The sequence below is a fragment of the Malus sylvestris genome, chromosome 5 (genome assembly GCF_916048215.2).
Source record: "Malus sylvestris chromosome 5, drMalSylv7.2, whole genome shotgun sequence".
NCBI lineage: Eukaryota > Viridiplantae > Streptophyta > Magnoliopsida > Rosales > Rosaceae > Malus > Malus sylvestris.
Genome location: NC_062264.1, coordinates 19,638,744 through 19,710,173, shown reverse-complemented (window position 1 = coordinate 19,710,173; position 71,430 = coordinate 19,638,744). Strand labels below are relative to the sequence as shown.

Here is a 71,430-nt window from a genome sequence, read left to right as displayed (position 1 = left end):
TCTGCTGATGTTTGATAGGGATGATTCCATTTGTTGGGGCTTGAATGACAATGGAAGATTTAATGTTAAATCTGCGACCTGGCTCTAAAATAATGTAACGAATGATGTTCGGTTGCCTTTTTATTCTGGAAAGACTGCAAACTCGTTATCGACTTCATAAACATATCAATTCCATTTATCCTACTAATCCCATGTGTAATGTGTGTTGGAGCAATAATAGAAAATATGAGAAATAACAATATAATTCCAATGATAATAATCATAAAGAAATTTCACAACATCAATTATATATGAGATTAATATAAACAACTAGAGAGAAAGTTAGAATAACTGACAAACTTGGAGATTGAGGCTTGCATAAATGCAATGTCCTAAAGATAGAATTTCGCTCATACTCTTGTGCTTGTAGTTCGGTAGGCGTCCATCTCCCAGGATTCCACAATCTATAATCCGAAGTCAAAGCACTTCAATCTTCGGACTCTGGCGAACTTTATATATTCCGTACTCTCAAGACACGACTCGGAATTTGACACATGAATCATTTGAGAAACAGAGTGGGGAAACCCTATTTCTCAAGAGTAAAAATTAACTCTAATTTTCTATATATAATACCAATGGTTTCATGGGTTTATATAGAATCCAACTTCTACTTATTAAAGAGATGTAACTTTTCACTATAAGTATACATCACTTATCAAGGGAATATCACTTAAACAACATAACCTTTCTAAGAAATTGGTTAACACTATTTTTCATTCAATTATTAAAATTATATATTACAATATTTCATATTATAATATATCATTTCCAACAATCCCCCACATGAATGAAAAATTAGGAAGAATTTGAGAGTACAGGCGGACAAGAGATGCATCGAGAGAGGTGTCTTTTGGACTTGAACCTACCCTAGTGAATACTTATCGGATTTACTTGGTGACGCAGTGAATATAAAATCTTGAACTGTTCACCGCAGTAGTAAACCGAGACAATAAGCAACACACATCACTAATCCTAATATATTACGGTTCATACGGTTGTGTTTATTTTGGTCCTGAACAAATCCCGGATTCATGAAAGCTTTAGAGAATTTAGCCATCTTATTCTCATAGAAGCGACCCACTTCTACTCTCACATAGGTGACCACTGATTAAGAATAGTATGCTCTATTCCTCTTATTTATAAGATATCAATGTCATTAAGTATAAATATACAACCTAAAACGTCTGCAGACAACACACTTCTTCCATCATAGGAATGAGGTATATAGTGTGTTAACTTCTTTGAATCATGCCCAACCAGTTTGCCTATTGAACTTAGACCATGGGATCTCCAATCAACTAAGTTAGGTTTCCGCTTGGCTAATTCATTAGTTATGTTCTCGATGATCAACTTACTCTCTAGTCTAACCTTTAATAATTGGATCCACTACTAAGTTGACTATTTTTAATGGTGTGCACAATCCATCTTATGAAATTGTATTTCATATAAGAGTAGTTGTTTGACATTGTTTGAAATGTCAAGTCCTTAAATTATATTAGGACTTAATTACAATGTAATTTGCTAACACTTGGGTAAACTCCCCCACATTTAAGGTATTTGTAAGAAGGTCTCTAACCTTGCCATACCTTAAACAAGTTATCCATAATAAGAGATATTGCTTATTATCTCTTTTAAATGCAAATTACTCTTCCTAATTTAGACATTGTTCTTTGCCTTATTTGACAAGCCATCATAATACATGCATTATCATTCATATGCTTACTTAATAAACATCATTAGGTATAATACATTTTTCCAAATATCCCACATTTTAGTGTCTAGTCTTTTCTTTTCTCAAAGACCCCCACACTTCCAATGTAGGATATTTGAAAAAATGTATTATACCTGATGATGTTTATTAAGTAAGCATATGAATGATAATGCATGTATTATGATGGCTTGTCAAATAAGGCAAAGAACAATGTCTAAATTAGGAAGAGTAATTTGCATTTAAAAGACATAATAAGCAATATCTCTTATTATGGATAACTTGTTTAAGGTATGGCAAGGTTAGAGACCTTCTTACAAATATCTTAAATGTGGGGGAGTTTACCCAAGTGTTAGCAAATTACATAGTAATTAAGTCCTAATATAATTTAAGGACTTGACATTTCAAACAATGTCAAACAACTACTCTTATATGAAATACAATTTCATAAGATGGATTGTGCACACCATTAAAAATAGTCAACCTAGTAGTGGATCCAATTATTAAAGGTTAGACTAGAGAGTAAGTTGATCATCGAGGGGAATGAGGCTCAAGCTAACATAACTAATGAATCATGCCCAACCAGTTTGCCTATTGAACTTAGACCATGGGATCTCCAATCAACTAAGTTAGGTTTCCATTGTTGGAAATTATATATTATAATATGAAATATTGTAATATATAATTTTAATAATTGAAAGAAAAATAGTGTTAACCAATTTCTTAGAAAGGTTATGTTGTTTAAGTGATATTCCCTTGATAAGTGATGTATACTTATAGTGAAAAGTTACATCTCTTTAATAAGTAGAAGTTGGATTCTATATAAACCCATGAAACCATTGGTATTATATATAGAAAATTAGAGTTAATTTTTACTCTTGAGAAATAGGGTTTCCCCACTTTGTTTCTCAAATGATTCGTGTGTCAAATTCCGAGTCGTGTCTTGAGAGTACGGAATATATAAAGTTCGCCAGAGTTCGAAGATTGAAGTGCTTTGACTTCGGATTATAGATTGTTGAATCCTGGGAGATAGACGCCTACCGAACTACAAGCACAAGAGTAGGGACGAAATTCTATCTTTAGGACATTGCATTTATGCAAGCCTCAATCTCCAAGTTTGTCAGTTATTCTAACTTTCTCTCTCGTTGTTTATATTAATCTCATATATAATTGATGTTGTGAAATTTCTTTATGATTATTATCATTGGAATTATATTGTTATTTCTCATATTTTCTATTATTGCTCCAACAATGTGTGTGTTGAAAAGCCGGATCACCTTTTTGTAGATTGTAATTTTGCTAGGCAAGTTTGGGCTACTTTCCCTGAGATAAATCCAACTGATACGAGTAATGTTGTAAGTTTACTAGAGTGGTTGCACTCTCTGGACTGCAATGATAATCAAAATTTATCAAAGCTAAGTTTGGCCCTCCTTATTTGTTCGCAAATATGGAAGGAAAGAAATCAAGTTGTATTTCGAAATGGAAAAGCAATACCTGGTAGAGTTGTTATGCTTGCTATGAGTTTGGGTAAAGACTTTATGAATGCGAATGAATCTAATAAAGAAACTAGCAAGTCACATCGTTTCATTAGATGGAATCCCCCTCGTAGGGGTTTCCTAAAAATTAACTTTGATGGTTCTGTGGTGAACTCGAAGGCGACAGCTGGATTTGTAATCAGGAATGAGGATGGAGATCCAATTGCTGTTGTGCAGGTGCTTGGGTGAAAATTCAATATCTGTTGCTGAAGGCTTGGCTTTGAGGGATGCTCTCTAGATTGCAAGAAGTAGAGGCTTTAAGAAAATTTGTGTGGAATGAGACTCTAAATTAGTGATTGATACCATTTTGGGATCCTGCAATATCCCTTGGCGCTTAAAAGTTATTATTGAATACATCAAAAGTTTCGCAGCCTCTTTTGGTTCCATCTCCTGGACTCACGTTTATAGAGAAGCAAATTTCCTAGCACATGCGATTTTCAGCGTATTTCGATTGTTACCTATTGTGGCTCACAAGGCCTATTTTATTGATTGCATGAGAACTAGTTGAGAGTGTGATCACTCTATTTAATATATGTTATTGTTTATAAAAAAAATGACTATTTTTCTCTTGCTAGTAAATATGGAATTAACTACACACTTATACACCTAGAGTAAAGATATGTAACTACACAATTATTTACCTATGATAATAATATACACGACATTTTTTTTTTGGTTAAAATGATATCAAATACAGTCATTATTTATGAAAAATATTTGACATTTTTATGTACCTATAAATATGTAACAACTGTACGTATGAAAGTATCACGATAGAAAAAACAATTATATACCTAGAGAAAAGATATATATAAATACAATTATGAGCTATGACCATGACAAATTTCAATGCATGCATGTAGGAGCAAAAAGGAATATAGAACCTGTAGTGACGGTTAATAGGGGGAAAAAAGTTGAAGTAAAGGAACGCAACATATGGAAGTAGATTAGCAAAAAGTGCCAAAGTGTTGCGACGAATGTGAAAAATGTGAAATACAAAATCAAACGATGTAGAAGTCAGACAACGTGTTCCATATTTTAGTTATATTGAAGATGCCAAAGCCTAAATTCTAGATCCCCCTCACCAAAGTTCAGCGGTAATATGTAACGCATGCATGAAATTAACAAATATTCAGAAAAGCACGAATTGCTCTGCTGAAAGATATTCTACCAGCATCCCCCTAGATTAAACATCCAAAGCTTTCTAGATATCAATCAACGGTTCATGTCGGTGAAGAGATTTTTTAGTATGCCGAGAACAAGATTAGTAGACCAAGTGTCATAATACAAATGGTTGGATACTTAAAAAACAAATTTCAACTACTTGTAGTATAATACTTGGTGTCCCAAGATGTACTTACAGCATGCTGAAAAATTTCTCATATTGGTGGGGTTGCAAGTAGTGTGGGTTTGGGATATATTGGAAAGCATGTTGGGACTTCTAGAAATATTGAGAATTTTAAATAAAAATGTGAATGAACTTAGGCCCCGTTTGGGATTGAGGTGATTTTAAAAAAAGCCACTGTGAAAAAAAGCTGAGGGTCATTTTTGTGTTTGGTAAACTGAAAAAAAAATGGCTTATTTTGGAAGCTGCTGTGAGAATAAGCTGAAAATCAAAGGAAAAGCTGAAGCTGCTATTTGCTGCTTTGAAAAAAAGCCAATTTTTTCAAAGCACACGGAGTTACAGTGCTCCTTTAATGAAAAGACACACTATCATCCTGATTTTTTTTCCAAAAGCACTTTCATAAAAAAGTTTACCAAACACTCTACTGGCTTTATTTCATAGCCGCTTATTCTCACAGCACAGCCGCTTATTCTTACAGCAGCTTTTTTTCAAAGCACAGCAATACCAAACCAGCCCTTAGTCTTCGAGTGTTGGCAGCCATCGTTAATTTGTTGCAGTAGCTAAATGACACGGCTGGCTCTGAGATTTGAGAGCCCGAGATTCAAAATGGAGCTCCTTATAAGGTATAAAATTTTGCTTTCTTTATATATATAATTTTTTTATGTATAAATTGATATAATGCAAAAGAAAATGAATAAAATGATCAATTGTGTGGTGGTATGTTTTTAGGTTTGAAACACAACAAAAAATCAAAACAAAAACTCCTCGCTTTTAATTACAACAAAAAGTAAAAATAAAACATAATAAGATGTGACGTAGTCACGTAGGAGATATTCAAACCCAATTGGAGCTACAAAGATTTTAAAAAAAAAAAGTGAGCTTAATTTGATTAATTGGTGCCCCTTTAAAAATATATACTTTATATACATGTAAAACAAAATCATAAATTGGCGGCCCTCCCGAATTAGGGGTCTGTGCGGTGGCACTACTTACACACCCTTTGAACCGGCTTTGCTAAATGGTCATGGTTATAGTTGCTTGATCAATCAATCAATCTCCAAAAATAAAATCATGGAATTAATAAACTGGTAATACTTTCCATTAAAAAAAAACTGGTGAATACTAATAGTAATTAACAAATTAACATGTAAATAACAATAACAACACCCTAACAAAAAGGACTGGTACAGGTTATTAGGAACTGATTTGTATCAACGTGGAGTAGCACTTTTTGTTGTAGTGATATATATGATATATATATATATATATATTTATAAAATTCTTATTGGGGTGAGGATTTGAATTAAGTTATAAAAGCTAGTCATAATAGTTTAGTATTTGTTGATGCACAAAATCAGCGAGGACTTTGGTACAACAGAAAGTGTTAAGTTTGTGACCTTCGCTAGATTGCTCCGGTCACTAGTATGAATAAGTATGTAAATGGATAGAGACAGGGAAGCAAACACAAGATGTACGTGGTTCACCCAGATTGGCTACGTTCACGGAGTAGAGGAGTTCTCATTAATTGTGAAGGGTTTACACAAGTACATAGGTTCAAGCTCTCCTTTAGTGAGTACTAGTGAATGATTTAGTACAAATGACATTAGGAAATATTGTGAGAGAATGATCTCTATTTATAAAAGAGAGTTTCTAGTTTCATTCTGACATTGACACGTGTCGTGTTGTGATTGGCTTCTGATGTTGACACGTGTCGCGCTATGGTTGGCTTCTGATGTCGACACGTGTCGCGCTGTGATTGGCCTCCTGGTTGGAAGGAAACACTTCTGGGTCCTTGACGGTATAACGTTGACCGGTGCTCAGTAGTTTCGGGATTGGTCAAATATGGTACAAACAGTGTTCCCCTAAGTTCCCGAGTGAGGGAAGCTCATTGGTTGGGGACTTGCAAGATCCAAGCCACTGAGTAATCATGAAACTTTTAAGTACCGAAGTGTGGTATCATTTTCACTTGCCTTATGTGTCTCATACGTAGATGTGGCATCTTCTCTAGAAGTACTTTTCCTCCTTCCAGGGGTGGTATCTTTAACCGATGAAGATGCACAAGATAATGTATCAATTTCACTTGAAGCTTACTTGTAGTTTCGGACTTGGTCAAGTGCGATACAAAACCCTATAGTAGGAGTCCCCCAAGTCGCTGAGCTAGGAGATTTGCCGAAAGAGGTAACAGACAAGGTAAGCAATCAGACTTCCAAGCAAGCAGCCTGGATCGGAGGTTCGACTTTGGCTTCCGGTTGATTGTTCTCTTTCTCCTTGTGTCATAAACAGCAGCAAGGATAAGGATAAGCAAATGGAGAAGAGATGATATGAGATACTTTTGCTTTTAAAGAAGTAACTTTCCACAAGCTTATTCTTGAACTGGGCTAGAGAGTTTTCTGGTTTCCTCCAGAATATAAGACCGACTCAAGAATTTGAGGGTCAAAATAAGTCCATCAAATCAATAGTGCGTTCGACCTTGATGATATGGGATACTTTTGCTGTTGATGAAGTAATAGATGAATTGGCATGTGTTCTATTGCGCTTGTCTCCACATGCTTCTTCGTATCCTTCTCACTTGCCCTATCTGTTCCTCAGGCATATGTGGTATCTTTTCTGGAAGCATAAGATGTTGAAGATGAGTACTTGAGAGCAATGCTAGGTAAGTAATTAGGCAAAGGGTTCCAGGCAATCAGTTCCTGACTGGAAGCTTGATTCCAAGTGCTGACTCATTGCTCTCTTTCTCTTTGTCTTGCAGGTAAGAACAAGGGCAAAGGAAAAGACAAGGAAAAAGCATGATATGAGATACTCTTGTTTTTGACCCTGATGATATGAGATACTCTTGCTCTGGTGTGGCTGGTTTGCATATGTATTATTGGGGGGGGGGGGAAGAAAGCTGAGTATTTCGAGAGGCTTCGTTAGGAGTGCCCTCTCAAATATGAGGAAGGGTTAAGCATTTTTGCAGGTCTGCCTGTCCGTGGAGGATGGAGGTCGACATATATATGAGTCTCCCTAACAACAAGTAATAATGCTATTCCTTTACCCTTTTTGGTCGTAGCAATGTTGTGGGAGCTGCAAGCTTCACGTGTTTTAACTTTGTCAGAGCACTTTGAAAAAGTGGCATGTGGTATCTAGAAAGCTGATGTTGCGTGTGAAGATTGCAGACAAGCTTTATCTAAGGAAATCTGGCTCTCGAAGTTCGGAGAGTGATGCCTCTTCGGTTTTTGAACAAGCAATCCTGTCGGGGATCTGGCTCTCGAGATTCGGAGAGCGGTGCCTTTTTGATTTTTAAGAAAGCAATCTTGTTGGGAGTCTGGCTTTTGAGATTCGGAGAGCGGTACCTCTTCGATTTTTGAGAAAGTATTCCTGTTGGGAGTCTGGTTCTCGAGATTCGGATGGCGGTGCCTCTTCAATTTTTGAGTAAGTAATAATGCTATTCCTTTACCCTTCTTGGTCATAGCAATGTAGTGGGGGCTGCAAGCTTCACATGTTTTAACTTTGTCAGAGTGCTTTGAAAAAATGGTCTGTGGTATCTGGAAAGCTGATGTTGCGTGTGAAGGTTGCAGATAAGCTTTATCCAAGGAAATATGGCTCTCGAAGTTCGGAGAGCGATACCTCTTCGGTTTTCGAACAAGCAATCCTGTCGGGGATCTGGCTCTCGAGATTTAGAGAATTGTGCCTCTTCGATTTTTGAGAAAGCAATCTTGTTAGGAGTTTAGCTCTCGAGATTCGGAGAGCGGTGCCTCTTCGATTTTTGAGAAAGCAATCCTGTTGGGAGTCTAACTCTTGAGATTCAGAGAGCAGTGTCTTTTCGATTTTTGTGAAAGTAATCCTGTTGGAAGTCTGGCTCTCGATATTCGGAGGGCGGTGCCTCTTCGATTTTTGAGCAAGCAATCTTGTTGGGAGTGTTTTCTCGAATGTGAGTAAAGGTTGGGCATTTTTACCAGTCTGCTTTGCCATAGAGCACAGAGGTTGACACACATTGGGACTTTCTAGTTATCAAGCAGTGGTGCTGTTCCTTTACCCTTGTGGGTAATAGTAGGGTAGCTGGACCTTCAAAATTTATGTGTCTAAACTTTGTCAGAGATCTTTGGCAAAGTTATCTATGGTACCCGAAGAGCTGATGTTGCGTGTGAAAAGTGGTGCCTCTTCGAAATCTAGAAAGTGGTGCCTCTTCGGAATCCGGAGAGTGTGCCTCTTCGATTTTTGAACCAATGGCCCTGTTGCCCTTTCTTTTATAAGGGCACCAATTGTATGCAAGGAGTTCATTCAGAGAGTTATTGCTTGTAGGAATTTTCCCCTTACTTCAGAGATTTATTGCACCTCATTTCTTCTTCATCATTTTTGAGAATGTCTGGCCCATCTGATCGTCGTTTTGACTTGAACTTTGGTGAAGAGGCAGCCATGCCTTCTCAAGACAACATATGGCGCCCATCCTTCTTATCCCCTACTGGTCCTCTTATCGTTGGGGACTCTGTGATGAAGAATGATATGACCGCTGCGGTGGTGGCCAGGAACCTTCTCACTCCCAAAGATAACAGACTACTTTCCAAACGGTCTGATGAGTTGGCTGTTAAGGATTCTCTGGCTCTTAGTGTTCAGTGTGCAGGTTCTGTGTCTAATATGGCACAATGCCTATTTGCTCAAACCCGCCAAGTTGAATCATTGGCGGCTGAAGTGATAAGTCTCAAACAGGAGATCAGAGGGCTCAAGCATGAGAATAAACAGTTGCACAGGCTCGCACATGACTATGATACAAACATGAAGAGAAAGATCGACCAGCTGCAGGAATCTGATGGTCAGATTTTACTTGATTATCAGAGGTTTATGGGTTTGTTCCAAAGGCATTTATTGCCTTTGTCTTCTGGGGCTGTACCGCGTAATGAAGCTTCAAATGATCAACCTTCGGTGCCTCATCCTTCTGGGGTTTTGCCCAGTACTGAGGCTCCGAATGATCACCATTCGGTGCCTACTATTTCTGGGCTCTGCCGATTGCTGAAACTTCTCATGAGCAACCTTTGTGAAGGCTCCCTCTTGTTTGTTTATTTTGATTCATGTATATGTACATATTTGTAACTTATTAGAGATATCAATAAACAAGCTTTGCTTCATTTCAACGTATTGTGTTAAATACACCAAGACCTTCTTCACTAAGTTCTTCGAATATTTTCTTTTGTTGAAGCTTGTATGTTGAAGCTTTGAGAGTGAAGTATGTATGTTGAGGTAGTGCTCCCTTAATTTCCCTAGTGAGGAAAACTTCTCGTTTGGAGACTTGAAAAATCCAAGTCACTGAGTGGTCATGAGACTTCCAAGTATCAAGGTGCAGTAGCATATGGTAGGAGTCCCCTCAGTCTCTGGTCGAGGGAGTTGACGAATGAGGCATTTCCTTTCTAAGTGGTAGCCCAAAACTCCTTCTTCATATATATTTGTTATGAAAGTTGTTAGGCTTAAAGAAGAGGAGGCCTAGGCAATTTTTTTTTTTCAAAATTTTTTTTTCGAATTTTAGAATTTTTGAATTTCCGAATTTTTGAATTTTCGAATTTTCGAATTTTAGAATTTTCGAATTTCCAAAAAAAAAAAAAAATTTTTTTTAAAGCTTTGTAGGTGAAGCTTTGGTGTTGAAGCTTTGTAGGTGAAGCTTTGTTGGGCACCATGAATTGATTTTGCTTCACACTATCTTGATCAAGATAGTGTGAAGCTTTTGTGGTGAAGCTTTTGTGGGTGAAGCTTTTGTGGGTCAAGCTTTTGTGGGTGAAGCCTTTGTGGGTCAAGCTTTTGTGGGTCAAGCTTTTGTTGGTGAAGCTTTTGTAGGTCAACCTTTTGTGGGTGAAGCTTTTGTGGGTAAAGCTTTTGTGGGGCAAACTTTTGTGGGTCAAGCTTTCGTAGGTGAAGCTTCTGTGTTGAAGCTTTTGTGGGTGAAGCTTTTGTGTTGAAGCTTTTGTAGGTGAAGCTTTGGAGTTGAAGCTTTGTAGGTGAAGCTTTGGAGTTGAAGCTTTTGTTGGGTACCATGAATTGATTTTGCTTCACACTATCTTGATCAAGATAGTGTGAAGCTTTTGAGAATTTGTTGTTGTCCTCCATTGATGAAGCTTTTGTTGGTTAAGCTTTGGAGTTGAAGCTTTGGTGTTGAAACTTTTGTTGGTGGAAATTTTGTTGGGTACCATGAATTGATTTTGCTTTACACTATCTTGATCAAGAGTGTGTGAAACTTTTGAGAATTGTGGTTGCCCTCCATTGATAAAGCTCTTGTTGGCACCATAAATTGGTTTTGCTTCACACTGTCTTAATCAAAAGTGTGTGAAGCTTTTGAGAATTGTGGTTGAACTCCTTTGATGAAGCTTTTGTTGGCACCATAAATTGGTTTTGCTTCACACTGTCTTGATCAAGAGTGTGTGAAGCTTTTGAGAATTGTGGTTGAACTCCTTTGATGAAGCTCTTGTTGGCACCATAAATTGGTTTTGCTTCACACTGTCTTGATTAAGAGTGTGTGAAGCTTTTAAGAATTGTGGTTGCCCTCTATTGATGAAGCTTTTGTTAGCACTATAAATTGGTTTTGCTTCACAATGTCTTGATCAAGAGTATGTGAAGCTTTTGAGAATTGTGGTTGAACTCCTTTGATGAAGCTCTTGTTGGCACCATAAATTAGTTTTGCTTCACACTGTCTTGATCAAGAGTGTGTGAAGCTTTTGAGAATTGTGGTTGCCCTCCATTGATGAAGCTCTTGTTGCCACCATAAATTGGTTTTGCTTCACACTGTCTTGATCAAGAGTGTGTGAAGCTTTTGAGAATTGTGGTTGAACTCCTTTGATGAAGCTCTTGTTGGCACCATAAATTGGTTTTGCTTCACACCGTCTTGATCAAGAGTGTGTGAAGCCTTGATCAAAAGTGTGTGAAGCTTTTGAGAATTGTGGTTGAACTCCTTTGATGAAGCTCTTGTTGGCACCATAAATTGGTTTTGCTTTACACTGTCTTGATCAAGAGTATGTGAAACTTTTGAGAATTGTGGTTGCCCTCCATTGATGAAGCTCTTGTTGGCACCATAAATTGGTTTTGCTTCACACTGTCTTGATCAAGAGTGTGTGAAGCTTTTAAGAATTGTGGTTGAACTCCTTTGATGAAGCTCTTGTTGGCACCATAAATTTGTTTTGATTTACACTGTCTTGATCAAGAGTGTGTGAAGCTTTTGAGAATTGTGGTTGCCCTCCATTGATGAAGCTCTTGTTGGCACCATAAATTGGTTTTGCTTCACATTGTCTTGATCAAGAGTATGTGAAGCTTTTGAGAATTGTGGTTGAACTCCTTTGATGAAGCTCTTATTGGCACCATAAATTGGTTTTGCTTCACACTGTCTTGATCAAGAGTGTGTGAAGCTTTTGAGAATTGTGTTGCCCTCTATTGATGAAGCTTTTGTTAGCACCATAAATTGGTTTTGCTTCACAATGTCTTGATCAAGAGTATGTGAAGCTTTTGAGAATTGTGGTTGAACTCCTTTGATGAAGCTCTTGTTGGCACCATAAATTAGTTTTGCTTCACACTGTCTTGATCAAGAGTGTGTGAAGCTTTTGAGGATTGTGGTTGCCCTCCATTGATGAAGCTCTTGTTGGCACCATAAATTGGTTTTGCTTCACACTGTCTTGATCAAGAGTGTGTGAAGCTTTTGAGAATTGTGGTTGAACTCCTTTGATGAAGCTCTTGTTGGCACCATAAATTGGTTTTGCTTCACACCGTCTTGATCAAGAGTGTGTGTGAAGCTTTTGAGAATTGTGGTTGCCCTCCATTGATGAAGCTCTTGTTAGCACCATAAATTAGTTTTGCTTCACACTGTCTTGATCAAAAGTGTGTGAAGCTTTTGAGAATTGTGGTTAAACTCCTTTGATGAAGCTCTTGTTGGCACCATAAATTGGTTTTGTTTTACACTGTCTTGATCAAGAGTATGTGAAGCTTTTGAGAATTGTGGTTGCCCTCCATTGATGAAGCTCTTGTTGGCACCATAAATTGGTTTTGCTTCACACTGTCTTGATCAAGAGTGTGTGAAGCTTTTGAGAATTGTGGTTGAACTCCTTTGATGAAACTCTTGTTGGCACCATAAATTTGTTTTGATTCACACTGTCTTGATCAAGAGTGTGTGAAGCTTTTGAGAATTGTGGTTGCCCTCCATTGATGAAGCTCTTGTTGGCACCATAAATTGGTTTTGCTTCACATTGTCTTGATCAAGAGTGTGTGAAGCTTTTGAGAATTATGGTTGAACTCCTTTGATGAAGCTCTTGTTGGCACCATAAATTGGTTTTGCTTCACACTATCTTGATCAAGAGTGTGTGAAGCTTTTGAGAATTGTGTTGCCCTCTATTGATGAAGCTTTTGTTAGCACCATAAATTGGTTTTGCTTCACACTGTCTTGATCAAGAGTACGTGAAGCTTTTAAGAATTGTGGTTGAACTTCTTTGATGAAGCTCTTGTTGGCACCATAAATTAGTTTTGATTCACACTGTCTTGATCAAGAGTGTGTGAAGCTTTTGAGAATTGTGGTTGCCCTCCATTGATGAAGCTCTTGTTGGCACCATAAACTGGTTTTGCTTCACACTGTCTTGATTAAGAGTGTGTGAAGCTTTTGAGAATTGTGGTTGCCCTCCATTAATGAAGCTCTTGTTGGCACCATAAATTGGTTTTGCTTCATGATATAGTAGACATTCACAATGATGTTGCATGGCTTTAAGTTGTAGAATTTATTGGCACCATAAATTGGTTTTGCTTCATTTCAAGCCCGAAACATTGATTTGCCTGGCTTCAGGTTGTAGAATTTAAGGCCACAATGTTCCTTCTTCAGTCCTAGTCACTTATCATAAGTTCACTGCAGAGCACACCCTCACCACTTTGTTGGTGACTGTAACTCTTGTTGGGCATAAGTGCTCCCCTATTTGAGTTGTCAAGCTTGAGGGTTTTTGATTATTTGTGAATGCTAGGAGTTGACATGTACAAGTTGTACCACTCGTCTTCTGGTAGGTGTAATGAATGGTGAGTTATTTTGATCACTTAGGTGGTGGTACGAAGATGAGTTCCTTCACCACATTTCATCACATTTCATCACCTAGTTGGTGGCACGAGGATGAGTTCCTTCTTCACCTGGTTGGTGGCATGAATGGCAAGTTGTCAAATGATATTAAAGGATGGGTTGTACATTTCATCACCTAGTTGGTGGCATGAAGGAGAGTACGGGTTGTACATTTCATCACCTGGTTGGTGAGAATAAGGGCAAGGTATCTAGGCACATTGTAGCAAGTGTCGAATGACATAAAATATGTTGAACCCTTTCAAAGCACAGTTGGCTTATGTATGAATGTATTGGAATGTATGATTGAACGAATATACTGTGAAGCTGTTCGTTTATTTGTATAGTCTTGTTGACATATACTTAGACTTCGTTTCATGTTGGAAGGATTCATGTTGAAGCTTTGAACCCGAGTGTTTCATTGCTAGGAATGTAAGAGGATTATGATCAAGTTGTCTAAATCACCTATTTATTGAATTCATGCCAAATAGTCTTCGTTACATAGGATGCCAAACGGCTGAAGCTTAACACTTGTACAATGTGAGTTTACTTGTAATAGTACTTCAAGTGATCAGCATTCTATGGATGGCCAAGGGTCTTGCCATTAGAACTTCTAAGCTTGTAGGAGCCAGGGCGACTGATGCCAACAATTTCAAATGGTCCATCCCAGTTTGGACTAAGTGTTCCTTCACTTGGGACTCTGTCGCAGAGTAATCTTTTCTTCATTACCCAGTCCCCCACTTTGAAAGAACGAGGTTTGACCCTTGAGTCATAGTAGTTGGAGATGCGCTGCTTGTAGGCAACATTCCTTAAGTGAGCCTGGTTTCTGTGTTCCTCGACTAGATCTAAGTTGAGGGTAAGTTGTTTGTCATTTTCGCTTTGCACGTAGTTCTGGACTCGAAACGTTGCTTGCTCATGCTCAACTGGGACAACTGCCTCTGTACCAAAGGCAAGTGAGAATGGGGTTTCTCTTGTTGATATTCGATACGAAGTGCAGTATGACTAAAGAATATGGGGTACAAATTCTGGCCAACAACCTTTAGCCTTGTCCAAGCTGGTTTTCAAAGTTCGCTTGATTATTTTGTTGATGGCTTCAACTTGTCCATTAGACTGGGGATAAGTTAGGGAGGCAAAACATAAGTTGATGTTGAACTTAGAGCAGAACATCCTGAACTTATTGTTGTCGAACTGTCGCCTGTTGTCAGTGACTATCGCATTAGGAATGCCGAATCTGCAAAGGATGTTCTTCCATACGAAGTCTTCTATTTTTGCCTCAGTAATGGTTGCCAAGGGTTCTACTTCAGCCCACTTTGTGAAGTAGTCAACTGCAACGATTGCATAGCGAACCTTGCCCTTCCCTACAGACATTGGGTTGATCAAATCAAGTCCCCATTGGGCGAAGGGCCAAGGGCTGATCATAGGAGTGAGCGGCTCGGGAGGGGAGTGAGGAATAGTTGCGTAGCGTTGACACTTATCACATGAGCGGGATATTCTGATGGCATCTTAGTGAAGTGTTGGCCAGTAATATCCTTGGTGAAAAGCCTTGTGTGCTAGGGATCGAAATCCAGCATGATCTCCGCAGACTCCTTCATGTATTTCCCGAATGACAGTTTTCGCCTCTGCGGGCGTAAGGCATCTTAGGTATGGTAGGTTAAAACGCCGCTTGTAGAGTTGGTCATTAATGATCAAGTAACGTGTAGCCTTGTATTGAATTTGCTTAGCTTGGACTTTGTCATTTGGAAGGGTGCCATGAGCAAGGAATCTATAAATCGGGGTAATCCAACTATCTCCTTGTTGTAAATTGCACACTTCCGCAACCATGGTGCTTGGCGCTGCCAACAATTTAACCTGAATTTTTCTCCCAATCTTGTCTTCCACCGCTGAGGCGAGGCGAGCCAAAGCATTTGCATGACTGTTTGCCGCTCGAGGAATTTGGGTGATCTGGTAGTGGAAGTGCTTAAGCAACAATTGTGTTTGTGCTAGATATGCTGCCATGGAGTTATCCTTAGCGTCAAAGTTGTTGGTGACCTGGTTAACCACCAATTGGGAGTCACTGAAGATATCAATTCATTTAACCCCAAGGTGTTTGGCCAAACGTAAGCCTGCTAGGAGGGCTTCATATTCGGCCTTATTGTTCGATGCCTTGAATTTGAAACAAAGAGCATACTCCATCGCCATTTTGTCAGCGGTCGTAAGGACTAGTCCTGCTCCACAATCCTGTTGGTTGGACGAGCCATCAACATATAGACTCCATGCTGGGGCTGTTGGTTCTATTTTCTGAGTTTCCGAGGGTAATGAAACCACTTCTTTAGGCGTAGAAACATTGTCAACAGGATATGTGAAGTTGGCGATGAAGTCTGCCACTGCTTGGCCCTTCTTAGCTGGCTTTGGTTGGTATGAGATGTCAAACTAACCCAATGCTATCGCCCATTTGATCATTCGCCCGGAAGTGTGAGGACTTTGGAGTATTTGTCGAAGATGATGATTGGTAAGCACGGTGATGGAGTGTGCTTGGAAGTAAGTGCGAAGTTTTCGAGCAGATATGACCGATGCTAGAGCCAATTTCTCAATGTTGGAGTATCGTGTCTCCGCATCTTGTAAGGCATTGCTAGCGTAGTAGACAGGCCGTTCGACATTACCATCCTTTCGAATGAGAATGGAACTTACTGCTGAAGCCGATACCGACAGATAGATAATGAGAGTATCACCAACCTCAGGTTTGGAGAGCAAAGGGGCTTTACTCATGTAGTCTTTGAGGTTCTTGAATGCCTCAGCACATTCATCAGTCCATGTAATGTACTTCTTACTTCCCTTAAGTGCTTTGAAGAAAGGAGCACATCTGTTTGTGGCCTTAGAGATGAACCTAGTTAAGGCTGCCACCTTGCCAGTAAGGCTCTGGATGTCTTTTGAAGTTACCAGTTCTTTCATGTCGAGGATTGCTTTGATCTTCTCGGGATTAGCCTCAATGCCTCGTTGGCTTATCATGAAGCCTAAGAATTTGCAAGAGCCTACGCCAAAGGCACATTTGTTGGGGTTCAACCTCATTCGGTACCTCTTCAGAATGGTGAAAGTTTCAGATAGGTTGGTGATGTGTTGGTCAACATGTTTGCTCTTGACTAGCATATCATCAACGTAAACTTCCATGCTCTTCCCAATCTGTTCGGCGAACATTGAATTGACCAGTCTCTGATAAGTCGCTCATGCATTCTTTAGGTCGAAGGGCATGACTTTATAGCAATATAGTCCCGTATCAGTAGTGAAGGTTGTGTGTTCTTTGTCCGGAGGGTTCATGAGGATTTGGTTGTATTCTAAGTAAGCATCCATGAAGCTCAGGAGTTCACACCCTGCCGTAGAGTCTATAAGTCTGTCTATGAGAGGAAGAGGAAAGTTATCCTTCGAGCATCCTTTATTTAGGTCGGTGTAATCGACACACATTCTTCATAAGACCTTTTGGAGCAGGAGACTTTCCTTGGTCGGATTCTTCTTAACAAGGACAACATTTGCTACCCACGTTGGATAATTGCTTCGCGGACAAAGCCTATGCCTTTGAGTTTTTTAACTTCTGCCTTCATTGCCTCGTACTGTTCAGCGTCATATGATCTTCACTTCTGTCTTACTGGCTTGGTCTTGGGGTCAATACTTAAGCGATGACAGATTATATCGGGAGAGATGCTTGTCATGTCCTCGTATGACCAGGCGAATACCTCAGTGTTCTCTTGCAAAAAAGAGATCAATGCCAACCAAATGGGGGGGTGACAAGGTGGTACCAATCTTCACCATACGATCCGGATAATCTTTTGAGAATGAGACCTTCTCCAACTCTTCAGCGGGTTGTGCTTGCTGGGTGAAAGAGTCATCTCGAGGATCGTCGGGTTGATTGTTGCCACTGTGAAGATCCAAGTTGGCTTTGTCTGGGATGGTCTTTATGACTTGGTCATGTACAGAAAAGGTTTTCTTGGGCATAGGCAGGTGCTATTGCTTGACCGAAGTGTTGTAACATGATCGTGCACTAAGTTGATCTCCTCTGATGTAACCATTGCCATAGGGGGTTGGAAATTTTATCAACAACATATGTGTGGATACCATGGCCTTGAGATCATTGATGCCTGTGCGTCCGAAGATGACATTGTATGTCGTTGGGCAATCAACCACCAGGAAGTTAATGGTAATGGTAGTTGTGTAAGGGCCTGTACCAATGGTGATAGGTAAGTGTATGCTCCTCAAAGGTTGCACGATATCACCGGAGAAGCTTAACAGAGGGGAGATCGAGCGGTCGAGCAAGTGTTCATCTACATTAAGTGCCCTGAAAGCTTCAACAAACATGATATTGACCGATGCCATCGTGTCTACCAGGATTCGTCGTATTTCAAAGTTGGCTATGTGAGCTTCCACGATCAGTGGGTCATTGTGAGGGGAGATGGTACCTCTTTCTTCCTCAAGGTAGAAACATATTGGATCTCAGTTAGGCTTTTGATGCTTACCTCCCCTGATATCTTCCACGTGAAACACTTGGTGGCCAGACCTTAAAGCTCGTTCGCTATTTTTCATGGTCCTGTTGGAAGATTTAGAGATGGGTGTGCCACCACTTATGGAATATATCACATTCACCTGACGTTGGTTACGGTTACCCTTTGGACGGTGAATGAGGAGTTGATCAATTTTTCCTTCACGTGCCAAAGCTTCAATATGATCACGAAGGATGATACACTTCTCGCTGTCATGGCCGTTATGCTCGTGGTAGCAGCAAAACGTGCCCTTGTTCTTCATGGGCTTGTAATCCGGGTGCTTTGGCTTTGGCTTCGATATCAAGGGTGCTATGCTGGGGTAAATGGCCACGCATGTGGTGTTCAAAGGTGTGTATGCTTCATACCTTGGGGTAGGGGCTGTCCTGACACGTGCTTGACCTACTATGTTGACTGCCTGAGGTCGAGGATTATCATAGTGATACCCTTGGTTATCGCGGTAGTGTCCCTTACTCCTTTTACTAAAATGAGACTGGTGAAGATGAAAATCTTTCATTTTGCCCTGAGATTTATATGTCTGTTGACTTGGCAAAGTATTAAGTAAGGCAGGGGGAGGCCCCGCTGCCGTTTGGAAGGTCGATGTCTTCTCATTTGGTTGGATCTGGCTTCCACTCTTTACTTGCTGATAAGGGGTGGCTATAGGGGGTTTCCCTTGATATGTCTGTGCCTCAGCGGAGGCATGGTTGTAAGCCTGTGCCATCACCTCAGAGTAAGTCTTCCAAGTGTTAGCATTGATCATGTACTTGAAGAAACAATCACGTAGGCCTGTCGTGAAGGCCTTGAGGGTGGTCTTGTAATATGCCTCAGCGCAGTGAGAATACTCATGGCTGAAACGATCGGCATACTCTCGTAGTGACTCGTCTGGCTTCTGGCGCATAGTGTACAAGTCATCTGCAAAATGGAAGCGATCGGTCTGGAAGATGTGTTGAGAGACAAACAGTTTCCTCAGTTCCTCAAATGAGTCTACTGTCTCAGGTGGAAGACGACAATACCAGTTTAGAGCTCCACCAGAGAGGATGAAGGGGAAGAGAAGACATCGCTCTTCGTCGGTGTGCATCCGATATGCCATGGTGGACTCAAAGAGGTTAAGGTGTTCAATTGGGTCCTCCCTTCCAGTATAAAGTTGTAAACCAAGCTTTTGTTTTGTCTTCGCTTGAATGGGGTGTCAAGGATCCTCCTTGTGAGAGGGCCATGCTTGGGTTGGTTCCAGTCAGGTATCTCGGCCTGACGTTCGGCCTTCAATTTGTTTACTTCCTCAAGGAGCTGTAGGACAAGGGGGTCTTGAGTGGAGTCATGTACCACTGGGATTTTCTTTCGTAAGTCTCCATCGCCTCTTGGAAGTGGGAAAGTTTGAGCAAGGGCTTGTGATTTTTCCTTAGACTCGCCGTACTGACTTCTAGGGCGAGTCTGTTGGAATACCTCAGAGTCCCCTGTACCTTTATGTTCCTCTAGGACATGTCGTTCCTTCCCTATATTAGCAGCTGGCCTGGGTCGTGGGAGGGGATCAAGTCTTTCAGAAACCCTTGGGTTATTGATCTTCGAGCATATGTGGAGGGGATTCTCTCGATGTTGCTTTAGGAAGTCTCGGCAATCATGATAAACGGCTTTTGATCCTTCCAACTCTTCTGCAAGGAGGTGTCTTCCTCCACTTCTCCTGCTTCGGGTCGAAGCAGCTGGGTTGAGAGAAGTCTTATGTTGATCAATGTTTTGATGATTAACTCGCTCCTTATCAGGGATACCCATGTCGAAGGAAGGTGACCCTCCGTGTTGGGGGGCACCCAGATGATGGTTAATGTCCACAGGGGCAACAAGATCGCGTGTTTGAGTACACATAGTTTCATGGAGCATCTCAAAGAGCTTCTCATACTGCTCCTGGAGGACCTCATTCTTCATTGCTATCTTGTTGTTTTGAGCTTCTAGCTCATCGACTTTATCTTGAAGAGCAACCCTCTTTCCTTCATTCTTTCGTTGCTTCGCACTAGGTGCAAGAGGGGTGTCATTCTGTCTGCTGTGGCTTCCTTCGTTCCCCATGTTGGAGACGGATGCTTGGTCAAAAGAGAGTGTACTAATGGTGGAAACCAGCTTGACAAAGTTGAAGAGAGTGGGAATAAGTGTCGTTCCCACAGACGGCGCCAAATGTTGATGCACAAAATCAGCGAGGACTTTGGTACAACAGAAAGTGTTAAGTTTGTGACCTTCGCTAGATTGCTCCGGTCACTAGTATGGATAAGTATGTAAATGGATAGAGACAGGGAAGCAAACACAAGATGTAGGTGGTTCACCCAGATTGGCTACGTCCACGGAGTAGAGGAGTTCTTATTAATTGTGAAGGGTTTACACAAGTACATAGGTTCAAGCTCTCCTTTAGTGTGTACTAGTGAATGATTTAGTACAAATGACATTAGGAAATATTGTGAGAGAATGATCTCTATTTATAGAAGAGAGTTTCTAGTTTCATTCTGACATTGACATGTGTCGTGTTGTGATTGACTTCTGATGTTGACACGTGTCGCGCTATGGTTGGCTTCTGATGTCAACACTGTCGCGCTGTGATTGGCCTCCTGGTTGGAGGGAAACTCTTCTGGGTCCTTGACGGTATAACGTTGATTGGTGCTCAGTAGTTTCGGGATTGGTCAAGTATGGTACAAACAATATTAAATTTTCTAACTAAGTGAGTTGAACCACTTAGAATATGACATTTTATTATTTTATTGCAGTATTAAATTTTCTAACTAAGTGAGTTGAACCACTTAGAATATGACATTTTATTATTTTATTGATTTTCTAGCCAAAATAAAAGTACAAACTGAAACTGTAAGGTAAAGGAAGATGCTAGAGACTCAGTTCACTATTTGCGTTTACATATATTGATGTGCATGTACCATGTGTACCATGTGCGCAAGCAAAATCAACGTTAATTCTGTATCAGGTTCCTTCACCCAAAAGATAGTTTCGTTGCAATATGAGTTCACTTTATTCGAGTTCTTACTAAGATGGAAAGTGGAGATAAATATATACCCTAGCAAGATAAGACACATGCATTTGGTGGTTAAAATTGACTTTTGGGTTAATTTGCTTCAAGTATGAATCTCTTTAAGCATAAAATAGTCACAATTTGGTGGTTTATACATTTATACATGTATGACGTAAGTACACAAGGATGGAGCCAATGAAGGCTTACTGGGGCCCCCCCAGTAAAAGAAATTTCTAGCTCTGTACATTCTAGCTTCTTTTATTAATTTTAGTCGCCATTTCATCGACGGTTTGGTCTCCCTATCATTCTTTGTCAACCTTATTTTCATATTGGTTATAAGCCATACTATAATAAGGTTTTCTTAATTGATTTTCGGGTCCCCCCCCCACTAAAAGAAATTTCTAGCTCTGTACATTCTAGCTTCTTTTATTAATTTTAGTCGCCATTTCATCGACGGTTTGGTCTCCCTATCATTCTTTGTCAAGCTGATGAGTCGATATTAGTCTATATTTTTATCCTATTTTTGGCTCATCTCCAAGAATTGGTTAAAACCTAAAATTTAGGTTTTAAACTAACTCAATCATTCTCCAATGGTTGGGCCTAAAATAAGTTTTGAGTTAAAATCTAAAATTTGGACAAATTTAATGCAGAATTCCAGCCAGGGTTAAAATGCTGACCCACCTTATGTGCGTGGATGCGCCTAGAAAAGTGAAGACCGCAGCAAGGAGATGCACCCAATGTGCGAGACGCGACAGGGCTGACAGGAAATGGGGCATGCCCCTAACGAGTATGTTAGCCACTCAAAATGAGCCCAACGACTCTTTTTCGATCTGACGGTTGTAATTATTGGACCATTGGTTGATCTAATGGTCTAGATGCAAACATATTTACTTTTAAATTTTAAATTTTTAAATACATTAAATCCAATGGCTGAAGTCGAATATGATCAAATCTAACAATTCAAAAAAAATCTAACGGCCCAAAATTAAATTAAAGGGCTAAAACAATTTAATAAATTTATTTAATTCAAAATTAAACCTAAAAATTCACCCAAAAAATTATTTTCAAGGGGTTAGTTTAGTAAATTTACAACTTTGATTGAAATTTAAATATTTTTTTAGGTTAAAATGTTCATAAAAATAAATCATGATAATCTACATAAATTTTATTTTTTAAAAAGTGTTACCATAATAGATTTATTATAAATTTAATTCTAAAATTTTAACTCAAACCTTAAATTTAGGTTTTAACCCAAGGGTTGGAGATGGTATTGGTATTAATTTATTGTTTATTTTGTGAGAACTATACTTTGGATTATATTTCTATTGTAGGACATGCGAATCTAATCTAAGGAAAGAGTAATCAAACATATGAAGTTTTGAGTAATTTCAATTAGAGCAGGTCCATGCTGTTTAACTGTGGTGAAGAAATAAGTACTCATTACACAACTTTCCCAGATTGATGTTTTTGGACGTTTTGGATATTTTGATGGTCAAGATGTCATTTTTAGAGGAAGGTTCTTTCGGAGGGTTTGAAGAGGACGTGTTAAGCTTTAAAAATAGACATTTTAGGACCAAATCAAAGCTGATTTGGTCAGTCAAAAAAGGGATTTTCTTTGTAGTCTGAATTTTAGTTTGAACAGGGAACCTTTATTTATTATTTTATTATTTTAATTAGATTTCCAATTGGGAGACTTTGGATATGGTCCTTAGTTATGAATATTCTTTGATTGAAACCTTGTTGGTTTTTAATTTTTGATTTAGGTCCCTGAAATTAATATGATAATTTATTTCTATGTACGTTACTATATTTTTTAATTTAAAATTAGAAATTTTAGTTGTTTATATAAATGAGATTTTAAATAAAAAAACCATAATTTGTGGGATTAAAAATATTAAAATATAAATATACTATTGTGTGTGTGTGTATATATATAAACATGGGTACATTCATCAAAATTAACCAAAAAATTTATTGTAACAAAACATGGGCACATTTTTCAAAATCACAAAAAAAAGAAGATATTAGGCTTAATAACATTAGTAAATTTCTTCGATTAAACTTGACATGGATACATTTTAAAATCAAAGAAAAAAGAATGTACCCATATAAGTTTAAAAATGGATTAGAAAAAAATTGAATAGATTTTATATATAAAAAAAAGATGGTGCATTTTACATATAACAAATTGGTATATTTAAGAATGAGTACATTTTAAGATTAAAAAGTTTTACATGAATGGGTACATATAATTAGCATGGGTACATTTAGAAAAATAAAAAGTACAAATGAAAAAAAAATATGGGTACAAAGACAAATAAACTTTAAAAAATATGGGCACAAAAAGAAATTAATATATGGGTATAAATTAAAACTGAAAAGAAAATTGGTACAAGTTAAAAAAGAATTACAAATTAAAAAGGGTACAAACTAAAACTAAAAATATATGATAAAAATTTAGTCATAAATATAAATATACTAATTGTAACATTTTTAACATTAAATGAATATATTTAGAAACAAAAAAAATATTTTATTATTGAAATAATTAATGTTATAAATACCCAAGGACCTTGATAAAAATTTGAGAAGGAATAAGATTTTAATCGATGGAGTAGTAAAATGAAGGATGAGAACCTAATTTCTCCTTTCCAATTTATTAGAAGACCTTCTTTAAGTAGGATAAGAAATAAAGCACTATATAAATACTGTAGCCGTGTATTAGTGTTCTTGACGTACTACTTTGGAGAACTCGGCCTAGAAAGCTTTTATGATTCAACCTTATTTTAAAAGGTATTTTCTATCCATGTTTCTAATAACCTTTTGCTAGGTGAAGGCCACGAGCCTTAGCATGAATATGTAATCTTTATGGAATTGCTTATGATTATGCATGCATGCTTTGAATTATTAATCATTGTATTTAAACTATCTATATGTTCTGATGAGTGGCTACCATTAAAATGTCTAGACAAGTAATTGGATGCAATTCTGTTGGAATGTCGCCTTACAGTTGATTAGGACTTCTATTGATTGATAATTGTAATTTCACTAAAGAATTTTAAGGGTTGCAGAGTTTTTCAAAAGGTTTTCACAACAACTTAATGAGTCTTGCATGTTCATGTTTGATTTGAATATCATAGAATGATTACATGTTAAATATATGTTCTTGCTTGAATATCTCAAGGAGAATATGCATTGAAAACCTGACCTTCAAAACATACATCTGATACTTTCATAAGTAATTGGTAGAATTGCATAAGATTGTTAATGGTGATGGCTATACCCTAGTCTTTTCCATGATTTTCTTAAAAACTATTTTAATTTCCTTGTTGCCGAATTATTGTTTTCTTAAATTTAAATTGTTTTGTTTTGGTTTTAATCTTCACAATCTCAAGTTTTTTCTACAAAAATCTATTTCAAATAATTAATTCAGTATTAGTTTAAATACAAATTATTTATATCAATTCTTGTGGAGAACGACCTTACTTGAATCGTTTATACTACAATTACTTTGTTCTCTTGCAAGTATTTTTAAATGTTTTTATTGCAGATGGTAAAAATCCTACCACAAGCCATGTTGCACGCATGTTGACAGATGTTGAGTGTTGCGAGAGATCTTGTAGAGTTTTGTCAAATGACTCGACAAAGTTTGGTCGAGGGATATCAACGTGTCCTGCGAAGTGTTACTGAGAATTAAACACTTAGTGGGCACAAATTGGTCTCGAACCAGACATTCAAAGGATCCCTGAACGACCTTCATTAGCTTTTTTTCCCCAACCTCTGGAGGGTCCGAGACACCACCAGGTCTCTATGTGGATCTGTCCATGTGTAACGCATTGTATATTTATTCGCAATATACTCAAAATTACTATCCTTAACTTGTGTATATTACCACAAGACCGTGCTACAATCACACAGTACCCTTATCGCTAAATCGTGCAGAGTATACGTACCTCTAAGTACTATTAGGGGCCCTGATCGTGCACGATTAAGTCAACACCTTTGCTAAACTACCGACAGGGAGCATAACTCATCAGAAGAAATCTAGGTTACTCACCAAAGACAGATTACCATGTACAGTACTTGAGCAAGGACCAGAGATGTCATATCTGGAGAAAAAGATCTGTACGACTCATGTGCTTTAAGAACAATACATTACATGTAATATATTCTTATTACTTAAACGAAGAGCCGCATCAATAGAAAGCAGATTTAACATATGCACTTCTTTAGCCATTCTTAGAGAGTATCTCACAGTGATGGTCTAGCATTGAATTAGAGCCTCACAGTTGTTTGGAACCCGATTTTCTTTCAATAATATAAAGATATTCTTTGAGTTCCACTTTTGCTTTATCTGAAAAATGAAAATATTGCATGTGTGCCCTCCTCCTTATACAAAAACCTTCACTAGGTCGCAAAGGTAATGCTCAATAGAACAAATTCTTCCGTCTATTATATATATTGGCTGCATGCATACATATTTTTCAAAGCTAAAACCCAATATTGCTTTCATTAGCCTTGACTTGTGTGAAAGTTGTTTAGGGTTTAGCAAATATAAATCTAACCTTTGTGGATCTGCTTATACGTGAATGCTGATGGCCATGACGAGAGGCGGGGTGGCAAAATCGAAGATGTTTATGCTTAGGTAATGTTTCCATTATGAATTAGATAAATTGATCCTTCCAGTCCATAGTTATCGACAGTAAAAGTTGTTTCATTTGAACCATCTTAACTGGGATATCAAGTCTACTATCTTTTCTAATGGAAGTGAGATCGCCATAACCTCTACTAGAAAGACTATACTAGATGGTAAGTTGAGATGATATAATAATAGTTTTATTAAGAGGGTTAATATATGCATGCATGCCGCAGTTCATATTACAGGGAAGCTAAGCACGCGCAAGGAGATCATCGACGCCATTTCAGCAGCAAGCTGAGGGGAGCTCCAGAAAACATATCAAGCAGAATGGTTGAGAGTGATAGTGAGGATACTGACATGATGGAAAGTGAGACTGGCAGTCATAGTTCATCTTCATGGAGGTGCAACTGGGTTCCACATCCAAGAACAGGAATATACGTTCCGAAAGGGCATGAAAAGGTCATGGATGATGTGCCTAAGGGAGCTGCTTCTCTTAACCAGACCTTCTGGCTCAGGAACGTCGACGGAGTACTTGAGAAACCCGACCCGGATACTCCTCCTGAGCATTACTATCACTACATGCATATGTAATGTGACAAATGGAACGTGAATCAATTCATTGTGATCGCGATCATCGTTAAGGTAATAAAAATTAGTATTAGGGTTATTCTGAATAATATATGGCCACATATGCTGTGGCCAGATGTATATATAGAAGCAGTAGTATAGGCTGTATAGCAGTGTAATTATTAAGCTTGTGCCCCTTAGTAATTTGGCTGCATCATGGTGTTAGTCATTTGTAATTAAGGTATATATAATACATTATATATAAAATTATGTTTACACATACACAATGGATTTTTAAGTCGAGTGTTAGGTCAATAAGTGTTCCATAGATATTTCTATAAATGTAGTCATCGACTCATCGTACAGAATTTCTTTCACATGCGTGCTACGAAAAATGGAGCATACAACCTTCGTAGCGTAGCTTAAGCTTATTTTGTGTGATAGGTAGTGTTGTTCTGCAAATACTCATACATATTTAAGAGAAATTTTATTAAACCCAATCTTTTTATGATTCTTTATACTTAATTTAAAATTTTCTCCTCCAAACTCTCAAAATTTTGCCTTATTAAATAAAAAGATAAAAATAAAGATTGGTGTTTTTACACTCATTAACCCACAACACCATTGCACACCTCCATTATTTTTGGCCAACTGTAGAACTGTGTGTTTTCATTCGTTGACTTAATGCAAAAATAAGTACAAGTGATAAGATTTTTATCACCTGTGAAAATAGAATTAAAAATACCTAAAATACTTGTAAAAAACACCTGAAATACTTGTAAACGAACAAGGTAATTGTACTATATACAACTCAAACAAGTTCGTTATCCACAAGAATTGATATAAATAATTTATGTTTATATATAGAAAGTTTGGAATTGTGAATTTAAATAACAAAAACATGTAATAAAAATAATTAAATTAACACTAATAAAAATCGGCAGCAAGTAAGAAAACAGATTTGTAAATCAAACTTAAAATCACATTTCACAAATCGAGTTCCTTATCTTGGTGCCGAGAAACTCACAGGTAACAGGTACGGTCATCCCCTTCTCTCTTCGATCGATGTTGTCTTCAACAATTAGGTTAGCGACAAATGGATGAAATTGGTCTCATGCATGTGCTTTATGTATGTAAGGTCCTCGATGGCAGAAAGGGGAACGAAATGGTGGCTCTGACCTCAGATTTGACGAACAACATGTTGAAAAATAAATTGCTTACTAATTTCTTGTTAGTAAATGATTTACTTAGTAAATTCTTATTTGTTTTTTGTGAAACTGTTTTCTGTTGAGATAGCTTGAGCTCATATGCCAAGTGTAGGGTCCTAGATCAATTTTCATTTTCAATGGCTCACATGCCTTGTAACTGCCATGTGTCATAATCACAATGGTTTATGTATTTGAATGGTGATGATGACTGATGTAAGGAATGAATGAATATATGAAAGTGGAGCATCATTTTGCAATGGTTATAATATTGCAGTTGTGAATATTCCTCTCTCTCTCTCTCTCACTCACTCTCTCTCTCTCTCTCTAGCTGCTTCCTTCTATTCTTCTTGCTCTTCGAAATCCAAGTGTTCATCAATGAAAGATTACTCAAATCTCAACATGGTATCATGAGCCTAGGTTCTATATGGAATTAGGGCGTCAGATCTATGAGTGCTGTGCTCTGAAATCTAACGTGAAATTTCTGACTCAGTTCATCGATTTAGGTCTCAAATGGCTGGGTCAGGTAGTAGTGATCTTCGGGCTCCAATATTCAATGGTGACAACTATGAATTTTGAAAGATCTGAATGAGAACTATTTTCAAATCACATGGAATCTGAGATTTAGTTGAAAAATGTCTTGAAATTCCAGAATCGAAGGGGAAGAAGGTCGAAGTGGAAGGGTCATCGGATTCAGAGAGAGCATATATGAATGAAAAGCTAATGAAGGATGTTAAGGCACTGGGTATCATCCAAGGAGCTGTCTTGGATGACATTTTTCCCAAAATCTCAAACGAAGAGACCTCAAAGGATGCTTGGGATATTCTACACCAGGAATTTTATGGCGATAAGCAAGTGAGATCCATTAAGTTGCAGGGTCTATGCCGTGATTTTGAGTACACAAGGATAAGGGATGATGAAACCTTGTCTGTGTATCTCACTCGTCTTCTCGAGTTGGTGAATTAGATGAAGGGTTACGGGGAAGATTTACCCAGAGAGCGATTAGTTTAAAAATTGCACATAAGCTTAACTAAGGAATTTGATCCTGTTTGTTATGTGATTGAACAAACTAAGGACATTGAAACTATTTAGGTACAAGAAGGAATTGCAGCGTTAAGAGGATTTGCACAGTGCCTTGATAGACATGCTGGGAGTACCACTGAGAGAGCATTCAGTAGTATGAGTGTGAGTCCAGATAGAGCTTTCAGTAGTATGAATGTGAATCCAAAGGGAACTCAGCCAAATTCCTCTTGTGGTAATTTTAAACCAAAGAAGAATTGGAAATCGAAGGGAAAGAAATGGGATCCTAAAGCTCAGAATCTTGCTAACCAAGGTGGCAAATATGATCAGGGAGGAAAATCTGACCAATCTAAGGGAAAATGCAAGCATTGTGATAAGTTACACTATGGTGAGTGTTGGTTTAAAGGGAAGCTAAAATGCCATGGATGCAATCAATTTAGTCACCTTATCAAGGACTATGATCAACCAAACAAGGCTGAAAAGCTTGTAAACTTTGCAAATCAGGTAACAGAATCTGCAACCATGTTTTATGCCTGTCATTCTACTACTATTGGAAGGAATATGAATATATGGTGTGTAGACAGTGCATGTAGCAATCATATAACCTCTCATGAATCTTTGCTTATTGATGTTGATAAGAATGTGAAGTGTAGAGTTAAAATGGGCATTGGAGATTTAGTGTAGTCAAAAGGCAAAGGCACATTGGTTATAGAGATGAAGGGTGTGACTAGGTATATCAAAGAGGTTAGAGCAACTCCACCCATGGAGCCCTCCCCCTGGCAATCCACTATTGAATTCACCCTATTGAACAGTAACTGCCTTTAATGAATAGTAACTACCCTTAATGAACAGTAATTGCCATTTGCATGTCCACTCTTGGAGACCTCCCCCCTGGCAATAGGCAATAAAATATTAGTTTTTTTGTGTGTTTAAATAATACAAAATAAAATTATTTGTAATTTCGGATAAGATTTTTTAAATCGTTCTCGTTGCGCCACATGTCATTTTATAAAAAAAAAACAATTATTTAGTGATGGATGATAAGAGCATATTTATGCGCCTTAGTTAGCTAGTTATGCATTTTCGTTATGTTTTCTTTGTTAAAGTAGTCTCTTAAGCTATTTTCATGTGTTTTCAGGTTTTAAGGGCATATTATACAAAAAGATGCAAATTGGAGCTTTTTGGAGCAAAAGTGAGCTTGGATTGAATAGCACATGCTTGGAACAAAAGGTTTGGATGAAATTGAAGATTTGAAGATTTGAGGATTCCTAGTCCAAGAAGGAGTCCTAATTGAAGAAGGATTCCTAATCAACGAGGGATTCCTAATTGAAGAAGGATTCCTAATCAACGAGGGATTCCTAGTTGAAGATGGATTCCTAGAAGAATGAAGATTCCTACTCAAACAAGGTTTCCTACTTGAAGTAGGAAAGTTAAGCCTAAAAGTTGCTATTTTGGGTTGATCTTTCCTAAACCTAAATGGCCTTAAGTTTCAGCGACATTAGAAGGTTCTTAAGCGTTGGAAGACACAAAGAAAGGTTGGAGAGCATTTCCTTATCCTTGCCGTGGGTTAGGGTCTATTTCCTCTTAGTTTTGGGTTTCTAGAAGCCCTATCCTTTTTCCCCTAACCCTTGCCGCACTTCCCCCTTTCTAGAACCTGTTTTCTTGCCTTGCAAGGCTTTCTAGAAGCCTTATCCTACCCTATCCTTACTTGCCGCACCCCCTAGGCCTTTTTCCTTGTGAATTCTGATTTCTAAGCCTTTTTCCTTGTGGATTTGGGTTATCCAAGTCCATATCTGATTACCCTAGGGTTTTAAGTGCCTATATATACTCTTATTCACCCCTTGGCTGAATTACCACCCCTCATAATACATCATTCATGCCAGAAACATACATCCTCTCTTTACCGCAGCCTTCCACCACCATACTCCATAATTCCTGCCAAAAACCACCCCTTGCCGCACCACCCATCCATCCTAAACACCACCATACATCCCCCATCCATTCCACACCATTCATAACCCCAAAAACTTGTCCAAAATCTCTGTGCCGCAGCAAGGAGGGAGGAGGAATCCTGGATGCACCTGCTGCCCAAGTTGGAGTATCTAGGTGTTCTCTTTCTTTGGATTTTAATGTTTAAATTTATATATCTTTGCTTTGTGCGTATGAGGAACTAAACCCCCCTTGGCTAGGGGGGATTCGAAACCATGTTTATGCTTGCTATATGATTTGATTACTTCTAATTGCGTTTCATAAGTTGTGAATTCAATTTACTTATCTTTATGAATTAAAACTGATTTGTGTGTGTTGGTTGAGAGTGCACGCTTAATTTTCATGCATAAGTTTGATGCTAGGATATAAGGGAATTTCACCTAATCGTTATGAACTTATATTCGCAAGTAGTAAAGGTTGTTGATCACAATCGTGTTAAGTAAATTCTTGGCATAAGTTTCATGCAATTCATAGTAACAAGTGCCTCGCCAATGCTTATGATTTTCATAGAACTTAATGATCTTTGCTTGTATCTTTGTTATGCAATTCATGCAGGGAACTTGTGAGGAATGCTTTGGGTTGTCGTATGCAATTCATCCAATTCGATAACTTTAGGAAAATCTGAGGGTTAATTAGTGCAATTCACGGTTAATCTGGGGCGTTGGGAATTCATGGTTTAGTGAGAAGCAATTGGAAATCGTTTTATATGCAAGTGTGACATGTGTGGAGGAGAACCCCTTAGCTAGCTTTCCATCCATTCACTTTAACCAAATTCGTTTTAAAATCTGTTTAGTTTACAAAGTTTTTGTTTGTTTTCAATTTTCGCCAAAACCAATTCCCCATTTATTTTTAAGTGTTAGATTAGTTAGAAATCAATTTAGTTTGTGTTTTTAAGTGTCTTGAGTCAAGTTATAACCTATTTTCGTCCAAATTGTGTTTTGTGTTCAAAACTGCCCAGAAAGTGTTTTTAAGGCAGTTTTGAGTGTTTCTGGGCTGTTTTGAGTCTTTTGGTTTGTTTTAGTGTTTTAGAGTTTAGTTTTGCATTCTTTGAGTCTAGTTTAGTGTTTTAAACTTTGTTTTTACGTTTTTGAGTCAGTTTTCAAGTAATTTAGCAATCCCTCCTAATCCCCAGCCTAGAACGATCCCTACTTACATACTTTGCTACAATTGATAAAAAGAGGGTTTAATTTGTGTTATATATTTCGCATCAATGGATTTCGATAAGATTTTTATCCAATGTCATCATGCCGCGTGTCGTTATCTTTTGAGAATCTTTGACGATAGATTTCGATCAGATTTTAACTCGTTCAAAAATGCGCCACGTGTCATTATCCGAAAAGATAATTATTGGAGATCGATTTCGATAAGATTTTTATCCAATACGATCGTGCCACGTGTCATTATCCATACGATCGTGCCACGTGTCATTATCTTTTCAGAATCTTTCAGAATCTTTGGTGTGTTTTTTGTAGTGAGTTTTTTATTATTTGGTATGTTTATGTAATTTTATTTGGTGTGTTTATGTAATTCCATTTGGTGAGTTTTTTAGTTTTATTTGGTGTGTTTTATAATTTCATTATACGTGAACAATTTGATGAATAAAGATTCTATTATTAGGATAAATATATTACGAAATTAAATAAATGTACTCTCACTTTAAATAAAGTACTAACTTCAATAAATTGGAAACAACATAAATAATAAATTACAACCCAAAGTGATTGGAAAACTATGGGCTCCGATTACAAAAAGTACCCTATTCATCATCACTTAACCAATCTGTGGTGCTAGGATTATCTTGTCTTGTTGTGCTAGGACTATCTTGTCTTGATCTCGCTTCTCTTGCACACCTCCTTTGCACCACATCCGCTTTCTCCGACTGCCAAAAATATTTAGAATTTGGAGACATCCCTTCTAAATGCGTGTTCATCATGTCATGATCTAGTTGTGCAATTCTTTCTTCTCTAAGCAACTCCCTTTCTTGCCTAAGTAGCTCTCTTTCCCTCTGTTCAGCTTGAAATGCTTGTTGAATAGCTGCAACTTTTGCCTCATCTCTAGCCTTTTCAGCCTCATATTTCGCCAATTCCCGCGTCAACGTCAATTCACCTTGATGAGCAAGTTCTTGCATGCACTTTCCATAATCATTCTTGGAAGCACTCCCTTTCCTCTTTGAAGCCTTCTTACCTTGAGGACTAATTGGATAATGGGTCAACCCCGACGCTTGTTCAGGAATGGGCGTTTTAGGCACTTCTTCTCCATCTTCTTCATCAACATGGGAGCCATGATCGGGTGTAGAGTGTGGAGGGGTGCTGTGTAGAGGGGTGTTGTTCATGCATACTTCTGGACCAATAGGCACAACTTTGAATTTAAGACAATCTTTAACAATATTCCAACATTCCCACTGGTTGAATGATTTGTTTCTTGATTTGATTTTGGCAGCATACCATGCTTGTGCTTGAAGTTGCTACAAATGAATAATAATGAAATTATTAGGTAACAAATAAATAATACAAACAAATAATAATAATGAAATTAGGTCCCAAATAAATAATACAAACAAATAATAATAATGAAATTATTAGGTAACAAATAAATAATACAAACAAATAATAATAATGAAATTAGGTCACAAATAAATAATACAAACAAATAATAATAATGAAATTAGGTAACAAATAAATAATACAAACAAATAATTATAATCAAATTAGGTAACAAAATAATAATACAAACAAATAATTATAATATATTCTTACCTCATCCGCATAATTTGCCCCACTTCGAACATTATTACTAGCTTGTGTCAAGGCATCTCTCCACGTACTAAAGGAATGGCTAAGTATTTTCCAACGACTGGACATCGATTCTTTGGTTCTTTTCCCACCTATTTGCTCAAGAAATTTGGTATGAATTAAACTCCACATTTCTCGCAACTGCATCTCATTACCCGTAAGGGAATTATGAGTAACTTCAACCCAGCTAGTGCACAACGCAACATCTTCAAGAAGCGATCAATTCGTACCTGCATCAGTAGTCATTTTGTGGAAAAAAATTGGATTGAAACTTTGAGAGAAAGATAGGAATTTGATTGAAAGTAGTTGAGAAAATATGAAATTGTGGTGTAAGGTAGATGGAGAATAAGTGGTATTTATAGAAAAGTAAAAACAATTTTTTACAAATATTTTTCATATTTTTTACAATTTTTTCGGATTTTTTACAATTTTTTTTTAAATTTGTATTCAAATAATTAATCTCTGCCGTTGGATTTTAAAAAATTTGAATTCAACACTCTAGATTGTGCCACGTGTCATAACGGTAACTTTTCTTAATTTTAAAACTATTTTTTTAAAATTTATAAAGCAGATTAATATCAACCGTTGATCTCAGATCGAACGGTTGATATAAAATTAGCTTTTTTTATTACCGTTGCACATCGGACAGCTCGTATTAAAGAGCCGTTGGGATCGAACGGACCGTGGGAAGCCACGTGGCTTCCCAACGGTCATTGGGTTTTCTGAGGCGCGCGGGTCCATGCCCTGAAATCCAGTCGGGCGACGCGCCTCCACTCACGAGTGAGGGGCACGTGCCTGACATAAAAAAAAATAAAAAATAGGCTGGACCCAGGCCTTACGTCAGCCTAACGTCACAGGCCTCGGGCAGCAGGCCTGTCAATTTTCCACGGGCTTGCGACTCGGGCTCCCACCCTCACTCGAGCCCTCCAACGCTGGACCTCTTCCCACCGGCCCTTGGGCCCTTTCCTGAAGCCTGTCCCCTAAGCAACCACCATGGGTGGAGTTGCTTTTATGATTGTACCTGGGTTGGATGAAAACTTATTGAGTGTAGGGAAAATGGTAGAACATGGATATTGGCTTATGTTTGGTGATTGCATGGTTGATATTTATGGAGATAGACAGATGGAAGATTTGATTGCAAGTGTCCCAATGAAAGGAAACATATGCTTTCCCTTAAGTTTGGAATATGTCAATCCTCACATGGCTAATAGAGCAACTGTTGAAGACTCATCTTGGTTGTGGCATAGAAGATATAGACATCTAAACTACATTAGTTTGATGCTTCTGCAAGAGAAGGAAATGGTGCATGGTTTACCTAGACTACAAGTCTCTGATCATGTTTGCTCTAGATGTGCTACAAGGAAGGGTCACAGGGAACCATTTGACAAGGGAAAAACTTGGAGGGCATCATAACCTCTAGAACTTATTAACTCTGATATCTTGGGTCTAATGCAGATAACCACTCTTGGAGGCAACAAATTCTTTCTCACATTTATTGATGACCACACTAGGATGTGTTGGGTGTTTTTCTTACAACACAAGTAACAAGTCTTCAACATTTTCAAACTGTTCAAATCCATGGTTGAGTTATAGAGTGGCTACCAAATTAAGAAACTCAGGAGTGATAGGGGTGGAGAATACACATCCCTAGAGTTTTCTAAGTTCTGTGAAGATATGGGGTTAGAAAGGCAACTGACTGTTGCATACTCTCCACAACAAAATGGTGTTGCAGAGAGAAAGAACAGAACTGTGATTGAGATGGCTAGAACTGTGATGTATGAAAAGAAGATTCCTTTGAAGTTTTGGGCTGAAGCTATGAATACAACTGTGTATTTGCAAAATCGATGTCTAATAAGTGCTTTGAATAACATAACTCCATTTGAGGCTTTTAGTGGCAGGAAACCAAGTGTCAAACACTTGAAGATATTTGGTTCTCTGTGTTATATTCATATTCCTTCACAGAAAAGACACAAATTGAAGGAAACTGGTGAGAATGAAGTATTTGTTGGGTATGGCAGCTATGAAAAAGGATATAGGGTTTTCAACTTGAGAGCTCAGAAGGTTGAATTATCAAGAGGTGTGATATTTGATGAGAAAGCAATGTGGAATTGGGAATCTAATGAGGCAGTGTAATTTTCTATTCCTTGGAATGCTGAAGGAAGCTCAAGGATAACTGAGCTTGATTCTGAGTTAAGTGATTCACCTCAGTTTATGCAATCTCCTCTAAGATCACAAACAACTAAGGACTTACATACATCTCAAGAATCTAGATTTCTTGGTTCTCCATTTTCATTCTTAGAAACCTATTATCATACTCCACAGAAATGGAAGAGTTTGAGTGATGTATATGCTCAATGCAAGATCAGCATTATAGAACCTGAAGATTTCAGTGAGGCAATCAAAGATAAAGCTTGGAAAAAGGCTATGACAGAAGAGATGATGATGATAGAAAAGAACTCTACTTGGGAGTTAGTTGATAGGCCATGCAACAAACCAATTGTAAGAGTGAAGTGGGTCTAAAAAACAAAGCTGAATCTTGATGGTTCCATTCAAAAACACAAAGCTAGACTTGTAGCCAAAGGTTACACACAGAAACCTAGGGTTGACTTCAATGAAACCTTTGCCCCTGTGGCAAGGTTAGATACCATTAGGACACTCGTTGCACTAGTTACACAAAAAGGTTGGAAACTGTGGCAATTGGATGTTAAATCAACCTTTCTGAATGGTGTTCTCGAGGAGGAGGTATATGTGGACCAACCTAATGGTTTTGTGATTAAAGAGGCTGAAGACAAAGTGTATAGGCTAAGAAAGGCATTTTATGGTCTAAAACAAGCACCAATGGCTTAGTATAGTGAAATTGACACATACTTAATTCACTGTGGCCTTCACAAAAGCTTAAGTGAAGCAACTTTATATGTGAGAAATAAGGAAGATGTTGCTACTTTAATTGTGTCAATCTATGTTGATGACATAGTGTACACAGGGAGTAGTGCAGAAATGATGGAAGAATTCAAGGTTGAGATGATGTGCAAATATGAGATGTCAGATTTGGGTTTACTTTATCATTTTCTTGGAATGGGGGTAACTCACACTGAAGGGAGTATATTTATACACCAGAAAAAGTATGCTTTAACTCTCTTGGATAAATTTGGGCTAAAAAATTGCAAGCAGTGAACACTCCATTGGTTGCAACTAATAAACTGAGAAGAAATGATGGAAGTGAACCTGCAAATGAGTGTTTGTATAGGAAAATTGTTGGGAGCCTTTTGTACTTAACATCAACTAGGCCATATATTATGTTCTCTGTTAGTTGTCTTGCACGATTTATATATCTAAGAAGCATTATAAAGCTGCTAAAAGAGTCCTAAAGTATATCCAAGGAACAATTGACTTTGGGATTGAATATGTGGTTAGAAAGTCTGCTCTATTGATTGGTTACTGTGATAGTGACTGGAGTAGATCTCAGGATGATATGAAAAACACCTCAGGGTATGCTTTTTCATTTGGGAGTGGAGCATTCTCATGGGCTTCGATTAAGCAGCACATCGTAGCACTTTCAAATGCAGAAGTAGAGTACGTTAGTGCAGCTGAAGCAACCTTTCAGGCCATTTGGCTTAGATTTGTGCTCGAGGACTTTGGAGAAGAGCAAGCTGCTGTAACTTCCTTATTCTGTGACAACACATCAGCTATAGCCATGTTTAAGAATTCGGTGTTTCACCAAAGGACCAAGCACATTGACAGGAAATTTCATTTCATTAGAGATGCAATTCAAGAAGGTGTGGTTGATTTGATCTACTACAAAAGTGAAGAACAGATTGATGATATTTTCACAAAGGCTCTTCCTAAGGAAAGGTTCAATTACATGAGAAGTCTACTTAGTGTGAAATCAGTTTACAATTTAGAACGGAGTGTTGAAAAGTAAATTGCTTACTAATTTCTTGTTAGTAAATGATTTACTTAGTAAATTCCTATTTGTTCTTTTTCTGTTGAGATAGCTTAAGCTTATATGCCAAGTGTAGGGTCCTATATCAGTTTTCATTTTCAATAGCTCACATGCCTTGTAATTGCCATGTGTCACAATCACAATGGTTTATGTATTTGAATGGTGATGATGACTGATGTAAGGAATGAATGAATATATGAAAGTGGAGCATCATTTTGCAACGATTATATGTTGCAGTTGTGAATATTTTTCTCTCTCACTCTCACTCTAGTTGCTTCCTTCCATTCTTCTTGCTCTCTTCGAAATTCAAGTGTTCATTAATGAAAGATTACTCAAATCTTAACACAACAAAACGGTAGAGATCTTGAGGTTCTGATGTTAGAAATATACAAATCTTCTTCCTTCTTTGTTCTGCAAAAAACTTGCAAATCCATGAAGCATGAAATCTACAGTGACTTAATGATTTATGAATTCCTGAGATTTGATATCTATCTATCATGCTTATGGATGGTTTGGAATCATGTGGTAAAGAACAGTGAACAGAGGTGAAAGCAAAGAACCATGTGACTCAACCACTGCCCAACGCTACGCCGATGAAATAAAACCCAGAAAACATCTCAATATTCTCATGTTCAAGAATCAAAGGTAACAAACTTGTTTCCTGCACTGATGTTTGGGTTGGATTTATGAATACTATGCATCATTGACTTTCTAGCGAGCATCTTTTTTATTCGTTGAACTAAAACCGCATTTATGCTCATGTATGATTGTCTGTAGGTACCACTGAATATATGGCAAAAAGGAATAGGACCACATATGATAGTAATGCTTGCAGATCTAAGAACGAAAGGTACAAATTTTGGACTTTTTTCATCCCCTGTTATGATGCATAACATGCATTTATACTGCGAACTACCTCTATACATCGATGAAACTGAAACTTTCAAAGATATTAATGTGCATTTGTTCCTTGGTTGCATGCCCCTTTAAATTGAACTGACTGAATAATCTAATTACTCACATTGTGGACCCTTTTGTATTACCCGGACCTCTAAATTGTAGAATGAATATAATCTAGAATTTAAAATTGTCTGTAAATTAATTTTCATGGGAGAGAGTGGAGCAAGTGGGTCCAAGTTTAAATTCTGATTTGTGTTGCCTATTTAGACTGCATGCTTAGGTATTGCTGTAAACACAAAGATTCCTTCAACAAATGAGACAAGAACACGTGTATAAAGAAATTGTTTATATTAATGATTTAGGGTTACAATCTCTTTTACAATTTTGATCATTTGATTCGATCTCCGTAAGGTGTAGATTTGTGGATGTGCTGTTGATCTAAGGGTCATCGAGGCTTGATCTGGGATGAATAGTTGCCTTAAGAATTTGGCTTGGGGCATACGAAGAATCGGCATGTGTGGTTGTGCTTGTTGATTTTGGAGATGTAGGGTGTCGTTGATCCAAAGGTCATGGTGAATTGATCTTGGATGAACGAGGGCTGCAAGGATTTAGCTTGTGGCAAAGGAAGAATTGGCACGTGTAGGGGCGCTTGTTAATTCTTTAAAGGTGTTGGCGAAGAACAAAGAGAGCTTTCTTGATCCTTCCAAATTCTTAGGAATTTGGGAGGTTGGATGCTTGAGAGCTTTAGAGTTTCAAAGCTTTAAGGATTTTAGGGAATGAATTCTCTTCCAATTTAGGAATAGAGAAAACGTATGTCAATTGGTCTCCTGGAATGAATGAAATGGCTTGTTATTTATAGAGTTTTTCAAGCCTTAATTTGAATATAATAATCAGATCAAATAAATCATTTCTGCCAAGTGTTGACACGTATCCTTTTTGATGACTTGTTGAGTCACACACCACGTGTACAATTTATATGACATGTGGCATGTGACATGAATGCCTTGGTACGTTGAAAATTTAATGCGTTGGTCAACATTTATTTCACCGAAATTTTGATGTCTACAAATGCCCCCAGGTGTGTCATATACGTGTGCTTGTCATGTGTAGAAGATCTGTTTTGAAGTCCCTCATGTAGATGTCGATTTAAAGGCCGTCGAGGCTTGATCTTGAATTGGGCTTGGAAATTTCTTCAATGACCGTTGAGGCTTAATCTTGAACTAGGCTGGATGGTTCTTTAAGGGCTGTTGAGGCTTGGTCTTGAATGAAATTGGACCGCAAGGAGCTTCACGTGGTGGATGATCTTTAGCTTTGGTAGTAGATGAATCAGCATGTGTTTTGTTGCGCTTGTTGACTTTCCACAAGCTTAATCTTGAACTGGGCTGGAGGGCTCCAAAGGTCGGAATTACTTCTTTTATTTGGAGCTGAATTTGATTCAAGGGTGGTGAACACTTGATCTTGAATCGGACTTATGATTTCTTCAAGGGCCATCGAGGCTTGATCTTGAATTTAAATGGGATTTCGAGCAGTTTCACCTGGCAAGTGAGATTCGACTTTGTTGGGGATGAATCAGCACATGCAGTTGTTGTGCTTATTGATTATCCATGAGCTTGATGTATCATTTTCACTTGCCTTATCTGTTCTCCAAGCAGATATGGTATTTTCTCTGGAAGTACATCAACAGTTGAAGATGAGTACTTGAGAGCAATGCTAGGTAAGCAATCAGGGAAGGGGTTCCAGGCAGTCAGTTCTTAACTGGAAGCTTGATTCCAAGTGCCGATTGTTTGCTCAATTTCTCCTTGTCCTGCAGGTAAGAACAAAGACAAAGAAAAGGACAGGAGAAAGCGTGATATGAAGTACTTTCGCTTTAGACCCTAATGATATGGGATACTTTTGCTTTTGAAGAAGTAGTGGTGATTTAACGGTGTTGCATGGTGAGGCTTTGCTCTTCGGTGACGGTGCTAGTAAAAGGTTGTTGAAGCTTCTCGAGCTCTTTGATTAGAGCAACAATGCCGAGCTTGGATTTGACTTAGACTCATTCGTCTGGATTATGCGGTTCTGCACGGAAGGGCATCATGCTATAGTGATCTGTTCCAACTCATCATTGTGCATCACTGCATTCTTCTCTGCTTGTTTCTTTTGCATAGCAGAAATGGTGCGCAACTATTTACCTTTGGCTGATCCTTTAAAGCATCACTTCTCAGTGACTCATCTATGCTTGGCAGCTTTAGTGTAAAAAGCCAACATCATATCAACTGTTCTGAGGTATTTGCTGAGGAAATTTGAGACCTAACAACAGCTGAAAATGAGTACTCGAGAGTAATGTTGGGTAAGCAACCATGCACAGGTTCCGAGCAATTAGTTCCAGGTTGGAAGTTTGATTTCAGGTTTCGACTGATTGCTTTCTTTCAGGCAAGAGGAAGGGCAAAGGAAAAGACAGAGAAAAAGCATGATATGAGTTACCTTTGCTTTCGTCCCTGATGATATGAGATACTTTTGCTTTTGAAGAAAATAGTAGAAGGTTTTGATACTAATGCAAAACTTCTCGATCAAAACTATTTTCTTGCTGAGGAAATGCGTTGAGCATTTTGAGTGACTTGTTTGAACAATTATTCTCGAAGAGAATGAAGATTGAATATGTTGAGAGGTTTGGTTGCAGGTGCACTCTCAGTAAGGAATTAGAGTTAGGCATTTTGGAGGTGTGCTTTGCCATGGAGGACGAAGGTAAACATATATAAGGATTTCCCAATAGCAGGTAGTGGTGCGGATGTGGCTTTATCACCTATGCTTGTTGGCAACAGTGATGTAATTGAAACTGTAAAATTTACATGTTTCAACTTTATCAGAGATTTTTTGACAAAGTTGCCCGTGATATTTGAAAAGCTGAGATTGATCTAAAAAGTGCTAACAAACTTTATTCAGGCAAATCTGGCTTTTGAAATTTAGAGAGCGGTGCCTCTTTGATTAATTTTTTTTTTTTTAACAAGTGCCCTTGTTGCCTCTCATTTTTATTTAGGCATCAATTGTGTTCAAAAGCGTGCTCAGAAAGTTATTACCTGTAGGAATTTCCCTCTTTTTGCATTTCTGAGATTTCGATTTATCTGACCTCATTTTTCTTCATCATCTCTGAAAATGGCTTGCCCATCTGATTGTCGTTTAGATTTGAATGTTGTGGAAAATGCAAACATGTCTTCTCAAAATAACATATGGCAGCCATTCTTCTTATCCCCTAATGATCCTCTTACAGTTGAGGACTTTGTGATGAAGAATAACATAACCGCTATGGTGGTAACTAGGAATCTTCTTACCCCTAAAGATAACAGGATGTTTTCCAAGCGGTCCGACTAGTTGGCTGTTTGAGATTCTCTGGCTTTCAGTATTCAGTGTGCAGGCTTTGTATCAAATATGGGCCAACGCCTTCTTGCTCGAACTCGCTAGGTTGAATCACTAATGGCTGAGGTGGCAAGTCTCAGACAGGAAATCAGAGGGTTCAAGCACGAAAACAGAGAGCTACTTGACTAGTTGCAGGAATTCGAAGGTCGGATTCAGAGTGACCAGCAGATGTTTGTGGCTTTATCATCTGGAGTTCTGCCAAGTGTTGAAGCTCCAAATAATCAACCTCAGGTGCCTCCTCCTTCTGAGGTTCTACAGAGTACTGAGGCTTCCCATGAGCAACCTTTGTGAAGGCTTCCTTAATTTTTTATTTATTTATATGTATGCAAATATTCGTAATTTTTTTAGAGATATCAATAAATAAGCTTTATTTTATCCCGTGTTTTTTTTTTTGTTTCTAAAAAAGTAAATGTCGGCACCCATCCAAAACCCATGCTGTACCATTACAATTGCCTTTTGTTTTAATTTTTTTATTCTTAAAACTTTTTTTTATTTATTATTTTTAAGATGGTGCCTAATGCACCAAAGATCTTTTATCTTATATATATATGTTTTTTTTTTGGTCACATGGTGCCGTGCACCATTAAACTTCTCTATTTTTTTATTCTTTTTCTTTTTCCCATTCCTGAGAACTCAGGAGCATGATTCTTTGCCGGAGAAGTGAGGTGGGGAGCATGGGTCTTCCACTTGTTTGCCTTATGTGACTTTATAAAAGAATTGCTGCCTTCTCCTACTTCAGTAACCAATTGTCTTCTTCTTCTTCGCAGAGCAGAGGAGACATAACCTTCAACCAGACTGACGGTAGAGAGGAAGAAGAAGGTGAAGAACACGCAGCAGATTAGAACTCGGGTTTTAACCTCAGAAGCTTCCTCTGGCATGCCGGCTCCGTTTATGACGCCTGGTTCAGCTGACTCTGCCCTACTCCTTCTCCCAACCGGGAATGCTCTCGGGAGACCATTATATATATATATATATATATATATATATATTTGCTTGTTGCCCCCTACCGTCACTGCACCGCCGTCGCTGTGCTGTTGTCGGTGGAGATCGAGGGAGAGGGAAAGCCAGCAAACTCCTTTGTGAAGCCTTTACTCTGTGAGGCACTGAGGCCTATTTGCTTTAAGAAGAGGACGACTTTAATCCTTTGGGCCATATATCTCTACTAATTAATAAAACCTCTTTGTCAATCAAAAGAGGTTAAAAAGACAAATTAGTCTTCTATCACACAAAAAAAATGATGGGCAATAATGTAATTTTACAGGTCCAAATTTTACTGTTTTTTATTGAAGCATCATCTACAGGTGATGTTAAAATACCTCCAATATTTATTTTAAAAAAAACAAAACAAAAACCTCTCACTCCCCCACGTTCTTTCTCTCTGCCTCTCTCTCTCTCTCCTTCTCATTTTCTAAAAAATGTGTTCATACACACAAAGTGTGTAGGCAAATTCTAGCATATATATACATACATATATATATATATATATATATATATATATATATATATATATATATATATATATATATATATTGCTTAAGGGGAGGGATCCCCATTTTTCTAAAAAAATGGGGACACGCTCCCAACTGTTGGATTTAACTTTAATGAAATTGTGTGGTTGAGATTGTGTGACCTGTGTTTTAATCTCAACCACACAATTTCATTAAAACCAATCTAACGGTGGGGAGCGTGTCCCTTTTTTTTTGAAAAAAATGGGGATCTCTCCCCTTAAGCAATCTGTGTGTGTATATATATATATTATATAATACAATGATTTATAACATGTGTACCCCACTGATGGATTTCTTTGTTGTAGTGCTAGAAATCTTTAATTTTGAGAAAACGAACATTGTGCCTGGATTCTCACGGAGCTTTCAGGGATGTGGTAGTTGATGGCAGAGTGAGCAGGATGTGGGTATAACTATGCTTTTTGCTGCCTGGTGCTTGTTGCAGTGAGTCACTTTTTACCGTATGGTGCTGTGCAAAAGACTGTAGCAGGGTTACACTATGCAGTGCCTTTTGATCACAATTTTTCCTCGGTGGTGACGTTGTTATTCAATGCAAGAAACTACTTGCGTAATTGCTGCGGGGTTGCGTAGTGCGATTGCGTAGCATTTTGGTTTTCTTAGCTACTATAGTGTGCTTTGAAGGATCGTCTTGTAGCTGCCCTCTTTGCCATGTTGCTCAAGCTTTGTGGTTGATTTTTTTCATTGCAACCGTGGTATTTTTTTTTTCAAGTGCTTTAAGAGTAACACCATCACCATTCTTGTAAAGGAAGGCGATTCGCAAGATATAGGAACAATGTTGAAACTTTGTGCGCTGTTGATTGGCCCTAAGGCGTTTGCTCCTCATCGAGAATTCTTATCTTGAACCCTTCGCACCATGTTCGTGACAATTCTCTGGCTTCGTTCGAGCTTCTTAGTGATCGTACCCGTAGTGGAGCTATGACTTAGAATAACACTTTGCCAACTACTGGAGAAGCCGTCTTTGCTGAGTTGTATTGGAAGTGGCTTGAAGATGTCTTAAGCTGATCTAAAGATGTGTTTACTAACGGGGCCTTTATCATGCTATGTACGTATCTTTGTTTAGTTATGATCGCCATCCTTTTGTCATTCATGCGTTCTTTGAGCATTGGTGTTCAACGACCACCACACTTCACACTGCATAAGGGGAGATGTCGATGTCATGTTGGGATCTCCACAAGATAGGAGGCTTGCCGATCCAGGGTAAGTTTTACGACGAGGTTGTTCCCAGCGCATTGCAATAACCGAGGATTGCCTGCGAGCTGCCGCTATTTGTTTTGGGCATTTCACAAGCTTTCTAAGGAGCCTCAGGGTAAGCCAGGGATGAAGATATCTTCATGGATCTGATTTTGGTATTGGGGTTCCATGAAGTACAAGAGGCATTTGAAGAAAATTGGCCGCAACAAGATAACCAAGCCAAAAGGAGACCCAGACCCATCAGGCACCATTGGTTCAACTAGGCATTGTACGCCTGCCAAATTGAAAGCGTTTGACGAACTTGGTGTAGCATCAAAGCATATAGAAGAATCTTACCTATCTGCTTTCTTAGCTTGGCTTTGTATGTTTTTTTTCCCCAAAGATGACGTCAACTTTATTCGTCCTGGCATCTTCAAAGTGGCTAGCAAGATGGCTGTAGGCGAATCTTTTAGCCTTGCTTTCCCAGTCTTACCCATTATTTATGATGGCTTGAGCATTATTTCAAACTTAGTAAGTACTAAAGATCGTGCTGCGATACTTCCCCACCACTATGTGTATGGTTGGTTGGGTGAGTACTTTGACACTCATTTTTCCTTGTCAACTTTAGACAAGTTGAGGCATTCTTCATCAACTCCAATCAAGTCGAGGCCTTTGATGACGAAGTATTCTGGCGTGCTTTTTGCAAAGAGCCTTGATGATTTGCAGGCGTAAGCATTATTTAAAAGTTGTGAAGGTTTGAGAATGGACCATCTAGTAAGGGTTGGCTCAACGCGGCGATACCTCATAGATGAATCGCACATTCATTTCTCAGACTTGTCTTATCTTATGAGTATTCGCTCAGGATATGTTTTTTTTGCTGCAAAGAGACCGATGTCTTATTCAGCCATATAGTCCTCACCGTTTCAGCAGGCAATTTGGTTTTGTCCAACATGTGCCAGGCGAGCTGAAGGAAAACGCCCAGTCGAAATCCTTGTAAGACGTGTATATGCATTAGAAGTATTGTACCTATGTATGTACAAATGCTTCTATCACCCTGCTGGCCAATGATGAGTTCAAGAGTAGTCCAGTGACCCGTGCTTACGTAAGTTAGTGGTCAAAGGTACATCATGAAAACTTGGGGATCGCAAATGGCACCAATTATTCTCATTCATGTAATGATGCGCCGATAGAGGGTTGTTCAATGATTCCTATGCAGTTGGTACATTTCGATTGCGCAAGTGCAGCTCATTTGCAAGACAGACTTGTGGTTTTAGCTCCTTAATGTATGTGCTTGTTTTCTCAACATTCAGATGCTTCTAAAGAGGTGGGTGATGAAGTTGACTCACACAAAGATAGACTTGCTTTGCAGCAGCGTAAACAAATTTTAAACAAGCGACCATTTGAAGGTGCTCAGGTTGATAGCGACATTAATTTTTGTTATAAGAAGAAGAAAGTGTGGATGCCTGCTCAATTCGATGGTCATGTGTCACTTGAGAAAGATCTACATATTTCTTTTTTTCTTGTGATTTCTTCTGCTTTCATTGTTTTAGCTTTTGTTTCTAACATCTTTCTTTGCCTTCTTTAGGCTGAGCCTTCTTGTTCTTTTGATCTGGGAAACGCAGATGTTCATTCCTATACTGAGATACTATTTGGAGGTAATTTACCTACAGACGGGGAGATTGGGGATCCGCTTGGTGCAGAGCTTGTTTCGAATCTGCCAAGTTGCCCAAGTTTTCCATGTGTAGGTGAAGGTATGCAAGAGCCCGTCATGCGTCCAACACCTTTGCCAACTAGCTCTAAGATCTCTTTGAGAAGGCTGAACCTTAGTGGTACTGAGCAGTTTATCCATTGCATTAACCTTCGTGCGGCCATGGATATTAAGAACCATATTGAGGAGAAGATTTCAAAGTGTCCATTGGAAGACCTTGTGTTGCTCAATGAGGATTTTTCGAAGCTTGTTTCTGCGATTGACAACCTTAACGTTGATTCTTCGTCCTTGAGAGTCGAAGTTGCCGAACTTGTGGCCGCCTTGACTGAGTATTCTTCCTTGCACGTTATTTCCTCGAATAAGTTGAGTCCAAATGTTAGAGCTCAACAACATGCGGCAATAGACTTATCAATTGCCCAAGTCCGGTCTTATCAGCATGCAGCTTTGAAAGATTATCAAGTCACATGGACTTCTTTAGCTTTCATCTAGGTGCGTCTAGAAACGTTGGTGCAAGAGTAAGAGCAGTTGGGAATCGAAGCATCATGACTTAAAGGTGTTTTCTCGGAATAGGGGGCTACTTTTTCTCAGTACTAAGAAGAGATTTCACGTCTAGAAAAAGAGAAAGGCATGGCTATGGAGTTGCCTACCTTGTCTTCCACCGATGTGGAGACCTTGAAGACTTTGGAAGGCTTGCTTGAGGATCGTCGTCGTAGTTTTAGGGACATAGCTTTCAAGTAACGTCTTCCATTTTTTTTTACTTTAAGCCTTCTTTGCTTTTGCTCATTTTTGTAATAAGGCTTTGCAGCCAAATCCTTCTTTTAAAGAAATAAAGTATTCACATTTTGAATTTGCCTTCTATTCTTCAAAGTGTTTGTGTTTTTGTTGATGATGTGACTGTACTTGAAGTTTTGAAGTTTCAAGTTGCCTACGCACTTTCGATTGAGGAGGGATCAAGTCATGACGGAGTGATGGTTTTTTTTTTGTTTTACCGTACATAGTTTATGATCTTGCGGGCCAAGAGCATTGAGTGTCGCCTTTTAAGCTTGTGCGAACAAGGAGCGTGTGCCGTGTACAGTTTAGGCTCATGCAGGTGATGAGTATGGTGAGTTTGTTTTAGGGGTACTAGCGCTTCAAGAATCTGCCATTGATAGGGCCGATCTTCAAGCCATCTTCCTCCATGATTAAGTAGATGTCGTTGGTGTAGACCTCTTATATTGCGTATGGTCCATCCTACTTTGATGTGAACTTGCTTTTTGTGTTGCGAGTTGTGATGATGGGCTTTCGTAATGCCAAGACAAGATCTCAAGTTTGGAAAGACCTTAGGCGGACCTTCTTGTTGAATGCCTTGGATAGCCGTGCTTGGTAACATTCTAAGTGTTGTTGAGCTTCGAGTATCCTTTCATTGAGTGCTTCAAACTCTTGAAGTCGTAGCTTTGCGTTTTCCTTTTCAGTCAAGCCTTTTTGTTTAGCCATCCTTAGTGAGAGGATTTGACTTTCTAGCAGTAAAACAGTTTCCACGCCATATACGAGAAAATAAGGAGTAGCTTAGGTAGGAGTCCTATGTGTAGTCCTATATGCCCAAAGTGCTTCAATTATTCTTTCGTGCCAATCTCTTTTTGTTCGGTCGATTACCTTCTTCAGGAGGTTGCACAACGTTTTGTTGAATGTTTCTGCAAGATAGTTGGCTAGAGCATAATACATGGAAGACTTGTGCTGCTTGAACTTGTATTTCTAGCAGAGCTCGTCCATGAGTCGGTTAGAGAACTGTTTTCCATTGTCGATGATGATGTGGCGAGGTACACCATATCGGTAGATGATATGCTCATTGATGAAACGGACGACAATTTCCTTCCTGACTTCCTTTAGAGGTACAACTTCAGCTTACTTGGAGAAGTAGTCAGTTGCGGCTAGAATGTAAGCTTCTCCTGCAGATGACTTTGGTGAGATTGGTCCTACGACGTCCAATCCCCATGTGTCGAACGACCATGAAACAATTGTAGGGTGTAATGGTTCATGCGATTGATGTATGAAATTGGCGTGGAATTGGTAGTCTTGGCACCTTTTGGCATATTCCAGGCAATCCTTCACCATGCTCGGCCAACAGTAACCCATTCTCTTAAACTAGAAGTGTAGTTTTGGTATAGACTTATATGTTTCGCATACGCCTGAGTGTGCTGAGTATGTTTCTTCCATGGCTTGATTGGTTTCTTCCTCACCTAGGAATATTAGAAGTACTCATTCAGAAGAGCGTTGGTAGAGTGTTCATTTGTAGTAGAGGAAGCAAGGTGCTCGTTGATGTATTTCAGAGCGGTGTCTAGGATCGTCTGGAAGTTTTCCATACTCTAAGTAGTCGATCAGCGGCTGCCTCCAATCTTCAGTGTAGACTGGAAGTACTGAGATGATGTTTGTATCATCTAGTAGCATTTAAGTGATGAGCGAAATCTCCCATCTTTGGCAAACTGGCATGTTTGCAACTTTGTCTTCTCCTAGTGCCATACTTGAGGCTAGGTTAGCAAGAGCGTCCGCCATTTGATTTTCTTTTCTTGGCACATGTTCTAGTGTCATGGCTTCGAACTCTTGTAGCAGTTGAGTTGCTAGCCGGAAGTATGGGATGAGATTATCTTTCCTCACTTCATATTCAGTCAAGAGTTGATTGATTATGAGCTTGGAGTCACCATATAGTTCTAGGGTTGTGATTTTCATATTAATTGCCATTTGGAGTCTGATGATCAGCGTTTGGTACTCAACGACGTTGTTGGAGTATAGCTCACTTAGTCGGAAAGAATAGGGTAGTACTTGTCTTTGTGGCGACATAAATACTAATCCTACCCCCGTTCTGTTTGCTCATGCGGATCTATCAAAGAACATCGTCCATGTCGAGAAGATGTCGACGTTGAACACCTCTTCGTCAGGCAAGTCTCTGAGATTTTTTAGTCGATTGGGGTTGGATGATCGGCATGGAAGTCTGCAAGCGCTTGTCCCTTGATGGCTTTAGCTGGGACGTAGATGATCTCATACTGAATGAGAAGCAACTCCTATTTAGCTAGTCGCCTTGTCAAAACTGGTTTGGACATGACGTATTTGACCGGGTCAGCTTTAGCAACCAAGTGGATGGTGTAAGCATACATATAGTGCCTTAGCTTTTGGATGGCAAAGACTAGGGCAAGACACATCTTCTCAATCGGTAAGTAGTTAAGATTGGCGCCAATGAGAGTTCTACTTAGGTAGTAGAGTGCTGTTTCCTTTTGGTCTTCATTTCCTTGTGCTAAAAGTGCTCCAATTAAACTTTCCTAAGCGACGATGTACAATATGAACGGCTTCCCAAGCACAGGTTCCCCCAGGACATGTGGACTTGATAAATACCTTTTTATGTTTTCAAAGGCATTGTGGCATGCTTCGTCTCATACGAACGAAACATCCTTCTTCATGAGTCGACTAAACAGTTGACAACGCCCTGCCAGGATAGAGATAAACCGTCTGATGAAGAGGAGTCGTCCTTGTAAGCTTTTCAACTTTTGTAGGTTCTTTAGCTTTGGCATACTTGGATGACCTTGATCTTGGACTGATCAACCTTAATGCCGCAATGTCTGACGATGAAGCCAAGGAACTTCCCTGACATGGCACCAAATATGCACTTCAACGGGTTCATCTTGAGGTTGTATTTTCACAGCTTTTTGAACACTATTCGCAAATCCTTCAAGTGATCTAATCTATTTTTTATCTTGACCACCATATCGTCGACGTATCATTTGACATTCTTGTGAAATATGTCATCAAAGATTTTCTGCATGCACGTTGATATGTAACTCCAGCATTTTTCAAGCTAAAGGGCATTACTTGGTAGCAGTAGATACCTTTTGGAGTGCGGAAGGCTGTTAGTTCCTCATCTTCGAGAGCCATGCAGATTTGATTGTATCCAGATGAGTCGTCTATGAATGATAGTACCTCGTGGCCAATGGTTGCATCCACCATGATTTCAATGATTGGCAAAGGAAAGTCATCATTTTGGCAAGCATCATTGAGGTTGCGGAAGTCTACGCAAACACATATTTGTCCAGATTTCTTAAGGACAATGACGATATTGGAGATCCACTTAGGGTACTGCACCTCTCGAATGAAGCCTACTTCGATTAGCTTGTCAATCTCTGCCTCAATTTGTGGGATGAGCTTGGATCAATAGTGTCTTTGAGTTTGCTTTATCAATCATGTTCTAGGCATAACCGCAAGACGATGTACAACGATGGTAGGGTCAAGGCCGACCATTTATTTGTAGGTATAAGCAAAGATATCCTTGTACTCCATTAACAGGTGGTAGTACTCATCTATCTCATTTGCACTTAGCAGCTCACTTATGAAGATAGGCTTTGGCTCCTATTTTGTGCCTAAGTTGAGCTCCTTGAGATCATCAACCATGGCTTGCCCCCCATCCTCGAGTTGTGATGGCGCATCACTGACGTCTTCCTCGGGGATCTCGTCTTCTTTGCCTTCTTGGATCGTGATGTGGAAGACGTCTTGGACCTCCTTTTCAGTGCCATCCATTTGGGCTTGTTGGCGTGAAGATTGGCTAGTGTGGATGATGGTGTGCCTTCTTACCTTCAGTGGTCTTTTTGTGTCAACCTTCAAGGTTTCTTGGCACTTCATTCTTGAAAGAATCAAGCTTCGAACGTCATCTTTTTTTTACTAGACCGTCGAGCTTTTCTTCATTTGGCATTGTCTTCCTCTTTCTAGAAAGCTTATTGGTTTCTTCAAGTCTTTCCAAAGTCGATCGTCGCTGAAGGGAGCTAGTCGTGTTGCTCTGTTTCTTAAGTTTTAACAACCTTTCAAAAACAGAGCTTTCGGATGTTGACGTGTTAAGCCTCTTGAAGATGGAGGTTCGGTCTTAACCATCAATACGATTAAGTGCAGAAATTTTAGGTTTTGAACGATTCATCCTATCGAAGACTAACGTTCGAATGGTGGGTTTAGGCTCATCTTGATCTTGTTCAATGCTCACGATGATGTGTTGAGCGCTAGCATTTTTTGTTTTGCTTGAAATCTTCACAAATGCTTTGGGTGTGAAGCCAAGTCCAGCTTTGTTGTTGTCAACTCTATAACCATGCTCTTTCAACTTTTTTTTTAGTCTCGGTGATGTCACGTTCTTTGTCGTTAATGGTGTTTGAAACCTTCTTTCCAAGATTTGAGGAAGAGGCAAAATCGTACCTAGCCTTTGACATAAGTTTGTAGGCGTTTGGGTCAAAACCTTCTTCGGTCCTCTTGGTTGGAAGAGAGGTTGGTTCCGCCCCCTTTGGCTGAGGTTTTACGAAGCCTTGTGGTGGTTTTGAAACCTTAGCGTCACTTAGCTATGTCAAAGGTAAAACTGCATTTGTCTTTAGCAACTTTACATCATCCTTGTGCAACTGTGTGTTGGCTTTGCTTGTTCCAGTTTTGAACAAGGATTAACCATTCTTTCTTCTCAACATCAGGATGTATCAAAAAACGGATGTGTTTAGTCCTTTTAAGGATGTCCTACTCTCTTTTATTGTTGTAGGTTTAGCAGGCTTATCATCGTTTTTGCTTAAAGATGGCACGGCTTCCCTTTCTTGCTTATTGGGAATGGCTTGCCACTCTTGCTTCTTAGGTGTGGCTTTGCCTGTGGATTTGATCTCTTTTGGAAGAGCCTCGGGCACCATGTTTTCATCCATGTAGAACTTGGCATCCGCAAAATGTGATTCAGCTTCGGTGATGGTGTCGCCTTGTATCACCTTTACTCATTCTCGGTAGAACTTTAAGCATTGATGAATGGTGGATGACACTACTCCATTTTTTGTGGATCCAAGGCCTTCCTAAGAGCAAACTGTTGGAAGTTCTTGCATCAATCACGTGGAATAGTGTGCTTGATTTGAGTTCGCAAATGGTCATCTCGACTCTAATCATGCACATTGCACTTTGTCCTCATTGGTTAAAACCTTGAATTAAAAGGTCGCTTCAAGATAGTTCATCCACCTTGATGCTGATTGTGGTCATTGTTGATATTGGCATGGTGTTTATGGCCGATCCACCATCCACAAACATGCGGTTGACTTTGTGCTTCTTTACTTACCCAGAGACGAAGAGAGGACGGTTGTAAGGCTTTGATCCTAGCAGTAAGTCTTCGTCAGTGAAGTTAATTACATCATGGATGGCACAACATGTGGCCGAAGCTTCAAGCCTTCATCCTTGCTTTCTTGTACCTTATTCACCAAGACCACTACTCGTGCTTTTCGCATCTCCTTGGGCAATTGTAGTGCCTCCTCGATGCTAAAGTGTGTCGGCATGCCTTCTTTGGGCATGAGGGTCTTCTCTTCCTAAACAGTGATAGCTTGGCCTTTTGAGGGATTTTCCATCTCTATTTCGACCATGTGACATGCGGCGGTAGTGCACTGTTGGAAGAAGTCATTTGGGAAGTACTCGTGCAAGGAAAAGAGAATGCGTGGCTCTTTCTCTCTTGTTCCAACTTGGACCTTGTGGCTTATGGTTTTGGCTTCCTCATCTTTTTGTAGGTCACCAACGTCCACCCTTCTTCATTGTCGGTTGGTGCATCTTGGTGGTTTGCCCCCATCAATGGTTGTGTAGAAGGTGCCATGTGACCTGAGCATTAACAGGAATAGTCATGCGTCATATGAAGAGGCACGAGATTTAATGATCTAAACACGATGGTAGTAGTGTGCATTGCGGCCGTGTATTTTAGGTCAAGTTCGATTTTCACTTGTTGTGCCAGCTTCATGATGAGCTCATTGAGGATGAAACACTTGCCAACGGGATGACTTATGATATGATAGTACTTGCAGTACCTGGGATCATTAACGCGATTTATCTCTTCGGGGCGCTTGCATTCAGGCAGCTCAATTACCTTCTTCTCTAACAGGTCATCTAACATTACAGCCATGTCAGAGTTTGGAAAAAAAAAGGTATGTCTTCTACTCCAGTTCCCTCAAGGTGTTTTTGTACCTATCTTGGGTGCGAGAATGCTCACCTCTCTTCATCTCTTTTGCTTTGTTCTTGGAAGAGATCTCGATGGGTGTAGATGAGAGCTTGATGGGAGTATTGTTGATGGTAAAAGCTTCCTTAGCGGGCTTCTTCCCATGATTGTCCACTTGTTGAACGAACACCTTGTCCTTCTTAAAGTCGGTGATTGGCTCATTCTTCCTATGATTGGTGATACTTAGCTCCATGTCATGGGAACAAGTTGCCAACTCCTCAAATGTTCTCGGCTTTATGCCTTGAAGGATGTAATGTAGCCCCCATTGTATGCCTTGAACACAAATCTTAATGGCAGAGGTTTCAGAAAGTCGGTCATTACAATTTAGACTTAATGAATGCCATATATTAATGTAGTTGACGACAAGTTCATTTTTCCATTGGTTCGTACTTGTCAGCTCCAACATGCTTACAGTGCGGTAAATGCTGTAGAAGCAGTTTAGGAATTCCCTTTCTAGTTGATCCCAACTGTTGACAGATTCGGGCTCAAGGTCAGTGTACTAGTCAAAGGCGTAACCTTTTAGTGAGCGCATAAACTGCTTGACGAGGTAGTCTTCCTTTGTCCTAGCATTGTTGCACGTTTCAATGCAATGGGTGACGTGTTGCTTTGGGTTTCCCTTTCCATCGAATTGGATGAATTTTGGCAGTTGATAACCCCTCAGCATTCTCAAGGCATCAATCTTCTTGGAGTAGGGCTTTGAGTACAACATAGAGTCATGTGAGCTTCATTCGTACTGCACATTAATTATGCTTGCAATCATTTCCTGCAGCTGCTGGATAGAGAGAGATCCCATGAACGTTGTAACTTGGTCCACCTCCAGCTTCTCTTCAACTTTCTCCATCAGAGGCTCATTTTCTTAGTTGACTTCTTTCTTTGGTAAATCAACCTTTGGGTCAGCTTTCACATCGTGCTGCACCTCCAGTCGATTGATGAGTGCGATAATTTGTAAGTTTTTCTCCTCCACAATCTTCGTTAGCCTTGCAATTGCTTCGCTCATTTGAGCCAGCTGCTCCTCGTTGGACGTCGCACCAGTAGTCATGACTTGCATGGCTACGGGATACGAGCTGCTGCTTGAGTTGGCATCAGAAGTCAATGACTCGGCGTACCTTCTCCAGCTTTCTTCCTTTGGTGTTATTAACGAGGCCAGAGTGATCATAGGCTCATGCCTCGGGTGCTCTTATTCCTTCAGTAGAGTTGATGTAGGGGTGGAAGACACGACAGAGATAACTCTTGCCTTTCTTCGAGTTGTGATGCCTAAAGTGCCACCACTTGCGGCAATGATGTTCTTGTTATTCGCTTTGGTGGCAGGAACAACTTGAACCTTTCTTGACGTCATGTGTGTTTCTTGTGTATTTAAAGATAGAGATGAGAGGTAGAGATAGTCCCACTGGGCGTGCCAAATTTGTAAACACGAAGATTCCTACGACAAATGAGACAAGAACACGTGTACAAAGAAATTGTTTATAATAATGATTTGGGGTTACGATCTCTTTTACAATTTTAATCATTTGATTCGATCTCCGTAAGGTGTAGATTTGTGGATGTGTTGTTGATCCAAGGGTCGTCAAGGCTTGATCTGGGATGGATAGTTACCTCAAGGATTTGGTTTGGGGTGTACGAAGAACTGGCACATGTGGTTTTGCTTGTTGATTCTGGGGATGTGGGGTATCGTTGATCCAAGGGTCACAGTGATTTGAACTTGGATGAACGAGGGGCGCAAGGATTTGGCTTGTGGCGAAGGAAGAACCGACACGTGTAGAGGCGCTTGTTGATTCTTCAAAGGTGTTGGCGAAGAACGAAGAAAGCTTTCTCGATTCTTCATAATTTGGGAGGTTCGATGCTTGAGAGCTTTAGAGTTTCAAAGCTCCAAAGATTTTGGGAAATGAATTCTCTTCCAATTTAGGAGTAAAGAAAATGTATGTCAATTGGTCTCCTAGAATGAATTAAATGGCTTGCTATTTATAGAGTTTTTCAAGCCTTAATTTTGAATATAATAATTAGATAAATCATTTCTACACCTACTACCATTTTCTTATATGTAGCCCAACAAGTGTGGGGGCATTTGTGAAGCTTAAAATAATCTCAAAAATTCCAGAGGTGACATGCGAACTTTTGCTCAAGAAAGACAAGATTGCCCTCATTAAATGGGCAGGCTCCTCGAGATATTCTCACAAGCGACTCACACCCCTGAAGGTCCCTACAGCTGAATACAACTGCCCACAGCTCATCTGCCCTTAGCAAGGAAAAGTCAAAGCATTAAAGATAATGATTAATTACCCAAATCCTATATTTAATACATTCTCAATTGAAGATTGAATCCATTCAGGTAAATAATCCATATTTAAATCAATTAGGGATAATTACTCCATTATCTCAAGATATTATTTTCAATTTAATATCTTGAGAATAATTCTCCATAAACCTTGGCCAATAGGATGCCACCATGTGTAGGGCAAAACTCTAACACCATGGTCGGCCACTCCCCTATATATCCCCAATTCTACCAAAATTCGATAAGCTTTTGCTACCCCTAAAAGCCCTAAACACTTTACTCTTCTCAGAGAAACTAACTTAGGCATCGGAGATCCATTGACCTAACCCCCCCCCCCCACCTCGTGGGTGCATGAGGCTTAGGTTCTTGATCAAAGGTGTTGACTATTTTGCAAGTGCATTTTCGTCAACGCAAGAGACGACATAAATTTGCATCGACATAATCGACGAATGAAGATACAAACTTGTAGTTTACAATTTCCACAGTTTGCCAAAAATAATGGAGGAGTGCAATAGTGTTGTGGGTTTTAGGTTAAGGGATGTAGAGATAAAAACACTAATCTTTGTTTTTATATTTTTATTTAATTAAAGACAAATTTGTAGAGTTTGGTAGAGAAAATTTTTAAGTTGTGTGTACATAAAAAAAGATTAGGTCTAAATAAAATTTTCCCTTATTCGAGTCTCATGATACTACATTCACAATTCACATGCATATTTATCGTAATCTTACGATTGACTAAATTGTGACTTCAGTCATTAAGAAAATGAGCTATTTCATAGTGATTTTGTAGCTTAACTAGTTAAAAAAGGAAAGAGATCCTCTCCGGATCTCTTCCACCAATGTCACTGGATCAAGTGATCCGAGCTTTTCAAATTTTATCTAACGACAAAAAATTATTACACCTTTTAAAGGGTCAAAATAGGTGGGCTGTTAGATGAAATTTGAAAGACCCGGATCACTTGATCCGATGACCTTGATGGAAGAGATCCGAAGAGGATCTCTTTCCGTTAAAATATCTCGCATCCTAGGTCTAAGTTGATTCTTCACTCTCACTATTGTTTGTTAGAAAAAAGAATTGTTTCAACAATTATGATACTTGTACGCATTACAGAAGTGAACTTTGCTATTTTGGATCACGTTCAAATTAGAATTTTAAGCTACTTAGTACGACAGTTTAGTGGTATTCCTCTTAACTTATAAGTGAGAGGTCTTAGAGAGATTATATTCACATACCCTAAATTACTTCTTCCACACCTTTTAATTTTTTTTAATATTTTTTTATCAAGTGTTAGTGCTGTGTAGAAAATATTAAAAAAATAAAAATGTGTGGGAGAAGTAATTTGGGATGTGTGAATATAGTCTCTCTAAAATTATCTAGGCAGTGCGGCAATTTTTTTCCTCTATGTGTTTTTAATCATTTTAATTTTTTTTAAATGACTATAGTTGTTGAAAGAGGCTAGTTAGGGCTGGTTTGGGGTGTGGTACCTTTTTAAAGAACAGCTTATAAAAAAAATTTGGAACATCAAATGTGTTTGGTAAAATAAAAAAAAAAAGTGATTTTTTCAAAAAACTGTTGTCAATGACAGTAGAAAAACATAGAAAGGTAAAAGCAGAATCTACCACGCTTCTAAAAGAAGTGTTTTTTTAATTTTCAATGCAAAGTAACCAGTGCCTATTTAATAAAATTTTTAAGGGAAAACTTGATATAAGTCCATTTTGTAAGCAATTACTAGATATAGTCCAGTTTTACTTAATTATTAGATTAGGTCCAGTGATTCATTGTCCATATCATCTTATTTTTATTCTTATGTCAAAATTATCCCCTAATTATGAAAACCCTTTTCCACTCACAGAGGAAGACAAAAACACATAACTTACGTTTTAATTTTTTATTTTTTTTTAGTCTACCTCTCACAATTGTTTTACTTTTATTTTTGATAAACTTATCATATTTGTTGTATATGGATTTTTTAAAAAGTTTTATTTATTTATGAGAAAGTAGATTAAGGCATTTAAAATTCAAATTTAATAAATTAAAAAATATTTTTATTTTTACTTTAAGGGGCAAAATGGACATACCAACAAATAAAATGAAATAGGACTTGATCTGAAAGTAGTTGTGTTTTTTTGGACTTGGATCAAAATGCCCTTTAAATGGAAAGTATATTCCCACATGTTTTTCAAATTACAATCTTTACCCCTACATTATTCTTTTTAGTAATTATTAAATCACATTAAATACAAGGGTGAATTACCAATTTAGTCCCTGAATTATCACCTCGGTGAAAATTAGGTCCATAAACTATTTTTTTTTTCTTCAGAAAAATCAGTCATTGAATTATAAAATTTGCCAATTACATTCCTAATATATATTCGAAGCTACTATATTCAAGTTTCCGTCAATTTGAGTCACGTTACGTGCATGTGAACACATTGGATGTAGATTGATAGTTTTTCATAAAAAAAGTGTATGAAATTAACTTTGATGGGTAAATTGGTAGTTTTTCGTGTAAGTTAACTTTGGAGGGTGAATTAGATGTTAGATTCGCAACCTATATGAAATGTGAAGGGCTTATAGTTGAGAAAATAACGGTTTTATACTATAAAATGTGTCAAATGACTTAAGTTAAGGAAAAATTGGATAAAATAGTTTTGAATATAATAGTATGGATGAAATTAGAAATTTTTAATGAATTTAGGGACTTATTTTACCGAAAAAATAATTCAGGAACCTAATTTTCACTGAAGTGATAGTTCAGGGACATCAATTTTATATAAAAGTTTACCAAACACTCATACATTGTTTTTTTTTTGTTAGAGCACTTGTACAAAAAAAAAAATCTACTAAACACCCAACAACTTTATTTTACAATTGTTTATTTTCACAATACAGTAGAAGCTTGCTTTTTTTTTTTTTAAACAAAAGCACATCAATACTAAACTAGCTATTAAAAATAACTTCTCCAGACCATATAAAATAAACTTATCCAAAAATACTGGTTGGCGAAAATAAACAAAATAAAAATGTCGTTGACGGAAATAAACAAAATAAAACTGTCTTTAACGAAAAATAGAAAAACATAAAAATATAATCCCACCAGAATCTAAACACTCAACGTCCACACAATGTCGCATCGACATGTGTCTTCATCTCAACCCAATCCATTCCAAATCAGAAAAAAAAAAAAAAAAAAAAAAAAAAACGCTAAATAGGCGAAAGGGAACTGCCCATTTAGTCCTTGACTTATCATTCAACTTTCGTCAATTTAAGTGACGTTGCTTGCAATGTGATACACATTGAAGAGTAGTGTGATAGTTTTTCATAAAGAAATAGTGTATGGAATTAACTTTGGAGGGTAAATTGGTAATTTTTCATAAGAAATAGTGTAACTTAACTTTGGAGGGTAAATTAAACGTTAGGTTCGCAACCTATACGAAATGTTAATAGCTTATAGGCGAGAAAATGACGGTATTACATTCTGAAATGTGTCAAGTGACTTAAGTTGACGAAAAAATTGGATAAAATAACTTTGAATCAAATAATAGGGATGACATGAGCAAGTTTTAATGAATTTAGGGACTTCTTTTACCTAAAAAAATAATTAAGGGACCTAATTTTCATTAAGGTGATAGTTCGAGAACTAAATCGGCACTTCACCACTTAGCGACAAGACCAAAAAAAGTGATTTCCAGCAAGTTACACATTTTTAATTTTTACACATCCTTATTAATTCCTATCATTCCTATTATTTGATTTTCTTCAAGATATTCAGTCCGACTGCCAAAAAAAATAAGAAAATATGTGAAAAAGTATAAAAAGGTAGGTGGATATTAGTATTGGAAAAGTCACTTCCGTCACTTTCCCCTTTCCAACCGTTTCTGCAAAAAAAAAAACACTGTAAATTCGTCAGAAATCCGAAACAAATAGAAACGTTTCGAGGAGAGTAAGGTAAAAAGAACGGCGATTGGTGTGTGTGTATGCCGACCGTATTAGAGCTTTTCTACAGCCGGAGGTCTCGCTACAACCGAGCCGCCACCGATCCAGGGTTCGACTCTCTCCCTCCTCCTCCGACCGTTGACCGAAGCCACAACCACAATCAAAGTCGCCGCCACCACAATTCTGACGGCTGCGATCCCCTCCTCCGCCGAACCCCGCGCCATTTCCGGCATCGTTCCTCCCTCCCTGTAATTTCGTAATTTGCAATTCAATTCCAGAATTGATTGAATCGTGTGTTGGGGTTGAGGCTTAGCTTGCGTTTGGGTTTAGTTGCAGGAGCGGGCGCCGGTTGGGCTCGAGCAGGGCGGGACCCACCCGGGTTCTGGAAATGGGGTCGCCGGAAGCAGTGGCGGGTTGAGCGGGAACGAGAGGCTTCCCGGGTCTGTTTTGCTCGCCAGGGAAAGGCTGCTGGAGAGGCTGAGAGGGATGCCTCCTTCAGAAACCAGGTCAGTTTCTGCTGTTCTGCAGCTTAATGTTTCCAAATTGCTCATCTTTTGATGAAATTAGCTGGTTTTATTACTTAATTAGCGATTACACTAGCAGTTTCAATGGATTATACATGTACTCAGGAACTGGGAATTTGGATGCTGGCTTTACATTAGTGCCCGCAGTGGTTTGTGTGTTGAAACTTGTATCGGAGAGTTCAGAGTTCGGATTGGACTTCATAACTATCACCTTGCTGTAAAATTCTACCATAAGACAGATATTCTAAGATTTGTACATCAATTATATGAAAGTAAGAGACTTTCCATAAATTACCATCAATTACGAATTAGGTTTTGGTTTTGGTTTTGGTTGGAGCACACTAATTAGCAACTGTTAGTCATATGCACTGAGCGGTTTGAACTAATAATTGGTGTAACCATCAATGGGTTAATTACCCATGCAGGAATGATAGCAAAATCTTTGTTCGAATTGAAAAACTTGCGTCCCTAATATCGACTCTGTGGAAATTACCTAATTTACCTTGATTTTATTAGGCGGCATAGAGCATTGCATCTTTACGGTGGTGGGCTACTAAATGGTGATGACTTGAGTCCTCTTGTAAGGGATTCGGACGCTGAAATCTTGACAGGTCAGCCAGCCAGTGCCTACTCTTCGACTAACTTGGGCTCCCAAATTGAAAGCCTACATCTCTTGCAAGAATCGAACAAGAAGCCTCCAGGTATTAGTCAAGAGGTCTTTGATTGTTTGAAACTTGAGATTTTCAGTAGCACAGAAATGGGTGTTGAAGGGTTGGAGTTAGGAGCTTCTCAAGATTGTAGTATCTGTTTGGAGAGTTTTATGGATGGCAACAAGCTTATATGCTTACCTTGTGAGCATAGATTCCATGCTGCCTGCTTGAGTCCCTGGGCTCGTATTCGAGGGGACTGTCCGTACTGCCGGAAAGTGATAGTTGTAGATAGTCAAACTGCTAAAAGGAATACATAGTTTCCATTGAAGTGTTTTATCGCTTTGCAGTGTGTTGTAGAAAAGTTTTGAAACTCGACTGCCAAATTATGGCACGCTTTCGAATTGGGTGCAATGCGTCATCGTTTTGTTTGGTTTGTATGCTGGTGTATGATTATAATCTGTGCTATGTAACTTTACGGCATGTTTGAATACTTCTAAAGCCTTCATAACGTATGTTGGGGGCTATGGAAATTGTTCAATATAAATGTTTTGTTTGCATCGTACTTGTGAAATAAGCAAAAATATTTAAGTCTTTGAGGTTCGCGCAAGTGGTGACTGGGTGGACATTTTTTTGGTCTCTAGCTCACCATGTATGTGGCCGGTCCTTATGGTACCGTTTGGTACGTTGGACGGGACGGAACGGAGTGAGACGAGACGTTTCATCCCACATTTGGTGCGCCTAAAACGGGTGGATCGTGTTGTTTCACGAGATGAATTTTGGGTGAATTTTCGTTCTGTCTCACCTCCCTAGAACGACTCGTTCCACATCTGTGGAATACAAAATTATAACCTCTCTGTCTCCTTCTTCCTCCTTGTTTTCATCCGAGGGCATCTTTGCTCCTTCTCCGTTCCGTCCTGTCCCGTCCCGTACCATTCCGTCCTGTCTGCATACCCAACGATACCTATTGGACGGGTGGTTTACTTTTTAAATAAGGATTACTTTCCAAGTTACACCAGCCCAAAAATCTACGCATTGTAAATAGTATCACCTATAATATCATCTCTCTGTATAAACATGTTATATATGTAAAATAACATCACTTTAAACGGTCTAAAAAACCACGGGATTGAACGGGGCACAATTGCTAGTAAAATTTTTAAAGCGGATGGTCGGATGAAATAATGCAATTTCAAGAGATGAACTCAGAAACCTGTTTGTAATATTGGATTTAACATAAATTTCAAGAGACGAACTCAGAAACCTGTTTATAATATTGGATTAACATAATCATTGTGAAGACAGTGTAAAACATATTTTGTTTTGTCAGTGATGGATGTTATAATAAATATGGTCTAGCCAGTGATGATTCTTTTCCGGTCTTCTGTGGCAATTTAATATGAAAGAGTACTTGATTGTTTTACTGTAGTATAAGCTTCTAGAGGTTGCGATGAATGCTTACTTGAGGAACCAGGTTAGTCTTATATATCTTCCTTCTATGGAGGAAATCAACTGCATAACTTGTTCCGGAATTAAAACTAAGCAAAACAAAAATAAAAAGGATGTAAAACACTATATTACATGTGTAGCAAAGGCCGTAGAGTGAGAATATCACCTCCCTAAATAAATTCCTCAAATTTTCACTGGTAGTTGTAACAACTCTATTGAATTTTTGAAGGTTGGAACAGTCAACAAAAAATGGATCCGAACTTTTCATCTTACAATGACACTGTTGAGAACGTGAATGTTTGAGTTTTTTGTGTTTAAAATCGTAAATACCATTACTCTTTTGCACAAATCTTAAATACCATTACTCTTTTGAATTATCAATAGAGTTTTTTGTGTTTAAAATCGTAAATACCATTACTCTTTTGAATTATGAAACCATTCACTTACACTATTTTTAGGTTTTAGCACATTAAGCCGTGATTTTACTAGAAAAATGGTTTTTTTTTAAAATTTTTTTTTAACAAACAATATTATCTATGCTAAACCTCACAATAAGATAATAATAATGTAGTTTGAATTCGCTTTAATGAAGAGAAATACCAACTGAGATGAGAAAAAAGAAGAATAAATTGAAAGTAAGAGGTCAGTTACTGTATTACGTAAATGCAACTCAAGGCCAGTTATGTTATCATCACCTATACTTGCAGCCCAAGGAATTTCCCCTTTAAATGAGCCCTAAGCAAAGCCAACAAACCCCACCTATTCACTGCACAAATCTCTCCAAAACCAACTGATCCAAATCCTATTTCGTTTACCAGTACACCCACCCCAAAACCCTAATCATGGCTCCTCCAATTTGTCTTCTGGGCCCACCCGAGCTCCGCCTTACCCACCCCACCCCAACCCATGAAGAAAACCCTCCTCTGGGTAAGTACCAGTCATCTTCCTCAACTCCAACCTTGAATCCATGCCTTGAATTCTTCTTTAAAGCCATCACCACATCCTCAGATCCTAAACGCCCACAGAACCCTGCCCCCAAATACGGTTACAAGTATGAGCGACAGAAGGATCTTACAGAATGTGAAGAAGAAGCATGGAATCAAGACCCTCTCATCACTCTCGGACTCATATTTTGCCTCAGAATGGTGGGGAGGCCCAACAAAGAAGCCTTTTACAAGTCCCTCTTGTGGGTCCACAAAAACCACCCTTTAGCCCTAGCTCTAAATCTCAACGTTTTGGGGGATTTGGGTTGGTTCAAAGATTTGTTGGAGATTCTCTCTAGGGTTTTGCAGGACTCCATAATAAAGAAAAGGGAGGAGGAGAAGCGTATGAATAGTTGTTGGAACAGGAGTTATTGGTCCTTTTGCAATGAAAGCTATGAGGAGGAGGAAGAGAAGGAAGAGAAGGAGGAGATCAATACAATCACAGACGTTCAAATTGCCAGGGCTAAAGCGGCTGTTGATAGGTACCGAGATGACCCGGAGTATAGGTTCTTGCACGATCGTGTATCTGATGTGTTTGTTGAAATGTTGGCATCAGATTTAAGGTTTTTGAATTCTGATGAGATTGAAAAAATCAGTTATGCCTCCAAATTTTGCCCTTCAATTGATTCGTCTTACGACAGAGCAACTCTAATATGTGAAAACATAGCGAAGAGAATGTTTCCACGGGACGATTATGAAGAGTACATAGATCGCTTACAGGGTTCGCGATCGGTAGAGGAAACAAGTACTTATCCCCCTGCGCAAGGCATTGTCACTGGAGTGCTCACTGGCTGCTAAACAGAAAAGGAAGTCATTGTCATTGTTCAAAAACCGCAAGGCGCTGATTGCTTTAGAAGACTACAGGAATATCGCTGGTTGTCATGATGGTGGAGGCAACAACGAAAGTAAATTGAAATTCAAGAGTCGCATGAATATTGTGCAAAAGCTTGTACCAAAGAAAGCAATTATCGATATGTGTTTTGGTAATGAGGTAAAGCTTCCTCACCACGTGCTGGCCTCATTGGAGAAGGAAGGTGGGGTTACTGAAACTGCAGAGGTTCAGTGGCAGAGATTGGTCAAAGAGTTGTCTAGCAAAGGGAAACTCAGAAATTGTGTTGCAGTGTGTGATGTCCCGGAGAGTATGAGAGGGACGTTGAAGGAGAAGGTTTGCATTTCAATGGGGTTGTTGATTTCGGATCTTAGCGAAAAACCATGGAAAGGTTCTGTCTTCTCGTTCAGCAAAGTTCCAATGCTGAAAAGGATTGAAGGAGACGATCTTCAATCCAAATGCGAGTTCATGAGAAGCTTAGAGTCCGCCGAGAAAGTTGATTTCCTCAAGATTTACAATCAAATTTTGCAGACTGCCATTGTGGAGAAGCAGAGCAATGCCAAGATTCCTAGAAGGATTTTCGTGTTCACATACAAAGATTTCACGCACGCCACGAAGAACAATTGGGTGGAGGATTACAAAGAGGCTTGGGCTAATTACAAAAAGAGTGGGAATTGGAGTGTGCCAGAGTTGGTGTTTTGGAATCTGAAAGACTCAATTGCCGAGCCAAGGGTGTTCGGTGCCCCCGTGAAGAATCATAAAGGGGGGATGATTATTACCGGGTTTTCCGACATCCTGCTCAGCCTTTTCTTCAAAGGCGAGTCGGATTCCCGATCATATGCAGGTCAGTTGCATTCAGTCTATGGTATTGATGTACTGCCTGCGATGAAACTTGCTCCAAAGGTGGAGGATGTGATGAACTGGGCCGTTTCAACACAAGAGTTGAAGAACCTGATTGTATTGGATTGATGTAAATCATGATGAGAATATGTCATGTAGTAAGTTTTGTGTAATAAAGGATGAATTTTGTTGGGGATTTCTAATTTGGGGAAATTAGATGCGTTTCTTTATTTTTCACTATTTCATCTATATTATTAAGGTAGGAGGCCTTATGGTTAAATATTCAAATTATACTATTACAACCTTACCCTTATTGCTTTGTTGTCAAATGCTTAACAGTTTAGCGACCCGTGAAAGCTTTTTTCCCTCTCCGTTTTCCTCCCCCACCGCATAATTCTTCTGTTGCCAATTATTTTCCTCCGTTATTACAACCTTGCACTTTCGTCATATAAAATGTCTTTTTTTTTTAATTTTAAATACATGTTAATTTACAGTAATTTATTTTATTTAATTTCGTTTTTAATTCTTTTGTTGCTGTTTTATGATTATGGGGTTTTGTTTTCAGGCTCGAATTGTCTTCCGAAGTCCTCTGTAATCAAGGTAAGTAATTTGAAAAATTTGGCGAATTCAAATCAGAGTTTCAATTTACACATTTGTTTAGATTTGATTTTATTGAAGCAAGTTTATACATATTTTCCATCTGCTTTTTCTTCTGTTGCTTTAGATAGGTCCTGTTGTCCAGATTTTGAGCATCTTCTTTTGGGAGTGATTAATAGCTGCTATGACAGGTTAGTTTTATACTCTTTCTGGGTTGTTTTATTTTTTGTTTTTTGGATATGAAAGCTACTTCATTTGATTGGTGTTTCTTTGGTTTGTGTGGTTTACCCAGAAGGAATCTAATTATGGGTTTTGTTAATATGAATAGTTTGTGCAGACCAAGTGTTTGTTCTTCTGCTTTATGTTTTCTGGGATAGCTTCTCGATGAATTCTCGGTGATGGCATTGGCCACGAAGTCATCTCCGTTGCCAAGAACATCCTCAACCTCGCCGCCTCTATCGATGGTTTCTCTAAATTCCGCTTCCGTTTTCTCAGTTTTATTTCGATTTTACCTGTTGGTGCCTGAATTTGTTTGATTGATTTTAAGTATGAAGAAGTATCTATTGGTGCAGCTGGCTTTGATTTTACTGGAGTTCCATGACCTGATGGGACCCTTTTGTCAACTAAGCAATCCGACACAATTCTTCTCGGAGCAATTAGGGGGTAGGTCATGATTTTCCTTCTCAATCCGTTTTATTTCTTAGTAATTATCCTCTTCAAGTGATATAATTTAGTTAATTCGATTATGGTTTTTGTTTCAAATTTTGCTTCAATCTCTTTACTTTAATTCTAATGAATGAAGATAATTGTTATCAAATTTTCAAGCTTTTCATGAATATTTTGCATTTCTTTAAAGCATGATTTGATTTTTTTTTTATTGTAATTTCAACATTTTGGATCTCTTTATGCCCTTTTATTATATTATTTCTAATTAGGTCTGATTGATTTGGTGTGCAAAATTTGGAACTTTGTTGAGGGGACTTAATGTTACCATTGATGAAGTTTGCAAAGCGCTTTTGAAAGGTAAGTATTGATATTCAATTATTGCTATTTCATTTTGTCCAATTTTATAGGAAAGTTTCTGAATTAGGTGTGTGTTTGATTCAAAGAAGTCTCAAAATATTTCAATTCTTGCTTATTGCATTTTGTCCAATTTGGAAGGCAAGTTGTGACTCTGTGACGATGTATTGAAGGGCCATTTGTTTAGTCGTAGGTGGAATTTCATTAATAAGAAGGAATTTCAGAAGTGGGTTTGGGTTAGTGTGGAGAACTGTTACAGAATTGTACTTGCTGTTATTGCATGGAAATGAAACAGAATTTAAAATTATCGAGTGGTAGCAATTTGTAGATTCCTTATTCAATTGAAGTAATTTGTTTTCAATTTTATATGTCTTCCTGTAATTTTCTGAAAAAAAATTGCTTCGTTGCAAAAAGCAGGGATATGCTCCCATCTCTTCAAGACTTGAAGATTTCTATACTCCCCGATTTTATCTTCAAATTTAGGTATTTTGTTATTGTTTTCATTGTGTTCTATTTCTTGATTTGAATGAAATGGATGCGTCTGGTCCCGCAATTAAACATGAATTCCATGGAGTTCCGTAAACTTAATATAATTGATAATTTTGATTAATTTTTTAAAGTTTTGATTGATTAGAACAATTCAATAGACCTATTGTGAAACACGCCGACCTGGGTAGGTCGAAGCATGCTAGCCATCACCGTGAGGTGACGTAACCATAGGGGTAAGTGATGCAAAAAGTGAATAAATTTAAAACTAATTAGAACTAGTTATACTAAATAGTGAAAGAGTGCGTAATCGTGGGAAGAATCCATTACAATTATTCAAAGTGTAATAGACAATGAGACTAGAGAAGAGTAGTCAAAGTAACTAAAGTACACTTATTACACAATAGTGATAAGTTCGTACATCTAAACAGAAGAGAATGTCAGAACTGCCGAGATTCTTCAAGTGCCACAAAGAGTACAACTATCTAGGTCCTGGAGGGGCGAAAAAACAAAATTGAGTGGGTCAGCAAACAATGCTTATACGAAATCCTTTATTTTCGAACATACTAACCCCTCGTCGTAAAACAAGTATAGTTTCCTTAAAACATACTACGTAGGTATGTAAATGATAAATCAACAATATTATAACAGTATTATAACTAGAAATATGCAAAGTCATGACGTATCAAATGCCACAATAATATAATAATGTGATAATCAAGTATAGCTAAGTGCTCATCCATCTAGGCTGACACACAAGTTCGAACAGATAATTTCTAACACGAATAAGACTGGGTGTAATCAATATGCTCTAGTACTACAATCACGTGAAGGCTGGTGCAGCAGCACGGTCACATACAAGTTGGTTTGCCTAATGCAATCTACCCGAAAGGACTGACACCTAACTTGGATCCAAGATGAGCAAACAGTGCGATTGGAACATCCACGTGAAGGATTGGCCCTGGCCTTGGGGCGAGTACTAACACCAGTGCAGCAAGATGATCATGTACGAATATATATATATGAATGCCATGACAGTAATATCCCAACCATATAGCAGCATTTATCACAATTAATATCACTATAACGATATTTGGCAAAATAAGCGTAAAAGTGAAGTAAATACGCATTTATGGAAACTATAAATATGTATAGGTATAAAAACAAACTGCCCACTCACAAGTACGTCCACCGAGCCTAGCTTGGCCTCGAACGTCCTCGGGATACATTTCCCCTATATGTGAAATAACTAAAATAGAATTAATTAAAGCACATACACGGAAACCTAAATAAAACCCTTATAGTTTGCTCAAACCCAGGGTTTAAATATATCATCATGACCTACTCGACGTCATGAACATCCCCAAATTTTTAAAATAATTTTTGGACGGCTCACGCGCCGTTAAAGGCACGGCCTGACGTGCCCCCACGTGCAGGCCAGTACTGTCAGTTAGCCTGACGTCGTCAGGAATATTCTGTCAACTCTGACGAAATATTCCGTCTCTTTCTCCGGTTGTCCTTGTAGTTGTCGTAGTTCACTGCCATCTGCAACTTAATTTTTCACCGATTTTCTGGAAAATTTTCAAACCCACTATTCTTCTTTGTTTCTCAACCATTTTTTACGTACTTTATATGGATTTGAAGCTAGTGAAGTGAAGAATCGCGTTATACCTGTTAGGAGTCCAAAAAGTGGATGAAGGTCATCGAAAAACGCCTTGAAAGTTTCGGCCAAAAGTGAACTCCTTGAAACTCGCCCATTTCATGTCGACCTTCTTCCAAAACAAGCCTAAGACCCTTAAAATGTTGTGTAGAAGCCTTCTCAAGCTTCAAAACATCCTAACTTGTTCGAAAATATGTCAAACTTAGTGTGCCCAAGTTCGGACCTTCCGAGTCAACGAGTCAAAACTCGTCTAAACAAGGTTTCAAGAACATGGTTATGATTATGAAGATAAGAGGACTACAATGGTGTGGTTTTTGGGTTCGATCTGTGAGCTTTGAAGCTTGTTTGAGGGTTTTGCAGAGAAATAGAGTATACGGGAGAAAGAGAGAGAATTATTTTTCTTTTGCTTTTTCTTATTGGTTGCTACAAAGAGGGAATGGATGGGATTGGTGGAGTGCACGAGATGGCCTAAATAGAAGGCTAGGGATAGAGTTTAGATTTTGTACAGAAAAGGGTATCGAAAATCTATCTGAAATAGTGTTTTCATACTGATAAAAATTTACGTACACTCGTAACAACGTGTACAATTTAAATGCGATAGTGAGAAATGCAATAAAAGCGATATAACTACGTCCACATCACTTGCCAATAAGGGCAAAGCCGCCAATACACATACTCGGGGATAAATTACATAGGAAAATTAGGGACGGGTCGTCATAATCTACCCCCTTATAAAAATTTCGTCCCCGAAATTTCAATATTGACTACTAATCAAAGCCATAAAACAAACGTGGATACATATCTCACATACGCTCTTCCGTCTCCCAAGTAGCTTCCTCAACCGAGTAGTTCCTCCACAAAACTTTCACCATCTGCACGGTCTTGTTCCTACGAACCTTTTCCTTCCAATCAAGGATAGTCACTGGAACCTCATCATAGGTCAAATCTGGATTGATCTCCAATGGCTGAGGAGGGATCACGTGTGACGAATTAGAGATGTACCTTCGTAGCATTGATATGTGAAACATATTGTGCACTTTCGCCAACTTTGCTGGCAAAGTAAGTCGATAAGCAACTTCACCAACTCGTTCAACTATTTGGTACGGTCTGATGTACCTAGGGTTGAGTTTCCCTTTCTTGCTGAATTGCACAACACCTTTCCACGGTGATAATTTCAAGAATACCCAATCACCAACCTTATAAACTCTGTCGGTAAAATGTCTATCTGCGATACTCTTCTGCCGATCCTGGGCTGCTTTTAGGTTAGCCTTTATCACCTGAATGTTCTGTGTCGTCTCATCCACGATCTCAGGGCCCACTAAAACTCGTTCACCGACCTTGGACCAACAAAGTGGAGTATGACACAGTGTCCCATACAACGCTTCAAACGGTGCCATGCTAATGCTAGAATGGAAGCTGTTGTTGTACGTGAACTCTATTAACGGTAAGCGCTTGTGCTAAGCATCTCCAAACAGTAGAACTGACGATCTCAACATATCTTCCAAAGTCTGGATAATTCTCTCTAACTGACCATCAGTTTGAGGATGATAGGCGGTGCTGTAGAGTAATCTCGATCCCGAAGCTTCCTGAAACGCTACCTAGAACTTTGAAGTAAATTGGGGATCCCGATCAGAAATGATACTAACTGGAACTCCGTGGTACATAACCACTTCGGAGATGAACCGTTCGACCAACTGACTTAACGAGTAATTCTCACGAACGGGTATGAAGTGCGATCACTTGGTAAGCCGATTAACTATCACCCAGATACCATCGTAACTATACGAGGTAATTTGTACACAAAATCCATTGTAATATCTTCCCATTTCCACAGAGGTATCAGGAGTGGTTGTAGCAATCCAAATGGCTTTTTCCTTTCTACCTTAACCTGCTGGCAAATTGTACAATGAATAACATACTATGCAATTTCTCTTTTCATACCTGGCCAATAATAAAAGTGTCGGATGGTATGATACATCTTGGTACTCCCTGGATGTATCGCATAAGTAGAAATATGCGCTTCATCCAATATGTCTCTCTTTAGTTCCTCAACATTCGGTACATACATCTGTTCACCTTGCATAAGCATGCCGTCAGGATCTCTAATCCAGAGGTCCTTCTTTTTCCCATGACACTACCTGTATCAATTCCTGAGATTCTGTATCGTTCCTCTGGGCTTTGAGAACACGATCCAACAGAACCGGTCTGACCTAAAAACTGGCAATTAGGGCCTCTCGTCGACCCTCTTTCAATGTTACTCCAGTGGATCTTGGGTCAGTCAAAAGAGGAATGCGACTAGCATAAAGAGCATTAAGTTGGCCATGAGACTTCCTACTAAAAGCATCAGCTACCGAATTGGCACGACCTGGGTGATACTCAATGGTGCAGTCATAATCACTGAGCAACTCTACCCATCTTCGTTGCCGAAGATTGAAATCTGGCTGAGTGAAGATATACTTGAGGTTCTTATGATCAGTGAAGATTTTACACTTTTCCTCATACAGATAGTGCCTCCAGATTTTCAAAGCAAAGATGATCGCTGCCAACTTGAGATCATGAGTATGATAGTTCCTCTTATTGACTAGCATAAGAAAGGTAGTATAGTCAAAATGTTTAAAATGGTGCTGATGTGTAAAACTGTTATAAAAGATAGTTAGTTAGTCAAAGTTGTTAGCATCAAAAGCTTAGGAGATAAGGTAGTACTTGGATATATAAGTGTGTGAGAATCTTGTAAACAATTCATTCAAAGCAATACATCAAAATTCATATCTTTTGATCTCTCTCTACAAGTCTCTTTCTCTCTATCTTTAAGTTTTTCTAGTTTTCTTTGATTCTCTGAGCACTGTTATCATGGTATCAATTGCCCGGATGATCCTAGGTGCCATTTCTTTTGTTGAAGATTAAAGAACTGGAGATTTCTTGGAGTTTGATCAAAAGATATGAATTTCCAGTTTCACTTGTAGAGAGAGATCAAAAGATATGAATTTCGGTAAAGCTTCAGGATGATAATTTTGTTAAATTGAGTTTCCAGTTTCACTCTATTCTTAGGGGATACGATCTTTTTTATCATTTCACGGGTGAAGATCCATGTCCTCCGAGATTTGTTAATGATACAGAGGCATGAGTTACTAATGAAGTCACTGTGGCATATAATGATTAGGTGAAGAAAGATCTAG

At 38.6% G+C, this 71,430-nt stretch overlaps 4 protein-coding genes, 1 long non-coding RNA gene and 1 pseudogene across 9 annotated transcripts; 5 read left to right on the top strand and 1 right to left on the bottom strand.

The window, feature by feature from the left end:
• Positions 1–25,615: 25,615 nt before the first annotated feature.
• Positions 25,616–26,654, top strand: LOC126623901 (uncharacterized). Of its 2 annotated transcripts, none has more exons than XM_050292879.1 (2): positions 25,616–25,806; positions 26,046–26,654. In XM_050292879.1, exons 1-2 carry the CDS (start codon positions 25,751–25,753, stop codon positions 26,389–26,391), a joined length of 402 nt encoding a protein of 133 aa, XP_050148836.1. In that variant the 5' UTR covers positions 25,616–25,750; the 3' UTR covers positions 26,392–26,654. The 2 variants fall into 2 exon arrangements, with proteins under 2 accessions (XP_050148836.1, XP_050148835.1); XM_050292878.1 differs by having other exon boundaries at positions 25,624–25,806; positions 26,034–26,654.
• A 1,431-nt stretch (positions 26,655–28,085) lies between these two features.
• Positions 28,086–29,276, top strand: LOC126622616 (uncharacterized). The gene is made up of 3 exons (XM_050291385.1): positions 28,086–28,098; positions 28,225–28,529; positions 28,665–29,276. The coding sequence occupies exons 1-3, from the start codon at positions 28,086–28,088 to the stop codon at positions 29,274–29,276; spliced, it is 930 nt and encodes a 309-aa protein (XP_050147342.1).
• Positions 29,277–59,141: 29,865 nt separating this feature from the next.
• Positions 59,142–60,955, top strand: LOC126623900 (probable E3 ubiquitin-protein ligase RHY1A). 2 transcript variants are annotated; one of them, XM_050292877.1, is made up of 3 exons: positions 59,142–59,467; positions 59,556–59,725; positions 60,260–60,955. In XM_050292877.1, exons 1-3 carry the CDS (start codon positions 59,261–59,263, stop codon positions 60,708–60,710), a joined length of 828 nt encoding a protein of 275 aa, XP_050148834.1. In that variant the 5' UTR covers positions 59,142–59,260; the 3' UTR covers positions 60,711–60,955. The 2 variants fall into 2 exon arrangements, with proteins under 2 accessions (XP_050148834.1, XP_050148833.1); XM_050292876.1 differs by having other exon boundaries at positions 59,144–59,467; positions 59,550–59,725.
• A 1,659-nt stretch (positions 60,956–62,614) lies between these two features.
• LOC126623899 (uncharacterized) lies at positions 62,615–64,760 on the top strand (annotated as a pseudogene).
• An 81-nt stretch (positions 64,761–64,841) lies between these two features.
• Positions 64,842–66,469, top strand: LOC126623903 (uncharacterized). 3 transcript variants are annotated; one of them, XR_007623930.1, is made up of 4 exons: positions 64,842–65,091; positions 65,216–65,279; positions 65,417–65,552; positions 65,661–66,469. It is a non-coding gene; the product is annotated as an uncharacterized LOC126623903 (long non-coding RNA). The 3 variants fall into 3 exon arrangements; XR_007623931.1 differs by having other exon boundaries at positions 65,417–66,111; positions 66,250–66,469; XR_007623929.1 differs by having other exon boundaries at positions 65,417–66,469.
• Positions 66,470–69,057: 2,588 nt separating this feature from the next.
• On the bottom strand, positions 69,058–69,651 carry LOC126622615 (uncharacterized). The gene has a single exon (XM_050291384.1). It carries the CDS (start codon positions 69,649–69,651, stop codon positions 69,058–69,060), a length of 594 nt encoding a protein of 197 aa, XP_050147341.1.
• Positions 69,652–71,430: the final 1,779 nt, after the last annotated feature.

What these genes read in the sequence shown, in the direction of transcription:
- LOC126623900 (XM_050292876.1), top strand. Translation starts at nt 59,261, where the DNA reads ATGCCGACCGTATTAGAGCTTTTCTACAGCCGGAGGTCTCGCTACAAC. An exon ending in GGCATCGTTCCTCCCTCCCT is followed by an intron (nt 59,468 to 59,549) that starts GTAATTTCGTAA and finishes GTTTGGGTTTAG; the next exon opens with TTGCAGGAGCGGGCGCCGGT. An exon ending in ATGCCTCCTTCAGAAACCAG is followed by an intron (nt 59,726 to 60,259) that starts GTCAGTTTCTGC and finishes TGATTTTATTAG; the next exon opens with GCGGCATAGAGCATTGCATC.
- LOC126622616 (XM_050291385.1), top strand. An exon ending in TCACTCGTCTTCTCGAGTTG is followed by an intron (nt 28,530 to 28,664) that starts GTGAATTAGATG and finishes GAAACTATTTAG; the next exon opens with GTACAAGAAGGAATTGCAGC.
- LOC126623901 (XM_050292878.1), top strand. Translation starts at nt 25,751, where the DNA reads ATGCTGATGGCCATGACGAGAGGCGGGGTGGCAAAATCGAAGATGTTT. An exon ending in TCGAAGATGTTTATGCTTAG is followed by an intron (nt 25,807 to 26,033) that starts GTAATGTTTCCA and finishes TGCATGCCGCAG; the next exon opens with TTCATATTACAGGGAAGCTA.
- LOC126622615 (XM_050291384.1), bottom strand. Translation starts at nt 69,651, where the DNA reads ATGGCACCGTTTGAAGCGTTGTATGGGACACTGTGTCATACTCCACTT.